Below are 60,948 nucleotides of genomic sequence, written 5' to 3'. Positions count from 1 at the left end.
TTCTTGGTTAATCTGTGGTAGATCAAAGGTGTTGAGAAATGAAATCATGGTTCCTGGATTTGGGTCCTTTTTAGATGAATGTATATTGGCATGAAAACTTATGAAGATAAGTTTTGTGTAGGAATTGAATTTTATTATTTATAATTTCATTTATTTGGAATTCATACTTCCTTAATGTGTTACCAATGTTGGGTCACTTGCATTAATAAAGTCGATTGATTTGTTTTTATGTTCATTTTTTGTAAACTTGAATGAGATGATTATTCCTCTTAAAGCTGCTTTCCTTGTTTCCTGTAGGATGGTCGGTGAAACTGGGGAAGCACGTGTTTCTAGGAAGGATGCCCACTCTTTTTTAATCACACTGTTAAAGTGAGGATCTTTGACCAGCGACGTGTTGAAGCGCCATCTAGTGACAGATTTCGGTGATAAATCGGTTCCATATAAAAGTCACCAGCATGCTCACTAATAATGAGAGGATGAGTATTCAGGTCGGAAATATTCAATATAATTGAATTGTTGCTGAGGAAGAAGTACTTTCGGATACTTAAATAATCATTTGCTGTTTGTAGCAAGACTTTACTATCTGATTGACACTCCAGAACATCTCTACGCTTTTGTTTCCATCCTTCACAATAAAAGCCCCGGATACCTTCACTGGGACACTGTTAGCTTGCTAGCAGCATCCTTCAGGTCGGGGAGCTGCAGGACAAACAAACTGAGGTCAGACCTCACAGGAAGTCGTCACACGGTGAACAGTAGTGAGATCTGATCTGAGAGCCAGCTGATCTTCATCTGCATGCTGGGAGCAACACTCCATCAAAACTCCATCGTCCAATAAGGAGCCAGAGAAAAGCCACCAGCTGATCACTGAAGTAGAACTAGATACATCCTCACTCTTTCTTACTATCTTAACATGCTTCATCTTAATGGCCGTTGCCTTAAAACTGTCAGGATGAAACAGGAAGGAAAGATGTGCTAACTTCAGAATAAAAGCCTCAGCCGTGTGCTGACTAGAAATATGATTATTATTAGTTATACAGAACAAAGTCCTTAATCTCCAATTTTAGTACCTTCGGTGTGAGTTGTTCGAACAGCGGACTTTGTCTCTCTCTGCATACTGTTGATGACTGAATCCTCCAGCAGTCAGCATGAGTCAGAGGAGGAAACAAACCTCACCTGCTGATGACGCTCCAGTAGGAGGCGGAGCTACACGGAGGGGCGGAGCTTCGACGTCACTCTCCGGAGATGAAAGTTCGTTGGTCAGAGAGGCAGACGCGCTGCAGTGAAGACAAGTCTCCGTGTTTCTCTGAGAGAAAAGTCAAAGTGACGTCATCAGGTGTTCCTCAGCAACACAGCAGAGTCTCTTCAGAACACTGGTGAGTACAGCTGGTCACATTTACACCTTCAACAAGCAGGAAGAACACACAACTTGTACTTTACTCAGGCAGGAAGTTCCTCTCTGTTCACTTCCTACTTGATAGAATGTTAACAATAAAACCACGTGTGTTTATCCACAGTCCCACGATACAGTAACTCAGACTAACAGCTTCAAACTGTCCAGGACTTCAGTCACTTGGAGCTGAATCTCTGTGCTTTAAACTTTAGTGTCTCTCTGTTTCCTGATCCCTTTCTCTGTTTCCTGATCCCTTTCTCTGTTTCCTCTTGGTGCGTCACGTTAAACGTGTTCCACAGTGAACCTGCTGGAGGCTTTTAGTGTGAGTCATCTAAATGAGACGCTACGTGTTTGTCACCAAGTAAGCAGAGCGTTGTTAGCGTGCTGCTCTTTATTCACAGCATGTGGACACATTCTGGACTGGTTTCAAAATAAAACTATTCATGAAAACTATTTTAAATAAAACGTTTTTCTTCTCTTCCACAACATGTGTAGACATGGCTTCTGCAAACTATGGTCCATCTGAAGATCAGTTCCTGTGCTCCATCTGTCTGGATGTGTTCACTGATCCAGTCTCCACACCATGTGGACACAACTTCTGCATGAACTGCATCAATGAACACTGGAACACCAGCGACCAGAACCTGTGTCCAATGTGTAAGAAGGACTTCATCACCAGACCTGATTTGAGGGTCAACACCTTCATCTCTGAGATGGTTGTTCAGTTCAGACAGTCTGCTCAGCAGAAAGCCAGCAGCAGCAGCTCAGAGCAACAAGAGTCCAAACCAGGAGAAGTTCCCTGTGACGTCTGCACTGGAACCAAAGTGAAGGCCCTCAAGTCCTGCCTGGTGTGTCTGTTCTCCTACTGTGAGACTCACCTGGAGCCTCATCTGACAGCTTTACGCCTGAAGACACATCAGCTGATGGACCCTGTGGAGAACCTGGAAGGCAGGATGTGTACGAAGCACGATAAACCTCTGGAGCTGTTCTGTAAGAGCGACCAGACGTGTGTCTGCGCGCTCTGCAGTGTTTTAGACCACAAGAACCATGATGTTGTTCCACTAGAAGAAGAATATGAAGAAAAGAAGGTCGAGCTGAAGAAGACAGAGGCTGAAATCCAGCAGATGATCCACAAGAGAAGAGTGAAGATTCAGGAGATCAAACACTCGGTCGACCTCATTGAGGAAGATGCAGGCAGAGAGAAAGCAGAAGGTGTTCAGGTCTTCACTGATCTGATGGAGTCTGTTGGAAGAGGCTTGAAGGAGCTCCTCAAAACCATAGAAGAGAAGCAGGAAGCCACAAAGAAACAGGCTGAAGCTTTCATCAGAAAGCTGGAAGAGGAAATCTCTGAGCTGATGAAGAGGAGCGCTGAGGTGGAGCAGCTCTCTCTCTCTGAAGACCACCTCCATCTTCTCCAGTCCTCAAACATCCATCAGCCACCACCCACCAAGGACTGGACAGAGGTCAGTGTTTGTCCTTCATATGAGGGGACTGTGGTGAGAGCTGTGTCTCAGCTGGAGGAGACACTCAGTAAGAAGATGAAGAAGTGGTTTGCTGAGAAGAAGACGGTCCAGATGTTTGCAGTGGATCTGACTCTTGATCCTGAAACCGCTCATCCTCGTCTCATCCTGTCTGACGATGGGAAACAAGTGAAATGTGGTGTTGTGAACAAGAATCTCCCAAACAACCCAGAGAGATTTATTAATGGTTACTGTGTTTTAACAAAGCAGAGTTTCTCTTCAGGCAGATTCTACTTTGAGGTTCAGGTTGAAGGAAAGACTCACTGGTATTTAGGAGTGATCAGAGAGTCAGTCAACAGGAAGGGAATCATCTCACTGAGTCCTCAGGATGGTTACTGGATCATATGTTTGATAAATGGAAATAAATACCTTGCTTATGATGATCCTCCAGTTGTTCTCTCTGTGACGTCTGGTCCTCAGAAGGTGGGGGTGTTTGTGGACTATGAGGAGGGTGTGGTCTCCTTTTATGACGTAGAAGCTGCAGCTCTCATCTACTCCTTCACTGGCTGCTCCTTCACTGAGAAGCTTTTCCCGTTCTTCTGTCCTGGTTTTAATGACGATGTTAGAAACTCTGCTCCTCTGATCATCTCTCCTGTCGGAGTAAATTAATCATTCTCTGATTTCATGTGATGATTTTATTCATTAAAGGGAATAAATGTACATATTTTATATAAATACTGTATGTTTTTCTCTTTATTTCTGTATCATGACGCCTTATGGAGAATATCTATTTCAACCTTTTGAATCCAGACTGTTTTATTTTCACTAAATATCCAAAGCTGAAGTTTGACTTTGAGTAAATCAGCAAAACAAATTATATCTGATGTGAAGCCTCTGAAAACATGTTGAATATTTAATATTCTCATAAACGCCTCTGACCTTTCCATCATGTTCACAGAATACACTTTGTGTTGTTGTTATTGTGCATGAAAGTGAATTAATAATATAGATGCAAATGTTCTTTTGGTGTGAAAAGTGGTTTGAATGATTTAAAGTCACTTTGGCTCATTTTGATTTGTTTTGAGAATATTTGTAATAAGACTTAAAAATAAAGATGAGTGATTGTTGAAAAAAAGGAAACATACAACAGAAAGACGACCGATGACAAAGAAAAACACACAATAAATACTTTGAAGCATCCGAGCAAAGAGAAGATTCCTGTTTGTGATCTCATGAGAAGCAGGAAGACGGTCGGTACCAACACGTCAGACGGTGTAACCCGGGTACATGAGGCTGTCAGCACGTGTGCTGCACCACCCAGAAGGAAGGAGCCCCTTCACGGTAACACGCTCCACCTGCAGAGTGCACGCCTACGTCATGACCCAGAGACTCTGAACGCCACAAAACGGGTCATTCAGGTTTTTCATCCACATGTAGTTTTTCTCGTGTTGTTTCTGTGTGGAGAACAGAAGTAAGTAAAAGGTCAAATTCATTTATAAAGTGCTTTCCACAGACCGAGATCACAAAGTGCTACAGGACAGGAATTTAACACAAAGAGGTGTAACACAATACGGCCTCAAAAGCTCGATCACCAGGGGTCTTGAGGGGCACGAGGAGGGTGGAGGACATCGCGGAGAATCTGGAGTTTCGGCTGCAAGGTGAAGCGTGAAGCTTTGGATGAGCGCTGTGACGTCCGTCACGCGGCCCAGCTGCTCATGTCTCCCCGGTGGACGACGAGCGACTTCAAGCTTACGGAGGAGCTGGCAGCAATGCGGCCAATGAAAGGAACCACGACGGGGAGGGATCTGTTCACCGAGGCAAACGCATGCAGGGACAAACCGGGACTCCGATGGGACAGACTGGCAGGGGTCACCACGGATGGATGTCTGAATCTGACTGGGAAGAATGTTGGGCTTTTGAACAGAATGCAAGATAAAGCGAGTGAACTCGCCGCAGAGCAGAAATTGGTGTTCATACATTGTGTTATTCATCAGCAAGCGTTGTGTAAGTCAGCGCTTAAACTCGGGCATGTGGTTGATGTTGTTACTACAGTTGATTTCATGGGAGCGCGAGCATTGAATCACAGGCAGTTTGTTTCACTATTGGAGGAGCAAGAGAGCGAACGTGCTGATGTCCGGTACCACACAGCTGTCACATGGCTCAGTCTGGGCAAAGTGCTGAAAAGGTTCTGAGTTCTGAAATCAGAGGTAAAAGAGTTTTGTGAGATGAAAGACAAAACCACCCCAGAGCTGTCTGATAAGGACCGGATGGCAGATTGAACGTTTGCTGTTGCTGTGACTGCAGTGATGAATGAACTGAACACACAGCTGCAGGCCGAGGGCCTCTTTGCTCATGAAATGCACATCCATGTGAAAGCCTTCGTGACAAAGTTGCAATTCATTTCAAGGCAACTGGGCAGCAACAATGTCAAACACGTGGAAACCCTGAAAGAAGTCAAACCATCATCTGATCACCGGTACTCATCCATGTTAGGAGCACCGCGTGATGAATTTAAGGCGTTTTCAAGATTTCAAAAAGGTTGAGGATGAAATGCAGCTGGTTTCCTCTCCCTTTACCTGCAGTGTTGATAGTGCACCCACTAATGTTCAGCTTGAACTCACTGACCTGCAGTCTGATTCACTACTGAAAGAGCACTTTAAGTCAGCATCACTGCCAGAGTTCTACTCTGCTCTCAAGGAGGAGAACTTTCCAAACACGAGGAGACGTGCTCAGAAGATGTTGGTTCTCTGTGGATCCACCTACATGTGTGAACAGACATTCTCAGTCATGAAGTTTACCAAATCCAGGTACAGATCCTCTCTCACTGATGAACATCTGTCAGCTGTGCTTCGCATCTCCACCTCTGACATTCAACCTGACTTTGATGGACTTGTTGCAGCTCCACAGAGACTGGATTTCTCACACTGAATGAGAAAAGAAGAACTGAAGAACACTAAAATGTGGGAAGATAACAAGTGAAATGGGACACTTGATGTGCTTCTTTTCTTTTTTTGCACAGTTCTGAAAATGTTTTAATACAGGCATGTAAAGTCAAAAAGGCTACGAAACTGGGACTGATGATGTGATGTCTTTAGAAAGCTAAGAAAATCCTTGTTTCAATAGTATATGAAACTCAAAATGCCCTTTGGTATTAATGTGGCTGAAAATGAGTCAAATGTTTCACATTTTGAAAATTATATTTGAATAAATTATACTTTTGAAAGCTAACCTCACCTTTGAATTGCCAAATAATAACATACACTTTTACCAGCGGTCAAAACAATGCCATTTACTGCTTTTAATATAGAAAAAAATGTTTATTATGCTTAATTGAGTTCGGCATTTTGCCCTGGCCCCCCAAAATATTTTCAGTTTCTCATTTGGCCCCCTGGGAAAAATAATTGCCCCCCCCCCTGCTCTACCAGGTCAAAAAAACGGCCGTGCATTTTATGCTTCATGTTTTTTTTTTATAAAACATTAATAAAGTAATTATCACTACTTTAATTCACTGACACACTCGTCTGAAGATGAATTCCCTCGTGTCTCAAACCTTGGTAACGTCCTTTCCTGCTTTATCACCTGACAGTGACGCCTGTGTGGTTTCACCTCTGTTACCTGGTGCTCGGCGCCCCTAGCGGCAACCACACCATTAAACCAGAATAACACTGGATTAAAACGAAACACACCAATGAAATGCCTTCATCGACCATCAAGAAACAACAGTGCTGCATTGCATGTGCTTGCACATGATGATTGGCATGTCCCAGAGTCAAAGTGATTATCATCAAGTTAAACTGATGTTCCAGCAGGAAGAACTGGTTTTGGTCAGACATGCAACGAATTAAATATAAACAGGCAGAGCAGGACCAGCCTGAGTACATGACCTATAATCATACACAGGACGAGTCACTTTGTACTCTCAGAGGTCCTGTTTTTACATTACAGACAGGTTAGAAGCACGTGTCAAAGGCCATCTGCTGTTGTGAAATCACCAGAAAGTACACGTATGCAAATGATTGAAATAAACCAGCTGAACACAGATAATAATACAATTATAAATAGATAATAATCATATAGATAATAATACATAAAACGGATAAAAAACAGCAGCCTGTAATATGTTTCAAGTGTTTGCATGAATGAAATACTGACGTTAAAATGAACACATGAATAATATTTGCATGTTGTTTTTTCATTATATTCTGTTGGACAGGCGGCCTAATCAAATATTGAATTTGAATTTGAACATTTTGAAGAGAACCAGTTCATCAAGGCCTCCATACACATTTGAACACATCTAATAAGTAAACCAGCCAACACATTAATTACCCTCACGGCCTTGAACACCTTTGTAGGCTTTACCTCAGCGGGGCATCACTCCCGCGGTGCACAAGTAAGAAGAAGTGCGCGCGGTCCTCCGAAAAAAACCCACAAGCCCCGCCTCCCTCACCTGTGCGCCCGAGATGCCGCATCACACCGGTCTGACCCGCGAGGACGCGCCGCGACTCTCAGGTGAGCTCCGTCCGCCTCACGCGCACCTTGCTTACTTAAATCCTCGGATTCTCGGATGGATTTCTATCTTTGATATCGACACTAATCCGCCACGCGGTGCGACTTTATGCCTTTAGACCGCTTCCTTTTGTTTTATTAACACCGTGATGACGTTTCTTCTGAAGGATTCAGAATCACGAGTAAGATCATTTTTAAAGTTCATTTACGACTACATTTGATTCATAGTGCGTACGGCTGTAAGCAGAAAGTCTCATAAGATCTGTGGTTTTCAGTGTTGACAAACAAAAATAAAACGATTGTGAAAGAAAAGAAGAGGCGGAAACATCGAGATGAGTCACAAGATGATGGCGCTGCACACTGGGTGCGGATGAAATTAAGGGGTTAGTTTTCATTACCTCACAATGTTTCAATCACCAAATGCTTTGAGACAAAGTCACTTCCTTTTTTAATCAACACCTTAATCCTTAAATATGAATGAATGTCATTTAAAGATATTAAGACGCTCATTTAGTAATGAAACGAAGACTTGAGGCCATCAAGTCCTGCTATTCAGAAAAAAACAATTTATTATCGCCCAAATAAATGTAAATCAACATGTTTTATTTGTAGGGTGCAAAACGTCAGTTTACAACATGATGCCTTTCCAGATCAAAATCGGTGCATTAACTTAAATGGAAAATTGTGCATATTGACCGTGTGGTATTGATCCAGTATTTGGACACTTGCTACATCTTTTTTTTTTTTTTTTTTCATATTTTGAGAGGCTTCACTTTTCTTTAGAAACCAGACAGAAGAATCAAAATGTCAAACGACCACCAACAGGGCGAACCTGCCCCCCGGTGAGTTTGGTACATATTGTTGATGTGGCATAAACTGCGGTGTTAATCTAAAGTTGACATGAAGGTGTCTGTGTTCTCCACAGCAGACGCTTGGTGCCCTGCATCATCATCTTTGTGCTCGGTGTGGGATCTCTGCTGCCATGGAACTTCTTCATCATCGCGTCTCAGGTTTCCCTTCTTTTTTATTTAAAATTAATATTAAGAAATGTGTAAAGCACAAACTCTTCACGTCGCTTCACTCGTAACATCGGAGCTTCTCGTGTCGCACTGCGGCTCTTCGTTGCTCTCGATGTTCCCAGATAGAACGACGGAACACACGGCCGGACATTTAGGATGTAGAAACCTACGCTCAATACCACGAACATTGGTCCCAGACATTCATTTTCTTAACAAAGATGTCGTTTGTTTCTCCATCTCTGGAAGTATTTCCAACGGCGCCTGGCAGCAGAACCAAGCACCACGTCGGGGGGCGGAGGCTACAGCTATGAGCTCTGGATGCCCCTGGCTGCCAATCTGCCCCTGGTGGTCTCCAGCCTGCTCAACTGCCTCTGCACCAGGTGAGTTCCTGACACGGCGGCGTCGGTTCTGACGCGTCCGACCGTCACGTGACGCGTTTCCTCTCCCCGACTCTGCGCAGCGGTTGTGGGCGTGGCCTTCCAGCGGCTCTGCGCAGGTGTTGTGGGCGTGGCCTTCCAGCGGCTCCGTGTGGGAGTTGTGATCTTAAACACAGCCCGCTCGTGGTCTCCACCATGGTCTTGATCATCGGGTTATTTGCTGCCACGGCCGTCCTGGTGGTTGTCAAAATGGAGCCGCGCATCTTCTTCTACGTCACCATGGCGACCATCGTGGTCATCAACAGTGGGTGCATGCACACGAGCACACACACACACACACACACACACACACACACACACACACACGGTGGTCGATATCATGGTCGTGTCAGGAATCAGGAATCAGGAAACATTTATTGCCAAAATATGTCAAACATACAAGGAATTTGTTTTGGCGGTCGGTGCGTGAGAGTAGACAGTGTGACAATAGACAACAAGACAGCAGTGCACAAGTAATAAAATAAAATGAAATGCAATGGGTTAGTGGAATACGGCTATGGGTCAGTATAAAACAAGAGAATAAAGTTAGTTAAAAATTAAAATATTAAAAAAGTAAAAAATATTACGCATAAAGTGCACTAGCGAACAAGTGACAGTGATGAGTGACGACAAAGTGAACAATGACAGTTAGAGTGACATGTGCAGTGTGAAGGGGAGTGACCGGTGTGTTATAGTCAGGCAGTGGGGGACCGGCTCTGTTGATGAGCCCGACTGCCGACGGGAAGAAACTGTTGGTGTGGCGGGAGGTCGTAGTCCTGATGGACCTCAGCCTCCTGCCAGATGGAAGGGGCACAAACAGGGTGAGAAGGGTCGGCCGCCATCCTTTTAGCTCGCTTCAGAGACCTGGAAGAGAACAAGTCCTGCAGGGACGGCAGATTGCAGCCGATCAGCCTCTCTGCAGAGCGGATGACACGCTGCAGCCTGCCCTTGTCCTTGGCTGTGGCTGCAGCGCACCAGACGGTGATGGAGGAGCAGAGGATGGACTCCATGATGGCCGTGTGTGTGTGTGTGTGTGTGTGTGTGTGCAGTGTCCAACGGCGTGCTGGTGGGGAGTCTGTTCGGTGTGGTCAGTCTGCTCTTCCAACAGCACTTGCGTTGGTTCATGATCGGTCAGGGGGCGTCCGGGCTCATCGCTGCACTCGTGATGCTCGTCTCCATCTTAAGTGAGCAAAAGGACAAATTCTTTGTTATTATTTTTGAACTGGTGTTATTTTATAATGAAATTCTTCGTGGCCTTTTTAGTTTCAGATCCCAAACTGTGACATAATTTTATTTAGTTGGTGAAGCAATAACTGCGAGAGTTATACAAAAAAGAATGAATCACATTTCCTGTATTTGGTAAAATGAAGCTCTTTTGCTGTGCAGGTGAAGTACCTGCGCAGGCGTACTTCATCATCCCGTGTGTCGTCGCCGCGGTAACCTTGGCGTGTTACCTGTGTCTGGGGATGTCACCAAGGACACACACACACGGCGACGGAGTCGACTCTCCTCAGCAGGACTCACAGGAGCCCCCCGGCAGCACAGGCAGGCTCCTCTCACCCTGCAGCCACTCCTGTTATTTAAAGTCCTTTATCGTCGCATTCCAGCTGATACGAGCTCAGGAGCGGCTCGTCATCAATCGGCGATCAGCGTCAAAAGCAACACGACCACAGCCGAGAAACGTCACGGTGGCAGTGAAAGTCCTCACACCGGCTCTCTGCACAAAAAACACCTTACGTTACTTAAATAATTCAATTATCTGCTTTTATTTTCAGAGGAAAATACTGTACTTTTCACTGCAACACACTTATTTAAATTACTCTGACTTTGCAGATTGAGAATAAAGATATGAAACAATCAACATATAAATAGAGATTTATTATATTTATTCATTACCAGCTGCGACACAAACGCATCAACAATCACATTTAAATAACAAGACGTATTACTCTTAAATGATGAGACGTCTCTGGTATTTATTTGACTGAAGCAGAATATCCGAGTCCTTCTTCCGCCGCTGGCTGCAGCTGATTGGATGATGCCGTCATTAACTTACACGCCGGTTCCTTTCTCTTTAAAGAAATGACGGCGTTGAGCAACAGCAGCGAAGCCCCCGAGGACCAGAGGAGGGACGAGAATCAGGAGCGATGCTCCGGCTGCCGTGTCTTCAAGGAGGTGAAGGATCAAACTGAGGACGCGTCACTGATGTTTGATTCACAGCAAATCACAATAAAAAAAATATCATATATGAAATATAAGTTCGCAATGATATAAAACAGAAAAAACAGCAATTTAAGAAGCTGGAATCAGGTTTGATTAAAGATTAAACAAAATAACTTCTAACTTTGAAAGCTGCACACGTCTCTCAGATTCACCATTCAACTTTAATTTGGGGTTTCTCAGTAGTTTTAATGCGTGTTTAAGCAATAATTATGAATGGAAACTGTTTTTTTAACCTTTTGGTCCCTTTCCAGGCGGTTTCTGTGGCGTTCCTGTGTTTTAGCGTCGGTTCCGGCTTCTTTTTGAATGTTAAGTCGCCGTGTGTCCCTCAGATCTGGCGGATGGCTGCGTACGTGATGGCCGTGTTCGTCGTCACCCTGTCGGTGTTTCCTGTGATCACGAGCAGAGTTCAGACCGTCTCCAAGGACAACGCCGCCTGGGGTAGGCCGCCGTAACCCTTGGTTACGGCGTTGCGGACAGCCTGCAGGGCTCTTGTTTCAGGTCTGAGCTTCATGGTCATCGGTGTGTTTTAGCCTCACGCCACCTGCTCTCCGTCCCTCGCAGACAAAGTGTTCACCTGCGTTTGCTGCCTCATCGTTTTCAACGCCATGGACCTCTTGGGCCGCATCGCCACCATTTTCGTCCAATGGGTGAGCAGCGCCGGCCACTTTCACCTTTAACCTTTTGAACGCAGCCCCTAAATGTCGGCGGTGTGCGCGCAGCCCTCGAAGGAGAGCCGTTGGCTTCCCATCGCCGTGGCGTCTCGCGGGCTCTTCGTCCCTCTGCTCATCATGTGCAACGTGCAGAACTTCAGATCTCCCGCCGTCTTCCGCTGCGACGGTTTCTTCGCCTTCATCATGGCGCTGTTCGCCGTCTCCAACGGGTACCTGGCGAGCCTCTGCGTGGCCTACGCTCCACGGTGAGTCTGCAACAGGAAGCGGTTGTACTTCACGGTGCAGCAGGACGGGGTTCTTCTGCTCAGACTCTTCGGAAGTCCAAGTTTGCTTGAAAACCAACCAACCCGACCGACGCAGCAGGAGACCCGTGGCTTTAACGTGACCATGAACCGACCCTGTTCACGCGGACGCACGTGGTGACTGCGCTTTGTGTCCGTCAGGTTGGTGCGGGGTGCAGACTGCGAGGCGGCCGGCCTGGTGATGAGCCTCTTCATGGTCCTGGGCCTGTCGCTGGGAGCGTTTCTCTCCTTCTGCTTCATGAGATTTCTCAGCTGTGATCTCAGCAGCTCCCATTGATTCCAGGTTCGCGTCCACATTGCTCCTCTCAACCTCCGCAAACGTGTAGCACGATGGCCGCACGCGTGACGAAGACGCGACGCCCTCGTTTCCAAACTGATCCGTTTCCAGAGCGCCGAAGAGGCTCGGCGTGAACGTAGCAGAACATGTGCGTTTTGAAGGGGAAACGCTGTGTGTGGATGTCGCCTCAGAATAGTGATCACTGGTGGGAACTGTTTGTAATCTACAGAATTATAAAGCTCAAGCTTCTTTTTAACTGTTTTAATAAGGGATCGTTTAATTGGACTTTTTGGTGGTTTCGCTGTGCAATGGTGTTGTCTTTTTGTGTCCTTTTTAAAAAGCAAAATAAGTTTCTCTGGCTCTCATAATAAAGTAAACAAATTGTGTATTTGTACATCGGACAACGCGGATGTGACCAAAAAAAGAGTATTTATATATATATTATAAATATATTATAAATACATATTACAAAGTGTCAGTATTTGTGTTTTTGAAAGTAAGGGACATGAAGCACTTTGTGGAGAGAAAATAAGAATAGAAAACACCAGGACACACATGGATCACTCTGTAAAGCTCGACATGTTAAGTTCACATCGCTACCCAGCTGCAATGGACACGGAGTCGCGGTGAGGACACAACCAGGACGTGGATGAAAACAGGCACATTTGATCCAAAATAATTGATTGTGTTGGTTCCCTGCTGAATCCTTAATGATTGAGATTGTTGGTGTAAGTTATTGGGTCTAATTTGATTTACTTCCTATTTACCAGATGTTCTGCTATGGTGAAAATGTTGTGGTCTGTGTCTTAGGAATTGAGTTTTATTATTCATAATTTCATTTATTTGGAATTGATACATTCTTAATTTGCTTTGGGTTTCCAATGTTGGGTCAGTTGCTTTGACGATTTCAAGTCGATTGAATCGTTGTTCAGCTTCTTCTTCAGGATTCAGGAACATTTATTGCCAAAATATGTGAGACATGAAAGGAATCTGACATGTGGGTCTGTGCATAACATCAGACAGTAAGACAACGGGACAATGGACAACAAGACAAATTACAAAGTGCAAGAAAAATGCCATGTTCAATTTACAATTTAACTCTACAGTATGAAATAAAGGGCAGGGATCTTCAACTAAAATGTCAAGAGGTCCAGATAGAGAAAGGTTCTAGAAGCAAAGGTCGGGAAGATCATAATGTGACTACTCAGTGTGATTAAATAAAGGAATAGAGTTGTGTCAACATTTGCATGTAATGAATACATGACTAACAAATGAATCATGTATGATTCTAAAACGCTTGACAATATTTATTATCACGTATTAAAGAACTGAACATATATGTGTGACTGCAAATATAAATAATGTTCTCTCAATTAACTTAATAAAAGTAGGGCTGCATTTCAAAAAATAAAATGAAATATTCTCCATGTTCAAATAAAGTGCTTCAATTCATTAAAAAATAAAATAACTGGAAGAAAAGCTTGAATTTGCTTCACATTAGGACTTGACAGTCTCAGCCAATTATAAATAATGAATCTACAAACATCTGATGACTTTTTAGCAATTGAACAGTTTAATAGAATATAGATATTCACTCTCCCACTTTTTTGGTAAGTGGGATAATTAAGATCTATTTTTTACTGCCAGGATGTTAAACCTGGTCTTAATGCATCAGGGCCGTTCTCCTCCTCACGTGGAGGAGCTCGTTGCGCCTCATGATGACGTTTCAAAGGGTTCTGAGCGTATGAGACACTGGTTTAGTGCTGCAGTGGGAAACATGAACAGAAACCAGTCCGTCCATTATGGATTAAATGCTCTACTTTTAGTGTCCATTTGTTCCTCATTTTTCTCACCCGTCCCTTTCTCTCGCTTTCTCTGTCTCACTCGTCTTTATCTAAAATTTCGCTATTTTTCTTTTCTTCCAACGGTCTTTTTTTTGTAATTTGTCGCTCCCCCTCTCGCCTGTCCGCAGCATTGAGACGTCATCGTCCGGCCTGGAATACAACGACTCGATTGGTCGAGTAGTATCACGTGGGATGGTTTAACTTGAATGCAATTGGTCTGTTCTTTAAGTCACTACCGTAAAGACGACCAAAGCAGCGCAGTCGAAAAGAGCGCCGTCACGTTTAAATCACAACCGTCTTTTTCTAGCTTTTGGTCCGGCTCCGGTTGTGACAGCTTCTGGGTCCGGATCCGGACCGCGGTCCTCTGGGTTAGGGGGAAATAGAATAGAAATAATGAATAACGATAAACAGGAAATTAAAGTTAGTTAAAAATGAAGTGCACTGCCAAGGATAACCATACACGACTGTGTTGTGAGTGACAAGTGACAAGTGCACGTGGAATGTGAAGGGAGTGACCGCAGGAAAATGTCACAGTCAGTCAGTCACTGTGTTATTCTTCCTTTAAAAGTTAAACCTTGGTGTAAGTTGTTCGAACAGCGGACTTTGTCTCTCTCTACATACTGTTGATGACTGAATCCTCCAGCAGTCAGCATGAATCAGAGGAGGAAACAAACCTCACCTGCTGACGACGCTCCAGTAGGAGGCGGAGCTACACGGAGGGGCGGAGCTTCTACGTCACTCTCCAGAGATGAAAGTTAGTTGGTCAGAGAGGCAGACGCGCTGCAGTGAAGACAAGTCTCCGTGTTTCTCTGAGAGAAAAGTCAAAGTGACGTCATCAGGTGTTCCTCAGCAACACAGCAGAGTCTCTTCAGAACACTGGTGAGTACAGCTGGTCACATTTACACCTTCAACAAGCAGGAAGAACACACAACTTCTACTTTACTCAGGCAGGAAGTTCCTCTCTGTTCACTTCCTACTTGATAGAATGTTAACAATAAAACCACGTGTGTTTATCCACAGTCCCACGATACAGTAACTCAGACTAACAGCTTCAAACTGTCCAGGACTTCAGTCACTTGGAGCTGAATCTCTGTGCTTTAAACTTTAGTGTCTCTCTGTTTCCTGATCCCTTCCTCTGTTTGCTCTTGGTGGATCAAGTTAAACGTGTTCCACAGTGAACCTGCTGGAGGCTTTTAGTGTGAGTCTTCTAAATGAGACGCTACGTGTTTGTCACCAAGTAAGCAGAGCTTTGTTAGCGTGCTGCTCTTTATTCACAGCATGTGGACACATTCTGGACTGGTTTCAAAATAAAACTATTCATAAAAACTATTTTAAATAAAACGTTGTACTTCTCTTCCACAACATGTGTAGACATGGCTTCTGCAAACTATGGTCCATCTGAAGATCAGTTCCTGTGCTCCATCTGTCTGGATATGTTCACTGATCCAGTCACCACACCATGTGGACACAACTTCTGCATAAACTGCATCAATGAACACTGGAACACCAGCGACCAGAACCTGTGTCCAATGTGTAACAAGGACTTCATCACCAGACCTGATTTGAGGGTCAACACCATGTTCTCTGAGATGGTTGTTCAGTTCAGACAGTCTGCTCAGCAGAAAGCCAGCAGCAGCAGCTCAGAGCAACAAGATTCCAAACCAGGAGAAGTTCCCTGTGACGTCTGCACTGGAACCAAAGTGAAGGCCCTCAAGTCCTGCCTGGTGTGTCTGCTCTCCTACTGTGAGACTCACCTGGAGCCTCATCTGACTATGTCAGGTCTGAAGAGACATCAGCTGATGGACCCTGTGGAGAACCTGGAAGGCAGGATGTGTACGAAGCACGATAAACCTCTGGAGCTGTTCTGTAAGAGCGACCAGACGTGTGTCTGCGCGCTCTGCACTGTTTTAGACCACAAGAACCATGAGTATGTTCCTCTGGAAGAAGAATATGAAGAAAAGAAGGTCGAGCTGAAGAAGACAGAGGCTGAAATCCAGCAGATGATCCACAAGAGAAGATTGAAGATTCAGGAGATCAAACACTCGTTCGACCTCAGTGAGGAAGATGCAGGCAGAGAGAAAGCAGAAGGTGTTCAGGTCTTCACTGATCTGATGGAGTCTGTTGAAAGAGGCTTGAAGGAGCTCCTCAAAACCATAGAAGAGAAGCAGGAAGCCACAAAGAAACAGGCTGAAGCTTTCATCAGAGAGCTGGAAGAGGAAATCTCTGAGCTGATGAAGAGGAGCGCTGAGGTGGAGCAGCTCTATCTCTCTGAAGACCACCTCCATCTTCTCCAGTCCTCAAACATCCATCAGCCACCACCCACCAAGGACTGGACAGAGGTCAGTGTTTGTCCTTCATCATATGAGGGGACTGTGGTGAGAGCTGTGTCTCAGCTGGAGGAGACACTCAGTAAGAAGATGAAGAAGTGGTGTGCGGACGCTGAGCTGAAGATGGTCCAGATGTTTGCAGTGGATCTGACTCTTGATCCTGAAACAGCTCATCCTGATCTCATCCTGTCTGACGATGGGAAACAAGTGAAACTTGGTGATGTGGAGAAGAATCTCCCAAACAACCCAGAGAGATTTTCTAGCTGGTTCTGTGTTTTAACAAAGCAGAGTTTCTCTTCAGGCAGATTCTACTTTGAGGTTCAGGTTGAAGGAAAGACTGACTGGTTTTTAGGAGTGAACAGAGAGTCAGTCGACAGGAAGAGATTCATCTCACGGAGTCCTCAGGATGGTTACTGGATCATATGTTTGATGCGTGGAAATGAATACGAAGCCTCTTATGGTCCTCCAGTTGTTCTCTCTCTGACGTCTGGTCCTCAGAAGGTGGGGGTGTTTGTGGACTATGAGGAGGGTGTGGTCTCCTTTTATGACGTAGAAGCTGCAGCTCTCATCTACTCCTTCACTGGCTGCTCCTTCACTGAGAAGCTCTTCCCGTTCTTCAGTCCTGGGTATTCTGTCTTTGGTATGAACTCTGCTCCTCTGATCATCTCTCCTGTCGGAGTAAATTAATCATTCTCTGATTTCATGTGATGATTTTATTCATTAAAGGGAATAAATGTACATATTTTATATAAATACTGTATGTTTTTCTCTTTATTTCTGTATCATGACGCCTTATGGAGAATATCTATTTCAACCTTTTGAATCCAGACTGTTTTATTTTCACTAAATATCCAAAGCTGAAGTTTGACTTTGAGTAAATCAGCAAAACAAATTATATCTGATGTGAAGACTCTGAAAACATGTTGAATATTTAATATTCTCATAAACGCCTCTGACCTTTCCATCATGTTCACAGAATACACTTTGTGTTGTTGTTATTGTGCATAAAAGTGAATTAATATAGATGCAAATGTTCTTTTTGTGTGAAAAGTGGTTTGAATTATTTAAAGTCACTTTGGCTCATTTTGATTTGTTTTGTGAATATTTGTAATAAGACTTAAAAATAAAGAGTGATTGTTGAAAAAAAGGAAACATACATCTCTTGAACAAGTTACTTTTGCCTCATAAATAACTTGAACTGAACACTGAACAGAAATGACGGTTTACACAAGTTATATTTATATTCATGTTCATTAAAAACGTCTTGTTTAATGCAGGAAACATGTCCGAGTTCTCAGTTTATTGATCACGTGACAATTCGTCAGTGTGAACGACACGAGTTCCACAGAAAGATCAATTCTAACGTGAGTTAATACACGAGGTTGATGAAACTGTTCAGTGGCTTCAGATACTGAGGAGAATCCACTCGACTGGGAACCAGCAGCAGAATAATAACCAAATACAACTAATTATTGTAATTGGAAAATGATATGTGACCCTTTTAAATGCTTCATTTGTATAACCAGTTTATTAGTTGCATGTGCTTCGATCACAAAGGCCCTGACATAAGAACTGATGTCTCCCTCTTGGATTAGATGTTTCCAGCGTCATAGCTGTAGAGATTGAACAAAGTGTTTGTTATGTCTATGACCACCTTTGTTTTAGCAAGGACACGGTCAAAGAGCTGACGTGTCTTACATGGACAAGATGTTCCCAGTACCCTGGCTGTAGAGACTCAACAAGATGGTCAAAGGTTTCTGTTGACGCCACCGATATCTAAACTGCCTCGATGTGTTAGGGGGAAAAAAGGAGGTTCTGGACAGTCTACTGACCACGTAGCTGTTGTGACCCTTTTTCCCTTAGAAGGAAATAAACTGAAAAAAGACATACTTGACTCAGAGCCTTTGTTTCTTACTTAACGATTGTCTGTGCAAAATCTTCCACCACAATTTGGTGTCAGAAGTGGGATCGTTTGAAGCTCCGTCGGGACTCAGAGGACGTCCGGGAAGGGACCCCTTCAGGATCCTCCAAACGTGATTCTGACACGGGCGTGTGGCGGAGCCAAATGCAGCACAACGGCACGGAGTGTTTGGTTAACGCTTTTATTGAACACGGCCTCACAGCAGGCGTTCGGGCACAATGAGAGGCAGAGCAGAGTGCGGTCCTCAGGATCGGGGAGGAGATGCCGGGAGACAGCTGGTGCGATCGCTGGGCCGGTCGGGGATCCGGAGCTCAGGGGCAGAAGCGCCGGGCAGTCCAAGGAGCAGGCAACAGAAACCCGAGGCGCTCAGGCAGGACTCGTGGTCGGGGACAGAAGGCTGAGGTGCTCACCGAGGCGGAGACAGACGAACGGGTCAAGAACAGGCAGGGTCGAAACCGGGAGATCAGTCCAAGGTAGAGTGCTGGAGAGACTTGCATGACGCGAAGAACAATCTGGCAATGACAGGCTGGGTGTGCAGTGCTTATGTAGCGGGGCTGATTGTGAATGCGAAGCAGGTGTGGAAGGCAGGAGAGTGACTGATTGTGGATGCGGGGCAGGTGTGGAAGATCGAGCTGGCAGGTGAGTGTGACAGATTCTGCCCTATACCTCATCACACTCAGAGAGAGGGGACCGGCGACCAAAAGAGACCTGATTGGCTTCAACACGATCCGATGAGGAAGATTTTCACACGAATCGGGTAAGAAGTTGATATTCTGATTTTCAAACGGGGTTTATCTGAATTATAACGGGTGATAACAGATTACAAAGACGGGTATTTAGTACTTTGGGATTTTTTTTAAAATTATTTTTTCTCTCTCTCTTCTTAGAAAATCCAAATTTCGGTTATTTGATTTGGCTTCTAATGATGATAACTTGTCTTTTTATCCGGTTATTTGAAAAATGTGTATAAAATTATACACAGAGTAATTATACAGTATTTCCGGTTCATCAGCATCCAACTTTTTACTGGGGAAGACAGGGAGCAATGTGCGCATTTACGATTGTGTTCAGACTAACTATCTGAAAACGCATAAATGTGACCCTTGACCAAATGGGAAGACAGGGGCAATTGACAATTGTGACCCTTGACCGATGGGGAAGATAGGAGGGATTTTGAGAGTTCACTGAAATCGCAAAATCTCAGCCCTTGACCTAACAGGAAGACAGGAACAATATCGGGGTTTTCGGACAGTAATCTGAAAACAGATATTTGCGCCCTTGACCTATATTTACTAACCAATAGTTCTGTTTGGGTTTTAACTTGTATTTTTCCTAGGTAAAAGAAAATCAAGAATTATAGTGACAACTATATTTTAAGTAATAAAAAGTATACTTCACCGCGCCTGAAAGATGGGTGGTGTACACGGTAAAAGTAAAAAGGAAATGGGTTCTCTGGAAGGACCCATTGTGGATCTGATGAGAAGGAAATATGGAGATCAATCTCTAGAGTTTTTGCCCGAGTGGTCAACAGATTTTGGGTTCCCTGCGAATGGTTCTTTCAGTAGAATAAAACTGAACATGTTACGAACAGGCTTAGAGGGAAAAGAGAAGGGTATAAAAACTCAGAGGGTGATAAAAGGCAAAGACTTGGAGGACATTGAGAAACAAAGTAAATGGTTAAAATGGTGGGAGGATGAATGTGAATGTAGAGAAAGGAAACAAATGGCTAAAGAATTGACATGCGCAAAAACCACATTGGTTGAAAAACCAGATCCAAATGTTATTGAACAAAATGGGCGATGTGCTTCTTCTCCCTTGTATCCGAGTCTCACAGGGGCTGGGGGCCCTCTCCTCAACACATGCCCACCACCGTACCCTGCTTCACCTGCAAACCAGCAACCTTCGTCTGCATGGTCACAAGCTCAAAAGTATCATCATCATCTAAATGATTAGTTCACTTTGTCCATTGCCCTTTTATGCAGTATAACTGCTTATTGTGCTGTTTCATTGTCCTGTTTTAATTGCATTAACACAGGAAACGGTGGACTCAACTGTATTTTCTCCACCAAACTGAACAGCAACTCAATATATGGGAGGAAAGTCCAAAACACATTTGCACACACTCATACGTTACCTTACGCACACACACACATTCACCTGTGTAAGCGGTTTTAAACCTCGAGTCGACATACCCAGTTGGGTGTACAATGCCTTGTACTGCTGTACTACTGACCTTTTTAACAAACAAGTATCGACTCATCATGCTTACATAGTTCACTACCTCAATAAAAGGAGGCTGCATGGGGAAGTCTAGTCGGAGTCGGCTGTGATCGAGTGAAGAGTCCAGTACTCTAAGATTCTTGACCGGGCTCCACGTGCAGCAAGTAAAACTTTTCGACAATTCGACTGAGCGTCTTTGTTTCTCGTGCTGTCAAGACAACTGGACCCGATCTCCCAGCTAAAACGATAGGACGCATAAACAGGGGCCAAACAGAGCGAGTTTTAGCCGCCACAATGTTTTCAGAGGCTGCGCATCTGATATAATTTGTTTTGCCGATTTATTCAAAGTCAAACTTCAGCTTTGGAAATTAAGTGAAAATAAAAAAGGTCTGGAATAAAAAGGTTTAAATAGATATTAATATAGATATAAGGTGTCATGATACAGAAATGAAGAGTAAAACATACTGTCGGGAACGGGGAATTGGACACAGGTGGAAACATTCAGACATTCACAGGGGATGACAGGACAAGGCAGGAAGTGAGGTTAACCCAGGGACACTAGGGGCAGGAAACTCCAAAATAAAACAGGAAACAAACCCACGCCGTGACACATACAGAATTTATATAAAATATGTACATTTATTCCCTTTAATGAATAAAATCACATGAAATCAGTGAGATAAATCCCTTCCTGTCGACTGACAGGACTGTTGTTAAAACACAGAACACATAAGAAAATCTCTCTGGGTTGTTTGGAAGCTTCTTCTTCACAACACCAAGTCTCACTTGTTTCCCATCGTCAGACAGGATGAGATGAAGATGAGCTGTTTCAGCTTCAAGAGTCACATCCACTGCAAACATCTGGACCCTCTTCAGCTCAGCAAACCACTTCTTCATCTTCTTACTGAGTGTCTCCTCCAGCTGAGACACAGCTCTCACCACAGTCCCCTGATATGAAGGACAAACACTGACCTCTGTCCAGTCCTTGGTGGGTGGTGGCTGATGGATGTTTGAGGACTATAGAAGTACGTACTGTACTTTTCTGTGTCAACAAGGCTCCAAAAGTTTGGTGCAGCCTGGTGGGCTTTGAGGTGCAGGTCATTTTGCAATGTCACAATTTCAATCTCCACCTGTGCAGCATCCAAGTTGAACGTTGCACTTAGTTGCTCAGCAATGTCAGTTATGTCCTTGTTCATGAAAGGATTGGAGATGAATGAGACACATGGCTCAAGCTGATCAAGGTCACAAAACCTATCCTCAAACTCTTGTCTAAGTCTGTTTATGACTTGACAGTACTTTTCTGCAACTTTGTCCATTGCCTCAGATGCAGAAGCATTGTCTTTTAGCACCGATCGCACAGAGGGAAAGTAACGCCTGCTGGTGAAGGATGCCGTGGTAATGCAGAAGTTTTGGGAAGTCTGGGTCACCTTTACAGTGCGCGATGAAACCTGCATGTCGGCCGAGCATAGCAGGAGCTCCAGTGGCACCTTTTTCTGTACGAAAAACTCCTTCACCGCGTTGTAAACGTCACGTGCCAGATCCCGGGCCAGCTGCTCGGCCAGGTTAGTGGACGTAGCTGACACCCGTCGAGTCATCGTCGATGCCCCCAGTTGGTCATCGGAGAGAGTGGAGATTAAATCGGTTCCATTTTTCTGGTCTTTAAGTTCGGTGTTGGCAATAATCATCATTGCTTCTTTGAAAACGTCTCCATCTGAAAAGGCCTTCTTCTTTATCAAATGAGACAAACGCAGTTTTCTGTCACACTTGTTAAAAATAATTCTTCCTCCCATTCACTGTGAAAATGATACGTTCTCTTCCTTTTTTCTGCCATGTTTTCGGGGTAAGAATGTGCGTTCAGCTCCGCATCATTGCTGTTCCCGCACTCACCTTTGAACTAGAATAGGTCAGAGTTCGACTAAATTATCCAAACTTTCATGTATTATACAAATATTTTCAATTATTTTATTTTAAATATCTTGTCATTTTCATATACATATAAATGAAAGTGTGATTAAAAAAATGATTTATTTTAAAATTAATTAAATTTTTATTAGACCGCTCACTAGTGGTGAGTTGTGCTATTTTTAGAACAGGCCTGCGGGCGCCTCATATGGTCCTTGCGGGCGACCTGGTGCCCGCGGGCACTGGGTTGGTGACACCTGCTCTACACTATCTTGTCGTAAACCTTTTGCCGTCCCCAGTATCACCATGACTCCTGTCTTTACATATCTTTGCAACCTTCTCTCTGTTGAATTGTAACTCATCTGTATATCTATGTTAATATAGATGTATCCCTACTCTCTAAAAACTGATTATAACATGAATATATGTTGGACAATGAGACACATTTTCCCTCCACAGTGATGAACGTGGCTGCAGGTGCAGTGTACAGAATCTGAACCCAGTTAATAAACGATTGTAAAATGTCGAGTTTACTTTGTCAGAGGCTTTTCCTGCGTCCAAAGAGGCTGCGATGGTTCCGCTTGTTGTAATCATGAGTCCTTTATTAAATTAAACTGTCTGCGTGTGTTGGTGGAGGAACGTCTACCTTTGATAAAGCCGGTTTGATCTGGACGAATTGTGGATGGGGTGACTTTTTCTGATCTGTGAGCTGGTGCCTAACTGATGGTTTTAATATCTACAGTGAGGAGTGAAATAGGACGTTAAGTTTGGAAGAGTTGGATCTTTGTTTGGTTTGACGAGGACTGACATACGGAAATTGCTAATTTTGTTTTTTTCTCAGTTATCATCGGTGCTTTGTTATTGGCCATAAGGTCTTTATGTGTTAAAGGTGAGTCACGTATGTTAGTTTGTTCTTGGTTAATCTGTGGTAGATCAAAGGTGTTGAGAAATGAAATCATGTCTTCTGGATTTGGGTCCTTTTTAGATGAATGTATATTGGCATGAAAACTTCTGAAGATATTATTCTGTCATCGGGTGAATTTGTGGGGTTTCCTTCTGAGTGCTTAATGATTGAGTTTTTTCTTTTTTCATTTAATTTAACTTGATTTGCCAAATATTTACCAGCTGTATTGCTATGGTGAAAATGGTCTTGTCTAAGTCTGTGTCTTAGGAATTGAATTTTATTATTTATAATTTCATTTATTTGGAATTCATAATTCCTTAATGTGTTACCAATGTTGGGTCACTTGCATTAATAAAGTCGATTGATTTGTTTTTATGTTCATTTTTTGTAAACTTGAATGAGATGATTATTCCTCGTAAAGCTGCTTTCCTTGTTTCCTGTAGGATGGTCGGTGAAACTGGGGAAGCACGTGTTTCTAGGAAGGATGCCCACTCTTTTTTAATCACACTGTTAAAGTGAGGATCTTTGACCAGCGACGTGTTGAAGCGCCATCTAGTGACAGATTTCGGTGTTAAATCGGTTCCATATAAAAGTCACCAGCATGCTCACTAATAATGAGAGGATGAGTATTCAGGTCGGAAATATTCAATTTAATTGAATTGTTGCTGAGGAAGAAGTACGTTCCGATACTTAAATAATCATTTGCTGTTTGTAGCAAGACTTTACTATCTGATTGACACTCCAGAACATCTCTACACTTTTGTTTCCATCCTTCACAATAAAAGCCCCGGATACCTTCACTGGGACACTGTTAGCTTGCTAGCAGCATCCTTCAGGTCGGGGAGCTGCAGGACAAACAAACTGAGGTCAGACCTCACAGGAAGTCGTCACACGGTGAACAGTAGTGAGATCTGATCTGAGAGCCAGCTGATCTTCATCTGCATGCTGGGAGCAACACTCCATCAAAACTCCATCGTCCAATAAGGAGCCAGAGAAAAGCCACCAGCTGATCACTGAAGTAGAACTAGATACATCCTCACTCTTTCTTACTATCTTAACGTGCTTCATCTTAATGGCCGTTGCCTTAAAACTGTCAGGATGAAACAGGAATGGAAGATGTGCTAACTTCAGAATAAAAGCCTCAACCGTGTGCTGACTAGAAATATGATTATTATTAGTTATACAGAACAAAGTCCTTAATCTCCAATTTTAGTACCTTTGGTGTTAGTTGTTCGAACAGCGGACTTTGTCTCTCTCTACATACTGTTGATGACTGAATCCTCCAGCAGTCAGCATGAATCAGAGGAGGAAACAAACCTCACCTGCTGATGACGCTCCAGTAGGAGGCGGAGCTACACGGAGGGGCGGAGCTTCGACGTCACTCTCCAGAAATGAAAGTTCGTTGGTCAGAGAGGCAGACGCGCTGCAGTGAAGACAAGTCTCCGTGTTTCTCTGAGAGAAAAGTCAAAGTGACGTCATCAGGTGTTCCTCAGCAACACAGCAGAGTCTCTTCAGAACACTGGTGAGTACAGCTGGTCACATTTACACCTTCAACAAGCAGGAAGAACACACAACTTGTACTTTACTCAGGCAGGAAGTTCCTCTCTGTTCACTTCCTACTTGATAGAATGTTAACAATAAAACCACGTGTGTTTATCCACAGTCCCACGATACAGTAACTCAGTCTAACAGCTTCAAACTGTCCAGGACTTCAGTCACTTGGAGCTGAATCTCTGTGCTTTAAACTTTAGTGTCTCTCTGTTTCCTGATCCCTTCCTCTGTTTCCTCTTGGTGGATCAAGTTAAACGTGTTCCACAGTGAACCTGCTGGAGGCTTTTAGTGTGAGTCATCTAAATGAGACGCTACGTGTTTGTCACCAAGTAAGCAGAGCGTTGTTAGCGTGCTGCTCTTTATTCACAGCATGTGGACACATTCTGGACTGGTTTCAAGATAAAACTATTCATGAAAACTATTTTAAATAAAACGTTTTTCTTCTCTTCCACAACATGTGTAGACATGGCTTCTGCAAACTATGGTCCATCTGAAGATCAGTTCCTGTGCTCCATCTGTCTGGATGTGTTCACTGATCCAGTCACCATACCATGTGGACACAACTTCTGCATAAACTGCATCAATGAACACTGGAACACCAGCGACCAGAACCTGTGTCCAATGTGTAACAAGGACTTCATCACCAGACCTGATTTGAGGGTCAACACCTTCATCTCTGAGATGGTTGTTCAGTTCAGACAGTCTGCTCAGCAGAAAGCCAGCAGCAGCAGCTCAGAGCAACAAGAGTCCAAACCAGGAGAAGTTCCCTGTGACGTCTGCACTGGAACCAAAGTGAAGGCCCTCAAGTCCTGCCTGGTGTGTCTGGCCTCCTACTGTGAGACTCACCTGGAGCCTCATCTGACAGCTTCACGGCTGAAGAGACATCAGCTGATGGACCCAGTGGAGAACCTGGAAGGCAGGATGTGTACGAAGCACGATAAACCTCTGGAGCTGTTTTGTAAGAGCGACCAGACGTGTGTCTGCATGCTCTGCACTGTTTTAGACCACAAGAACCACGATGTTGTTCCTCTGGAAGAAGAATATGAAGAAAAGAAGGTCGAGCTGAAGAAGACAGAGGCTGAAATCCAGCAGATGATCCAGAAGAGAAGAGTGAAGATTCAGGAGATCAAACACTTGGTCGACCTCAGTGAGGAAGATGCAGGCAGAGAGAAAGCAGAAGGTGTTCAGGTCTTCACTGATCTGATGGAGTCTGTTAGAAGAGGCTTGAAGGAGCTCCTCAAAACCATAGAAGAGAAGCAGGAAGCCACAAAGAAACAGGCTGAAGCTTTCATCAGAGAGCTGGAAGAGGAAATCTCTGAGCTGATGAAGAGGAGCGCTGAGGTGGAGCAGCTGTCTCTCTCTGAAGACCACCTCCATCTTCTCCAGTCCTCAAACATCCATCAGCCACCACCCACCAAGGACTGGACAGAGGTCAGTGTTTGTCCTTCATCATTTGAGGGGACTGTGGTGAGAGCTGTGTCTCAGCTGGAGGAGACACTCAGTAAGAAGATGAAGAAGTGGTTTGCTGACGCTGAGCTGAAGAGGGTCCAGATGTTTGCAGTGGATCTGACTCTTGATCCTGAAACAGCTCATCCTCGTCTCATCCTGTCTGACGATGGGAAACAAGTGAAACTTGGTTATGTGGAGAAGAATCTCCCAAACAACCCAGAGAGATTTTATTATTGGCTCTGTGTTTTAACAAAGCAGAGTTTCTCTTCAGGCAGATTCTACTTTGAGGTTCAGGTTGAAGGAAAGACTTGGTGGTATTTAGGAGTGATCAGAGAGTCAGTCGACAGGAAGAGATTCATGTCACTCTTCAGTCCACCGAGTCCTCAGGATGGTTACTGGATCATATGTTTGATAAATGGAAATGAATACAATGCCTCTGCTGATCCTCCAGTTGTTCTCTCTGTGAAGTCTGGTCCTCAGAAGGTGGGGGTGTTTGTGGACTATGAGGAGGGTGTGGTCTCCTTTTATGACGTAGAAGCTGCAGCTCTCATCTACTCCTTCACTGGCTGCTCCTTCACTGAGAAGCTCTTCCCGTTCTTCTGTCCTGGTGGTTACGATGTTATAAACTCTGCTCCTCTGATCATCTCTCCTGTCGGAGTAAATTAATCATTATCTGATTTCATGTGATGATTTTATTCATTAAAGGGAATAAATTTACATATTTTATATAAATACTGTATCTTTTTCTCTTTATTTCTGTGTCATGACGCCTTATGGAGAATATCTATTTCAACCTTTTGAATCCAGACTGTTTTATTTTCACTAAATATCCAAAGCTGAAGTTTGACTTTGAGTAAATCAGCAAAACAAATTATATCTGATGTGAAGCCTCTGAAAACATATTGTTGAATATTTAATATTCTCATAAACGCCTCTGATCTTTCCATCATGTTCACAGAATACACTTTGTGTTGTTGTTATTGTGCATAAAAGTGAATTAATATAGATGCAAATGTTCTTTTTGTGTGAAAAGTGGTTTGAATTATTTAAAGTCACTTTGGCTCATTTTGATTTGTTTTGTGAATATTTGTAATAAGACTTAAAAATAAAGATGAGTGATTGTTGAAAAAAAGGAAACATACATCTCTTGAACAAGTTACTTTTGCCTCATAAATAACTTGAACTGAACACTGAACAGAAATGACGGGTTTACACAAGTTATATTTATATTCATGTTAATTAAAAACGTCTTGTTTAATGCAGGAAACATGTCCGAGTTCTTTGTTTATTGATCACGTGACAATTCGTCAGTGTGAACGACACGAGTTCCACAGAAAGATCAATTCTAACGTGAGTTAATACACGAGGTTGATGAAACTGTTCAGTGGCTTCAGATACTGAGGAGAATCCACTCGACTGAGAACCAGCAGCAGAATAATAACCAAATACAACTGTAATTATTGTAATTGGAAAATGATATGTGACCCTTTTAAATGCTTCGTTTGTATAACCTTCGTTTGTTTATTAGTTGCATGTGCTTCGATCACAAAGGCCCTGACATAAGAACTGATGTCTCCCTCTCGGATTAGATGTTTCCAGCGTCATAGCTGTAGAGATTGAACAAAGTGTTTGTTATGTCTATGACCACCTTTGTTTTAGCAAGGACACGGTCAAAGAGCTGACGTGTCTTACATGGACAAGATGTTCCCAGTACCCTGGCTGTAGAGACTCAACAAGATGGTCAAAGGTTTCTGTTGACGCCACCGATATCTAAACTGCCTCGATGTGTTGGGGGGAAAAAAAGAGGTTCTGGACAGTCTACTGACCACGTAGCTGTTGTGACCCTTTTTCCCTTAGAAGGAAATAAACGGAGAAAAGACATACTTGACTCAGAGCCTTTGTTTCTTACTTAACGATTGTCTGTGCAAAATCTTCCACCACAATTTGGTGTCAGAAGTGGGATCGTTTGAAGCTCCGTCGGGACTCCGAGGACGTCCGGGAAGGGACCCCTTCAGGATCCTCCAAACGTGATTCTGACACGGGCGTGTGGCGGAGCCAAATGCAGCACAACGGCACGGAGTGTTTGGTTAACGCTTTTATTGAACACGGCCTCACAGCAGGCGTTCGGGCACAATGAGAGGCAGAGCAGAGTGCGGTCCTCAGGATCGGGGAGGAGATGCCGGGAGACAGCTGGTGCGATCGCTGGGCCGGTCGGGGATCCGGAGCACAGGGGCAGAAGCGCCGGGCAGTCCAAGGAGCAGGCAACAGAAACCCGAGGCGCTCAGGCAGGACTCGTGGTCGGGGACAGAAGGCTGAGGTGCTCACCGGGGCGGAGACAGACGAACGGGTCAAGAACAGGCAGGGTCGAAACCGGGAGATCAGTCCAAGGTAGAGTGCTGGAGAGACTTGCATGACGCGAAGAACAATCTGGCAATGACAGGCTGGGTGTGCAGTGCTTATGTAGCGGGGCTGATTGTGAATGCGAAGCAGGTGTGGAAGGCAGGAGAGTGACTGATTGTGGATGCGGGGCAGGTGTGGAAGATCGAGCTGGCAGGTGAGTGTGACAGATTCTGCCCTATACCTCATCACACTCAGAGAGAGGGGACCGGCGACCAAAAGAGACCTGATTGGCTTCAACACGATCCGATGAGGAAGATTTTCACACGAATCGGGTAAGAAGTTGATATTCTGATTTTTAAACGGGGTTTATCTGAATTATAACGGGTGATAACAGATTACAAAGACGGGTATTTAGTACTTTGGGATTTTTTTTTTAATTATTTTTTCTCTCTCTTCTTAGAAAATCCAAATTTCGGTTATTTGATTTGGCTTCCAATGATGATAACTTGTCTTTTTATCCGGTTATTTGAAAAATGTGTATAAAATAATACACAGAGTAATTATACAGTATTTCCGGTTCATCAGCATCCAACTTTTTACTGGGGAAGACAGGGAGCAATGTGCGCATTTACGATTGTGTTCAGACTAACTATCTGAAAACGCATAAATGTGACCCTTGACCAAATGGGAAGACAGGGGCAATTGACAATTGTGACCCTTGACCGAAGGGGAAGATAGGAGGGATTTTGAGAGTTCACTGAAATCGCAAAATCTCAGCCCTTGACCTAACAGGAAGACAGGAACAATATCGGGGTTTTCGGACAGTAATCTGAAAACAGATATTTGCGCCCTTGACCTATATTTACTAACCAATAGTTCTGGTTGGGTTTTAAGAAAATCAAGACTTATAGTGACGACTATATTTTAAGTAATAAAAAGTATACTTCACCGCGCCTGAAAGATGGGTGGTGTACAGGGTAAAAGTAAAAAGGAAATGGGTTCTCTGGAAGGACCCATTGTGGATCTGATGAGAAGGAAATATGGAGATCTCTAGAGTTTTTGCCCGAGTGGTCAACAGATTTTGGGTTCCCTGCGAATGGTTCTTTCAGTAGAATAAAACTGAACATGTTACGAACAGGCTTAGAGGGAAAAGAGAAGGGTATAAAAACTCAGAGGGTGATTAAAGGCAAAGACTTGGAGGACATTGAGAAACAAAGTAAATGGTTAAAATGGTGGGAGGATGAATGTGAATGTAGAGAAAGGAAACAAATGGCTAAAGAATTAACATGCGCAAAAACCACATTGGTTGAAAAACCAGATCCAAATGTTATTGAACAAAATGGCCGATGTGCTTCTTCTCCCTTGTATCCGAGTCTCACAGGGGCTGGGGGCCCTCTCCTCAACACATGCCCACCACCGTACCCTGCTTCACCTGCAAACCAGAAACCTTCGTCTGCATGGTCACAAGCTCAAAAGTATCATCATCATCTAAATGATTAGTTCACTTTGTCCATTGCCCTTTTATGCAGTATAACTGCTTATTGTGCTGTTTCATTGTCCTGTTTTAATTGCGTTAAAACAGGAAACGGTGGACTCAACTGTATTTTCTCCACCAAACTGAACAGCAACTCAATATATGGGAGGAAAGTCCAAAACACATTTGCACACACTCATACGTTACCTTACGCACACACACACATTCACCTGTGTAAGCGGTTTTAAACCTCGAGTCGACATACCCAGTTGGGTGTACAATGCCTTGTACTGCTGTACTACTGACCTTTTTAACAAACAAGTATCGACTCATCATGCTTACATAGTTCACTACCTCAATAAAAGGAGGCTGCATGGGGAAGTCTAGTCGGAGTCGGCTGTGATCGAGTGAAGAGTCCAGTACTCTAAGATTCTTGACCGGGCTCCACGTGCAGCAAGTAAAACTTTTCGACAATTCGACTGAGCGTCTTTGTTTCTCGTGCTGTCAAGACAACTGGACCCGATCTCCCGGCTAAAACGATAGGACGCATAAACAGGGGCCAAACAGAGCGAGTTTTAGCCGCCACAATGTTTTCAGAGGCTGCACATCTGATATAATTTGTTTTGCCGATTTATTCAAAGTCAAACTTCAGCTATGGATATTAAGTGAAAATAAAAAAGGTCTGGAATAAAAAGGTTGAAATAGATATTAATATAGATATAAGGTGTCATGATACAGAAATGAAGAGAAAAACATACTGTCAGGAACGGGGAATTGGACACAGGTGGAAACCTTCAGACATTCACAGGGGATGACAGGACAAGGCAGGAAGTGAGGTTAACCCAGGGACACTAGGGGCAGGAAACTCCAAAATAAAACAGGAAACAAACCCACGCCGTGACACATACAGAATTTATATAAAATATGTACATTTATTCCCTTTAATGAATAAAATCACATGAAATCAGTGAGATAAATCCCTTCCTGTCGACTGACAGGACTGTTGTTAAAACACAGAACACATAAGAAAATCTCTCTGGGTTGTTTGGAAGCTTCTTCTTCACATCACCAAGTCTCACTTGTTTCCCATCGTCAGACAGGATGAGATGAAGATGAGCTGTTTCAGCTTCAAGAGTCACATCCACTGCAAACATCTGGACCGTCTTCAGCTCAGCAAACCACTTCTTCATCTTCTTACTGAGTGTCTCCTCCAGCTGAGACACAGCTCTCACCACAGTCCCCTCATATGAAGGACAAACACTGACCTCTGTCCAGTCCTTGGTGGGTGGTGGCTGATGGATGTTTGAGGACTATAGAAGTACGTACTGTACTTTTCTGTGTCAACAAGGCTCCAAAAGTTTGGTGCAGCCTGGTGGGCTTTGAGGTGCAGGTCATTTTGCAATGTAACAATTTCAATCTCCACCTGTGCAGCATCCAAGTTGAACGTTGCACTTAGTTGCTCAGCAATGTCAGTTATGTCCTTGTTCATGAAAGGATTGGAGATGAATGAGACACATGGCTCAAGCTGATCAAGGTCCCAAAATCTATCGTCAAACTCTTGTCTAAGTCTGTTTATGACTTGACAGTACTTTTCTGCAACTTTGTCCATTGCCTCAGATGCAGAAGCATTGTCTTTTAGCACCGATCGCACAGAGGGAAAGTAACGCCTGCTGGTGAAGGATGCCGTGGTAATGCAGAAGTTTTGGGAAGTCTGGGTCACCTTTACAGTGCGCGATGAAACCTGCATGTCGGCCGATCATAGCAGGAGCTCCGTCTGTAGCCACCGCTACCAGCTTTTCCAGTGGCACCTTTTTCTGTACGAAAAACTCCTTCACCGCGTTGTAAACGTCACGTGCCAGATCCCGGGCCAGCTGCTCGGCCAGGTTAGTGGACGTAGCTGACACCCGTCGAGTCATCGTCGATGCCCCCAGTTTGTCATCGGTCAAGTGGAGATTAAATCGGTTCCATTCTTCTCGTCTTTAAGTTCGGTGTTGGCAATAATCATCATTGCTTCTTTGAAAACGTCTCCGTCTGAAAAGGCCTTCTTCTTCTTTATCAGGAGATGTGCAGCTCTAAACGAGGCTTCGGTTGCTTTTTGGGGAGTTCTTTGCCGGCTTCGTGAAAAAAGACTGCTGCTTTCCCAAAGCTGCCGTTAGCTCCAGCGGGGCAGTTAGCTTGGTAGCTTTTGCGTGTAGCGTCTCTCCACATTGTGACGCTTTGCCGTCGCCACAGTCGCCCCGCAAATGAGACAAACGCAGTTTTCTTTCACACTTGTTAAAAAGAATTCTTCCTCCCATTAACTGTGAAAATGATACGTTCTCTTCCTTTTTTCTGCCATGTTTTTGGGGTAAGAATGTGCGTTCAGCTCTGCATCATTGCTGTTCCCGCACTCACCTTTGAACTAGAACAGGTCAGAGTTCGACTACATTATAAAAACTTTCATGTATTATACAAATATTTTCAATTATTTTATTTTAAATATCTTGTCATTTTCATATACATATAAATGAAAGTGTGATTAAAAAAATGATTTTTTTTAAAAGTAATTATATTTTTATTAGACCGCTCACTAGTGGTGAGTTGTGCTATTTTTAGAACAGGCCTGCGGGCGCCTCATATGGTCCTTGCGGGCGACCTGGTGCCCGCGGGCACTGGGTTGGTGACACCTGCTCTACACTATCTTGTCGTAAACCTTTTGCCGTCCCCAGTATCACCATGACTCCTGTCTTTACATATCTTTGCAACCTTCTCTCTGTTGAATTGTAACTCACCTGTATATCTATGTTAATATAGATGTATCCCTACTCTCTAAAAACTGATTATAACATGAATATATGTTGGACAATGAGAAACATTTTCCCTCCACAGTGATGAACGTGGCTGTAGGTGCAGTGTACAGAATCTGAACCCAGTTAATAAACGATTCCCCAAAATGTTTGTAATGTGCTCATGAGAAATGTCGAGTTTACTTTGTCAGAGGCTTTTCCTGCGTCCAAAGAGGCTGCGATGGTTCCGCTTGTTGTAATCATGAGTCCTTTATTAAATTAAACTGTCTGCGTGTGTTGGTGGAGGAACGTCTACCTTTGATAAAGCCGGTTTGATCTGGACGAATTATGGATGGGGTGACTTTTTCTGATCTGTGAGCTGGTGCCTAACTGATGGTTTTAATATCTACAGTGAGGAGTGAAATAGGACGTTAAGTTTGGTTTGACGAGGACTGACATACAGAAATTGCTAATTTTGTTTTTTTCTCAGTTATCATCGGTGCTTTGTTATTGGCCATAAGGTCTTTATGTGTTAAAGGTGAGTCACGTATGTGAGTTTGTTCTTGGTTAATCTGTGGTAGATCAAAGGTGTTGAGAAAGGAAATCATGTCTTCTGGATTTGGGTCCTTTTTAGATGAATGTATATTGGCATGAAAACTTCTGAAGATATTATTCTGTCATCGGGTGAATTTGTGGGGTTTCCTTCTGAGTGCTTAATGATTGAGTTTTTTATTTTTTCATTTAATTTAACTAGATTTGCCAAATATTTACCAGCTGTATTGCTATGGTGAAAATGGTCTTGTCTAAGTCTGTGTCTTAGGAATTGAATTTTATTATTTATAATTTCATTTATTTGGAATTTATACTTCCTTAATGTGTTACCAATGTTGGGTCACTTGCATTAATAAAGTCGATTGATTTGTTTTTATGTTCATTTTTTGTAAACTTGAATGAGATGATTATTCCTCTTAAAGCTGCTTTCCTTGTTTCCTGTAGGATGGTCGGTGAAACTGGGGAAGCACGTGTTTCTAGGAAGGATGCCCACTCTTTTTTAATCACACTGTTAAAGTGAGGATCTTTGACCAGCGACGTGTTGAAGCGCCATCTAGTGACAGATTTCGGTGTTAAATCTGTTCCATATAAAAGTCACCAGCATGCTCACTAATAATGAGAGGATGAGTATTCAGGTCGGAAATATTCAATATAATTGAATTGTTGCTGAGGAAGAAGTACTTTCGGATACTTAAATAATCATTTGCTGTTTGTAGCAAGACTTTACTATCTGATTGACACTCCAGAACATCTCTACGCTTTTGTTTCCATCCTTCACAATAAAAGCCCCGGATACCTTCACTGGGACACTGTTAGCTTGCTAGCAGCATCCTTCAGGTCGGGGAGCTGCAGGACAAACAAACTGAGGTCAGACCTCACAGGAAGTCGTCACACGGTGAACAGTAGTGAGATCTGATCTGAGAGCCAGCTGATCTTCATCTGCATGCTGGGAGCAACACCACGTCAAAACTCCATCGTCCAATAAGGAGCCAGAGAAAAGCCACCAGCTGATCACTGAAGTAGAACTAGATACATCCTCACTCTTTCTTACTATCTTAACATGCTTCATCTTAACGCCCGTTGCCTTAAAACTGTCAGGATGAAACAGGAAGGAAAGATGTGCTAACTTCAGAATAAAAGCCTCAGCCGTGTGCTGACTAGAAATATGATTATTATTAGTTATACAGAACAAAGTCCTTAATCTCCAATTTTAGTACCTTTTGGTGTTAGTTGTTCGAACAGCGGACTTTGTCTCTCTCTGCATACTGTTGATGACTGAATCCTCCAGCAGTCAGCATGAATCAGAGGAGGAAACAAACCTCACCTGCTGATGACGCTCCAGTAGGAGGCGGAGCTACACGGAGGGGCGGAGCCTCTACATCACTCTACAGAGATGAAAGTTCGTTGGTCAGAGAGGCAGACGCGCTGCAGTGAAGACAAGTCTCCGTGTTTCTCTGAGAGAAAAGTCAAAGTGACGTCATCAGGTGTTCCTCAGCAACACAGCAGAGTCTCTTCAGAACACTGGTGAGTACAGCTGGTCACATTTACACCTTCAACAAGCAGGAAGAACACACAACTTGTACTTTACTCAGGCAGGAAGTTCCTCTCTGTTCACTTCCTACTTGATAGAATGTTAACAATAAAACCACGTGTGTTTATCCACAGTCCCACGATACAGTAACTCAGTCTAACAGCTTCAAACTGTCCAGGACTTCAGTCACTTGGAGCTGAATCTCTGTGCTTTAAACTTTAGTGTCTCTCTGTTTCCTGATCCCTTCCTCTGTTTCCTCTTGGTGGATCAAGTTAAACGTGTTCCACAGTGAACCTGCTGGAGGCTTTTAATGTGAGTCATCTAATTGAGACGCTACGTGTTTGTCACCAAGTAAGCAGAGCGTTGTTAGCGTGCTGCTCTTTATTCACAGCATGTGGACACGTTCTGGACTGGTTTCAAAATAAAACTATTCATGAAAACTATTTAAAATAAAACGTTTTCCTTCTCTTCCACAACATGTGTAGACATGGCTTCTGCAAACTATGGTCCATCTGAAGATCAGTTCCTGTGCTCCATCTGTCTGGATGTGTTCACTCATCCAGTCACCACACCATGTGGACACAACTTCTGCATAAACTGCATCAATGAACACTGGAACACCAGCGACCAGAACCTGTGTCCAATGTGTAACAAGGACTTCATCACCAGACCTGATTTGAGGGTCAACACCTTCATCTCTGAGATGGTTGTTCAGTTCAGACAGTCTGCTCAGCAGAAAGCCAGCAGCAGCAGCTCAGAGCAACAAGAGTCCAAACCAGGAGAAGTTCCCTGTGACGTCTGCACTGGAACCAAAGTGAGGGCCCTCAAGTCCTGCCTGGTGTGTCTGGTCTCCTACTGTGAGACTCACCTGGAGCCTCATCTGACAGCTTCACGCCTGAAGAGACATCAGCTGATGGACCCTGTGGAGAACCTGGAAGGCAGGATGTGTACGAAGCACGATAAACCTCTGGAGCTGTTCTGTAAGAGCGACCAGACGTGTGTCTGCATGCTCTGCACTGTTTTAGACCACAAGATGCATGATGTTGTTCCTCTGAAAGAAGAATATGAAGAAAAGAAGGTCGAGCTGAAGAAGACAGAGGCTGAAATCCAGCAGATGATCCAGAAAAGAAGACTGAAGATTCAGGAGATCAAACACTCGGTCGACCTCAGTGAGGAAGATGCAGGCAGAGAGAAAGCAGAAGGTGTTCAGGTCTTCACTGATCTGATGGAGTCTGTTGGAAGAGGCTTGAAGCAGCTCCTCAAAACAATAGAAGAGAAGCAGGAAGCCACAAAGAAACAGGCTGAAGCTTTCATCAGAGAGCTGGAAGAGGAAATCTCTGAGCTGATGAAGAGGAGCGCTGAGGTGGAGCAGCTGTCTCTCTCTGAAGACCACCTCCATCTTCTCCAGTCCTCAAACATCCATCAGCCACCACCCACCAAGGACTGGACACAGGTCAGTGTTTGTCCTTCATATGAGGGGACAGTGGTGAGAGCTGTGTCTCAGCTGGAGGAGACACTCAGTAAGAAGATGAGGAAGTGGTTTGCTGAGCTGATGAAGAAGGTCCAGATGTTTGCAGTGGATCTAAATCTTGATCCTGAAACAGCTCATCGTCAACTCATCCTGTCTGACGATGGGAAACAAGTGAAATGTGGTGATGTGGAGAAGAATCTCCCAAACAACCCAGAGAGATTTTCTTATTGGTTCTGTGTTTTAACAAAGCAGAGTTTCTCTTCAGGCAGATTCTACTTTGAGGTTCAGGTTGAAGGAAAGACTGTGTGGTTTTTAGGAGTGAACAGAGAGTCAGTCAACAGGAAGAGATTCATCTCAGGTCCTCAGAATGGTTACTGGATAATATGTATGAATGGAAATAAATACTTTGCTTATGATGATCCTGCAGTTATTCTCTCTCTGACGTCTGGTCCTCAGAAGGTGGGGGTGTTTGTGGACTATGAGGAGGGTGTGGTCTCCTTTTATCACGTAGAAGCTGCAGCTCTCATCTACTCCTTCACTGGCTGCTCCTTCACTGAGAAGCTCTTCCCGTTCTTCAGTCCTGGTTATTATTACGATGTTAGTAACTCTGCTCCTCTGATCATCTCTCCTGTCGGAGTAAATTAATCATTCTCTGATTTCATGTGATGATTTTATTCATTAAAGGGAATAAATGTACATATTTTATATAAATACTGTATGTTTTTTTCTTTATTTCTGTATCATGACGCCTTATGGAGAATATCTATTTCAACCTTTTGAATCCAGACTGTTTTATTTTCACTAAATATCCAAAGCTGAAGTTTGACTTTTAGTAAATCAGCAAATCAAATTATATCTGATGTGAAGCCTCTGAAAACATATTGTTGAATATTTAATATTCTCATAAACGCCTCTGACCTTTCCATCATGTTCACAGAATACACTTTGTGTTGTTATTGTGCATAAAAGTGAATTAATAATATAGATGCAAATGTTCTTTTGGTGTGAAAAGTGGTTTGAATTATTTAAAGTCACTTTGGCTCATTTTGATTTGTTTTGTGAATATTTGTAATAAGACTTAAAAATAAAGATGAGTGATTGTTGAAAAAAAGGAAACATACATCTCTTGAACAAGTTACTTTTGCCTCATAAATAACTTGAACTGAACACTGAACAGAAATGACGGGTTTACACAAGTTATATTTATATTCATGTTCATTAAAAACGTCTTGTTTAATGCAGGAAACATGTCCGAGTTCTTTGTTTATTAATCACGTGACAATTCGTCAGTGTGAACGACACGAGTTCCACAGAAAGATCAATTCTAACGTGAGTTAATACACGAGGTTGATGAAACTGTTCAGTGGCTTCAGATACTGAGGAGAATCCACTCGACTGAGAACCAGCAGCAGAATAATAACCAAATACAACTGTAATTATACACAAACGTTGATCCACAGTTTTCCTGCTGTAGTAACAAAGTATTTATTTGGTGCCGGAGAGCAAAACCATGAACTTAAATGATGTAACAAGAGTTTAGCAGCTGAGCTGTAGTTGTTGGAGCTGCACAGGCTGTTATTCATGAAGCAGCTTCATGAGTTTATGACGTCATACGTGTTTGTCTCCTTGATGACACGTGCACAGCGACTGGACCACGTGGAGGAGGCGTGACCTCCTTTAGATACAAAATCACCTCACAAGACAACTTCAGAGTTCCTTCACGTTTCTTTTTATTTTCCTAAAGAGGGTCGTCCTCTTTAAAATGACAAAACAAAACATTTGATCACTTTTTAAAAGTCGAGAACCAACAGAAAGACGACCGATGACAAAGAAAAACACACAATAAATACTTTGAAGCATCCGAGCAAAGAGAAGATTCCTGTTTGTGATCTCATGAGAAGCAGGAAGACGGTCGGTACCAACACGTCAGACGGTGTAACCCGGGTACATGAGGCTGTCAGCACGTGTGCTGCACCACCCAGAAGGAAGGAGCCCCTTCACGGTAACACGCTCCACCTGCAGAGTGCACGCCTACGTCATGACCCAGAGACTCTGAACGCCACAAAACGGCTCATTCAGGTTTTTCATCCACATGTAGTTTTTCTCGTGTTGTTTCTGTGTGGAGAACAGAAGTAAGTAAAAGGTCAAATTCATTTATAAAGTGCTTTCCACAGACCGAGATCACAAAGTGCTACAGGACAGGAATTTAACACAAAGAGGTGTAACACAATACGGCCTCAAAAGCTCGATCACCAGGGGTCTTGAGGGGCACGAGGAGGTTGGAGGACATCGCGGAGAACCTGGAGTTTCGGCTGCAAGGTGAAGCGTGAAGCTTTGGATGAGCGCTGTGACGTCCGTCACGCGGCCCAGCTGCTCACGTCTCCCCGGTGGACGACGAGCGACTTCAAGCTTACGGAGGAGCTGGCAGCAATGCGGCCAATGAAAGGAACCACGACGGGGAGGGATCTGTTCACCGAGGCAAACGCATGCAGGGACAAACCGGGACTCCGATGGGACAGACTGGCAGGGGTCACCACGGATGGATGTCTGAATCTGACTGGGAAGAATGTTGGGCTTTTGAACAGAATGCAAGATAAAGCGAGTGAACTCGCCGCAGAGCAGAAATTGGTGTTCATACATTGTGTTATTCATCAGCAAGCGTTGTGTAAGTCAGCGCTTAAACTCGGGCATGTGGTTGATGTTGTTACTACAGTTGATTTCATGGGAGCGCGAGCATTGAATCACAGGCAGTTTGTTTCACTATTGGAGGAGCGAGAGAGCGAACATGCTGATGTCCGGTACCACACAGCTGTCACATGGCTCAGTCCGGGCAAAGTGCTGAAAAGGTTCTGAGTTCTGAAATCAGAGGTAAAAGAGTTTTGTGAGATGAAAGACAAAACCACCCCAGAGCTGTCTGATAAGGACCGGATGGCAGATTGAACGTTTGCTGTTGCTGTGACTGCAGTGATGAATGAACTGAACACACAGCTGCAGGCCGAGGGCCTCTTTGCTCATGAAATGCACATCCATGTGAAAGCCTTCGTGACAAAGTTGCAATTCATTTCAAGGCAACTGGGCAGCAACAATGTCAAACACGTGAGAACCCTGAAAGAAGTCAAACCATCATCTGATCACCGGTACTCATCCATGTTAGGAGCACCGCGTGATGAATTTAAGGCGTTTTCAAGATTTCAAAAAGGTTGAGGATGAAATGCAGCTGGTTTCCTCTCCCTTTACCTGCAGTGTTGATAGTGCACCCACTAATGTTCAGCTTGAACTCACTGACCTGCAGTCTGATTCACTACTGAAAGAGCACTTTAAGTCAGCATCACTGCCAGAGTTCTACTCTGCTCTCAAGGAGGAGAACTTTCCAATTATGAGGAGACGTGCTCAGAAGATGTTGGTTCTCTGTGGATCCACCTACATGTGTGAACAGACATTCTCAGTCATGAAGTTTACCAAATCCAGGTACAGATCCTCTCTCACTGATGAACATCTGTCAGCTGTGCTTCGCATCTCCACCTCTGACATTCAACCTGACTTTGATGGACTTGTTGCAGCTCCACAGAGACTGGATTTCTCACACTGAATGAGAAAAGAAGAACTGAAGAACACTAAAATGTGGGAAGATAACAAGTGAAATGGGACACTTGATATGCTTCTTTTCTTTTTTTGCACAGTTCTGAAAATGTTTTAATACAGGCATGTAAAGTCAAAAAGGCTACGAAACTGGGACTGATAATGTGATGTCTTTAGAAAGCTAAGAAAATCCTTGTTTCAATAGTATATGAAACTCAAAATGCCCTTTGGTATTAATGTGGCTGAAAATGAGTCAAATGTTTCACATTTTGAAAATTATATTTGAATAAATTATACTTTTGAAAGCTAACCTCACCTTTGAATTGCCAAATAATAACATACACTCTTACCAGCGGTCAAAACATTGCCATTTACTGCTTTTAATATAGAAAAAAATGTATATTATGCATAATTGAGTTTGGCATTTTGGCCTGGCCCCCCAAAATATTTTCAGTTTCTCATTTGGCCCCCTGGGAAAAATAATTGCCCCCCCCTGCTCTACCAGGTCAAAAAACCAACCGTGCATTATATGCTTCATGTTTTTTTTTCATAAAACATTAATAAAGTAATTATCACTACTTTAATTCACTGACACATTCGTACTCGTCTGAAGATGAATTCCCTCGTGTCTCAAACCTTGGTAACGTCCTTTCCTGCTTTATCACCTGACAGTGACGCCTGTGTGGTTTCACCTCTGTTACCTGGTGCTCGGCGCCCCTAGCGGCAACCACACCATTAAACCAGAATAACACTGGATTAAAACGAAACACACCAATGAAATGCCTTCATCGACCATCAAGAAACAACAGTGCTGCATTGCATGTGCTTGCACATGATGATTGGCATGTCCCAGAGTCAAAGTGATTATCATCAAGTTAAACTGATGTTCCAGCAGGAAGAACTTACTGGTTTTGGTCAGACATGCAAGGAATTAAATATAAACAGGCAGAGCAGGACCAGCCTGAGTACATGACCTATAATCATACACACGACGAGTCACTTTGTACTCTCAGAGGTCCTGTTTTTACATTACAGACAGGTTAGAAGCACGTGTCAAAGGCCATCTGGTGTTGTGAAATCACCAGAAAGTACACGTATGCAAATGATTGAAATAAACCAGCTGAACACAGATAATAATACAATTATAAATAGATAATAATCATATAGGTAATAATAAATGAAACGGATAAAAAACAGCAGCCTGTAATATGTTTCAAGTGTTTGCATGAATGAAATAGAGACGTTAAAATGAACACGTGAATAATATTTGCATGTTTTTTTTTCATTATATTCTGTTGGACAGGCGGCCTAATCAAATATTGAATTTGAATTTGAACATTTTGAAGAGAACCAGTTCGTCAAGGCCTCCATACACATTTGAACACATCTAATAAGTAAACCAGCCAACACATTAATTACCCTCACGGCCTTGAACACCTTTGTAGGCTTTACCTCAGCGGGGCATCACTCCCGCGGTGCACAAGTAAGAAGAAGTGCGCGCGGTCCTCCGAAAAAAAACCCACAAGCCCCGCCTCCCTCACCTGTGCGCCCGAGATGCCGCATCACATCTGTCTGACCCGCGAGGACGCGCCGCGACTCTCAGGTGAGCTCCGTCCGCCTCACGCGCACCTTGCTTACTTAAATCCTCGGATTCTCGGATGGATTTCTATCTTTGATATCGACACTAATCCGCCACGCGGTGCGACTTTATGCCTTTAGACCGCTTCCTTTTGTTTTATTAACACCGTGATGACGTTTCTTCTGAAGGATTCAGAATCACGAGTAAGATCATTTTTAAAGTTCATTTACGACTACATTCGATTCATAGTGCGTACGGCTGTAAGCAGAAAGTCTCATAAGATCTGTGGTTTTCAGTGTTGACAAACAAAAATAAAACGATTGTGAAAGAAAAGAAGAGGCGGAAACATCGAGATGAGTCACAAGATGATGGCGCTGCACACTGGGTGCGGATGAAATTAAGGGGTTAGTTTTCATTACCTCACAATGTTTCAATCACCAAATGCTTTGAGACAAAGTCACTTCCTTTTTTAATCAACACCTTAATCCTTAAATATGAATGAATGTCATTTAAAGATATTAAGACGCTCATTTAGTAATGAAACGAAGACTTGAGGCCATCAAGTCCTGCTATTCAGAAAAAAACAATTTATTATCGCCCAAATAAATGTAAATCAACATGTTTTATTTGTAGGGTGCAAAACGTCAGTTTACAACATGATGCCTTTCCAGATCAAAATCGGTGCATTAACTTAAATGGAAAATTGTGCATATTGACCGTGTGGTATTGATCCAGTATTTGGACACTTGCTACATCTTTTTTTTTTTTTTTTTTCATATTTTGAGAGGCTTCACTTTTCTTTAGAAACCAGACAGAAGAATCAAAATGTCAAACGACCACCAACAGGGCGAACCTGCCCCCCGGTGAGTTTGGTACATATTGTTGATGTGGCATAAACTGCGGTGTTAATCTAAAGTTGACATGAAGGTGTCTGTGTTCTCCACAGCAGACGCTTGGTGCCCTGCATCATCATCTTTGTGCTCGGTGTGGGATCTCTGCTGCCATGGAACTTCTTCATCATCGCGTCTCAGGTTTCCCTTCTTTTTTATTTAAAATTAATATTAAGAAATGTGTAAAGCACAAACTCTTCACGTCGCTTCACTCGTAACATCGGAGCTTCTCGTGTCGCACTGCGGCTCTTCGTTGCTCTCGATGTTCCCAGATAGAACGACGGAACACACGGCCGGACATTTAGGATGTAGAAACCTACGCTCAATACCACGAACATTGGTCCCAGACATTCATTTTCTTAACAAAGATGTCGTTTGTTTCTCCATCTCTGGAAGTATTTCCAACGGCGCCTGGCAGCAGCACCAAGCACCACGTCGGGGGGCGGAGGCTACAGCTATGAGCTCTGGATGCCCCTGGCTGCCAATCTGCCCCTGGTGGTCTCCAGCCTGCTCAACTGCCTCTGCACCAGGTGAGTTCCTGACACGGCGGCGTCGGTTCTGACGCGTCCGACCGTCACGTGACGCGTTTCCTCTCCCCGACTCTGCGCAGGTGTTGTGGGCGTGGCCTTCCAGCGGCTCTGCGCAGGTGTTGTGGGCGTGGCCTTCCAGCGGCTCCGTGTGGGAGTTGTGATCTTAAACACTGCCCGCTCGTGGTCTTCACCATGGTCTTGATCATCGGGTTATTTGCTGCCACGGCCGTCCTGGTGGATGTCGACATGGAGCCGCGCATCTTCTTCTACGTCACCATGGCGACCATCGTGGTCATCAACAGTGGGTGCATGCACACGAGCACACACACACACACACACACACACACACACACGGTGGTCGATATCCCATGAAACCCCTCTGATGTTTCAAGTTCCTTGATATGTGTGTGTGTGTGTCAGGAATCAGGAATCAGGAAACATTTATTGCCAAAATATGTCAAACATACAAGGAATTTGTTTTGGCGGTCGGTGCGTGAGAGTAGACAGTGTGACAATAGACAACAAGACAGCAGTGCACAAGTAATAAAATAAAATGAAATGCAATGGGTTAGTGGAATACGGCTATGGGTCAGTATAAAACAAGAGAATAAAGTTAGTTAAAAATTAAAATATTAAAAAAGTAAAAAATATTAAGCATAAAGTGCACTAGCGAACAAGTGACAGTGATGAGTGACGACAAAGTGAACAATGACAGTTAGAGTGACATGTGCAGTGTGAAGGGGAGTGACCGGTGTGTTATAGTCAGGCAGTGGGGGACCGGCTCTGTTGATGAGCCCGACTGCCGACGGGAAGAAACTGTTGGTGTGGCGGGAGGTCTTAGTCCTGATGGACCTCAGCCTCCTGCCCGATGGAAGGGGCACAAACAGGGTGAGAAGGGTCGGCCGCCATCTTTTTAGCTCGCTTCAGAGACCTGGAAGAGAACAAGTCCTGCAGGGACGGCAGATTGCAGCCGATCAGCCTCTCTGCAGAGCGGATGACGCGCTGCAGCCTGCCCTTGTCCTTGGCTGTGGCTGCAGCGCACCAGACGGTGATGGAGGAGCAGAGGATGGACTCCATGATGGCCGTGTGTGTGTGTGTGTGTGTGTGTGTGTGTGTGTGTGTGTGTGTGCAGTGTCCAACGGCGTGCTGGTGGGGAGTCTGTTCGGTGTGGTCAGTCTGCTCTTCCAACAGCACTTGCGTTGGTTCATGATCGGTCAGGGGGCGTCCGGGCTCATCGCTGCACTCGTGATGCTCGTCTCCATCTTAAGTGAGCAAAAGAAACAAATTCTTTGTTATTATTTTTGAACTGGTATTATTTTATAATGAAATTCTTCGTGGCCTTTTTAGTTTCAGATCCCAAACTGTGACATAATTTTATTGAGTTGGTGAAGCAATAACTGCGAGAGTTATACAAAGAAGAATGAATCACATTTCCTGTATTTGGTAAAATGAAGCTCTTTTGCTGTGCAGGTAGAGTACCTGAGCAGGCGTACTTCATCATCCCGTGTGTCGTCGCCGCGGTAACCTTGGCGTGTTACCTGTGTCTGGGGATGTCACCAAGGACACACACACACGGCGACGGAGTCGACTCTCCTCAGCAGGACTCACAGGAGCCCCCCGGCAGCACAGGCAGGCTCCTCTCACCCTGCAGCCACTCCCGTTATTTTAAGTCCTTTATCGTCGCATTCCAGCTGATACGAGCTCAGGAGCGGCTCGTCATCAATCGGCGATCAGCGTCAAAAGCAACACGACCACAGCCGAGAAACGTCACGGTGGCAGTGAAAGTCCTCACACCGGCTCTCTGCACAAAAAACACCTTACGTTACTTAAATAATTCAATTATCTGCTTTTATTTTCAGAGGAAAATACTGTACTTTTCACTGCAACACACTTATTTAAATTACTCTGACTTTGCAGATTGAGAATAAAGATATGAAACAATCAACATATAAATAGAGATTTATTATATTTATTCATTACCAGCTGCGACACAAACGCATCAACAATCACATTTAAATAACAAGACGTATTACTCTTAAATGATGAGACGTCTCTGGTATTTATTTGACTGAAGCAGAATATCCGAGTCCTTCTTCCGCCGCTGGCTGCAGCTGATTGGATGATGCCGTTATTAAGTTACACGCCGGTTCCTTTCTCTTTAAAGAAATGACGGCGTTGAGCAACAGCAGCGAAGCCCCCGAGGACCAGAGGAGGGACGAGAATCAGGAGCGATGCTCCGGCTGGCGTGTCTTCAAGGAGGTGAAGGATCAAACTGAGGACGCGTCACTGATGTTTGATTCACAGCAAATCACAATAAAAAAAATATCATATATGAAATATTAAGTTCGCAATGATATAAAACAGAAAAAACAGCAATTTAAGAAGCTTGAATCAGGTTTGATTAAAGATTACACAACATAACTTCTAACTTTGAAAGCTGCACACGTCTCTCAGATTCACCATTCAACTTTAATTTGGGGTTTCTCAGTAGTTTTAATGCGTGTTTAAGCAATAATTATGAATGGAAACTGTTTTTTTTAACCTTTTGGTCCCTTTCCAGGCGGTTTCCGTGGCGTTCCTGTGTTTTAGCGTCGGTTACGGCTTCTTTTTGAATGTTAAGTCGCCGTGTGTCCCTCAGATCAGGTGGATGGCTGCGTACGTGATGGCCGTGTTCGTCGTCACCCTGTCGGTGTTTCCTGTGATCACGAGCAGAGTTCAGACCGTCTCCAAGGACAACGCCGCCTGGGGTAGGCCGCCGTAACCCTTGGTTACGGCGTTGCGGACAGCCTGCAGGGCTCTTGTTTCAGGTCTGAGCTTCATGGTCATCGGTGTGTTTTAGCCTCACGCCACCTGCTCTCCGTCCCTCGCAGACAAAGTGTTCACCTGCGTTTGCTGCCTCATCGTTTTCAACGCCATGGACCTCTTGGGCCGCATTGCCACCATTTTCGTCCAATGGGTGAGCAGCGCCGGCCACTTTCACCTTTAACCTTTTGAACGCAGCCCCTAAATGTCGGCGGTGTGCGCGCAGCCCTTGAAGGAGAGTCGTTGGCTTCCCATCGCCGTGGCGTCTCGCGGGCTCTTCGTCCCTCTGCTCATCATGTGCAACGTGCAGAACTTCAGATCTCCCGCCGTCTTCCGCAGCGACGGTTTCTTCGCCTTCATCATGGCGCTGTTCGCCGTCTCCAACGGGTACCTGGCGAGCCTCTGCGTGGCCTACGCTCCACGGTGAGTCTGCAACAGGAAGCGGTTGTACTTCACGGTGCAGCTGGACGGGGTTCTTCTGCTCAGACTCTTCGGAAGTCCAAGTTTGCTTGAAAACCAACCAAACCGACCGACGCAGCAGGAGACCCGTGGCTTTAACGTGACCATGAACCGACCCTGTTCACGCGGACGCACGTGGTGACTGCGCTTTGTGTCCGTCAGGTTGGTGCGGGGTGCAGACTGCGAGGCGGCCGGCCTGGTGATGAGCCTCTTCATGGTCCTGGGCCTGTCGCTGGGAGCGTTTCTCTCCTTCTGCTTCATGAGATTTCTCAGCTGTGATCTCAGCAGCTCCCATTGATTCCAGGTTCGCGTCCACATTGCTCCTCTCAACCTCCGCAAACGTGTAGCACGATGGCCGCGCGCGTGACGAAGACGCGACGCCCTCGTTTCCAAACTGATCCGTTTCCAGAGCGCCGAAGAGGCTCGGCGTGAACGTAGCAGAACACGTGCGTTTTGAAGGGGAAACGCTGTGTGTGGATGTCGCCTCAGAATAGTGATCACTGGTGGGAACTGTTTGTAATCTACAGAATTATAAAGCTCAAGCTTCTTTTTAACTGTTTTAATAAGGGATCGTTTAATTGGACTTTTTGGTGGTTTCGCTGTGCAATGGTGTTGTCTTTTTGTGTCCTTTTTAAAAAGCAAAATAAGTTTCTCTGGCTCTCATAATAAAGTAAACAAATTGTGTATTTGTACATCGGACGACGCGGATGTGACCAAAAAAAGAGTATATATATAAATTATAAATATATTATAAATGCATATTACAAAGTGTCAGTATTTGTGTTTTTGAAAGTAAGGGACATGAAGCACTTTGTGGAGAGAAAATAAGAATAGAAAACACCAGGACACACATGGATCACTCTGTCAAGCTCGACATGTTAAGTTCACATCGCTACCCAGCTGCGATGGACACGGAGTCGCGGTGAGGACACAACCAGGACGTGGATGAAAACAGGCACATTTGATCCAAAATAATTGATTGTGTTGGTTCCCTGCTGAAGCCTTAATGATTGAGATTGTTGGTGTAAGTTATTGGGTCTAATTTGATTTACTTCCTATTTCCCAGATGTTCTGCTATGGTGAAAATGTTGTGGTCTGTGTCTTAGGAATTGAGTTTTATTATTAATAATTTCATTTATTTGGAATTGATACATTCTTAATTTGCTTTGGGTTTCCAATGTTGGGTCAGTTGCTTTGACGATTTCAAGTCGATTGAATCGTTGTTCAGCTTCTTCTTCAGGATTCAGGAACATTTATTGCCAAAATATGTGAGACATGAAAGGAATTTGACATGTGGGTCTGTGCATAACATCAGACAGTAAGACAACGGGACAATGGACAACAAGACAAATGACAAAGTGCAAGAAAAATGCCATGTTCAATTTACAATTTAACTCTACAGTATGAAATAAAGGGCAGGGATCTTCAACTAAAATGTCAAGAGGTCCAGTTAGAGAAAGGTTCTAGAAGCAAAGGTCAGGAAGATCATAATGTGACTACTCAGTGTGATTAAATAAAGGAATAGAGTTGCATTAATATTTGCATGTAATGAATACATGACTAACAAATGAAATGAATCATGTATGATTCTAAAACGCTTGACAATATTTATTATCACGTATTAAAGAACTGAACATATAAGTGTGACTGCAAATATAAATAATGTTCTCTCAATTAACTAAATAAAAGTAGGGCCGCATTTCAAAAAATAAAATATTCTCCATGGTCAAATAAAGTGCTTCAATTAAAAAAATAAAAAATATCTGGAACTTGACAGTCTCAGCAAATAATAAATAATGAATCTACAAACATCTGAACACTTTTGAGCAATTGAACAGTTTAATAGAATATAGATATTCACTCTCCCACTTTTTTGGTAAGTGGGATAATTAAGATCTATTTTTTCCTGCCAGGATGTTAAACCTGGTCTTAATGCATCAGGGCCGTTCTCCTCCTCACGTGGAGGAGCTCGTTGCGCCTCATGATGACGTTTCAAAGGGTTCTGAGCGTATGAGACACTGGTTTAGTGCTGCAGTGGGAAACATGAACAGAAACCAGTCCGTCCATTATGGATTAAATGCTCTACTTTCAGTGTCCATTTGTTCCTCATTTTTCTCACCCGTCCCTTTCTCTCGCTTTCTCTGTCTCACTCGTCTTTATCTAAAATTTCGCTATCTTTCTTTTCTTCCAACGGTCTTTTTATTTGTCATTTGTCGCTCCCCCTCTCGCCTGTCCGCAGCATTGAGACGTCATCGTCCGGCCTGGAATACAACGACTCGATTGGTCGAGTAGTATCACGTGGGATGGTTTAACTTGAATGCAATTGGTCTGTTCTTTAAGTCACTACCGTAAAGACGACCAAAGCAGCGCAGTCGAAAAGAGCGCCGTCACGTTTAAATCACAACCGTCTTTTTCTAGCTTTTGGTCCGGCTCCGGTTGTGACAGCTTCTGGGTCCGGATCCGGACCGCGGTCCTCTGGGTTAGGGGGAAATAGAATACAAATAATGAATAACGACAAACAGGAAATTAAAGTTAGTTAAAAATGAAGTGCACTGCCAAGGATAACCATACACGACTGTGTTGTGAGTGACAAGTGACAAGTGCACGTGGAATGTGAAGGGAGTGACCGCAGGAAAATGTCACAGTCAGTCAGTCACTGTGTTATTCTTCCTTTAAAAGTTAAACCTTGGTGTAAGTTGTTCGAACAGCGGACTTTGTCTCTCTCTGCATACTGTTGATGACTGAATCCTCAAGCAGTCAGCATGAATCAGAGGAGGAAACAAACCTCACCTGCTGATGACGCTCCAGTAGGAGGCGGAGCTACACGGAGGGGCGGAGCCTCTACATCACTCTCCAGAGATGAAAGTTCGTTGGTCAGAGAGGCAGACGCGCTGCAGTGAAGACAAGTCTCCGTGTTTCTCTGAGAGAAAAGTCAAAGTGACGTCATCAGGTGTTCCTCAGCAACACAGCAGAGTCTCTTCAGAACACTGGTGAGTACAGCTGGTCACATTTACACCTTCAACAAGCAGGAAGAACACACAACTTGTACTTTACTCAGGCAGGAAGTTCCTCTCTGTTCACTTCCTACTTGATAGAATGTTAACAATAAAACCACGTGTGTTTATCCACAGTCCCACGATACAGTAACTCAGACTAACAGCTTCAAACTGTCCAGGACTTCAGTCACTTGGAGCTGAATCTCTGTGCTTTAAACTTTAGTGTCTCTCTGTTTCCTGATCCCTTCCTCTGTTTCCTCTTGGTGGATCAAGTTAAACGTGTTCCACAGTGAACCTGCTGGAGGCTTTTAGTGTGAGTCTTCTAAATGAGACGCTACGTGTTTGTCACCAAGTAAGCAGAGCGTTGTTAGCGTGCTGCTCTTTATTCACAGCATGTGGACACATTCTGGACTGGTTTCAAAATAAAACTATTCATAAAAACTATTTTAAATAAAACGTTGTACTTCTCTTCCACAACATGTGTAGACATGGCTTCTGCAAACTATGGTCCATCTGAAGATCAGTTCCTGTGCTCCATCTGTCTGGATATGTTCACTGATCCAGTCACCACACCATGTGGACACAACTTCTGCATAAACTGCATCAATGAACACTGGAACACCAGCGACCAGAACCTGTGTCCAATGTGTAACAAGGACTTCATCACCAGACCTGATTTGAGGGTCAACACCATGTTCTCTGAGATGGTTGTTCAGTTCAGACAGTCTGCTCAGCAGAAAGCCAGCAGCAGCAGCTCAGAGCAACAAGAGTCCAAACCAGGAGAAGTTCCCTGTGACGTCTGCACTGGAACCAAAGTGAAGGCCCTGAAGTCCTGCCTGGTGTGTCTGCTCTCCTACTGTGAGACTCACCTGGAGCCTCATCTGACTATGTCAGGTCTGAAGAGACATCAGCTGATGGACCCTGTGGAGAACCTGGAAGGCAGGATGTGTACGAAGCACGATAAACCTCTGGAGCTGTTCTGTAAGAGCGACCAGACGTGTGTCTGCGCGCTCTGCACTGTTTTAGACCACAAGAACCATGAGTATGTTCCTCTGGAAGAAGAATATGAAGAAAAGAAGGTCGAGCTGAAGAAGACAGAGGCTGAAATCCAGCAGATGATCCACAAGAGAAGATTGAAGATTCAGGAGATCAAACACTCGTTCGACCTCAGTGAGGAAGATGCAGGCAGAGAGAAAGCAGAAGGTGTTCAGGTCTTCACTGATCTGATGGAGTCTGTTGAAAGAGGCTTGAAGGAGCTCCTCAAAACCATAGAAGAGAAGCAGGAAGCCACAAAGAAACAGGCTGAAGCTTTCATCAGAGAGCTGGAAGAGGAAATCTCTGAGCTGATGAAGAGGAGCGCTGAGGTGGAGCAGCTCTATCTCTCTGAAGACCACCTCCATCTTCTCCAGTCCTCAAACATCCATCAGCCACCACCCACCAAGGACTGGACAGAGGTCAGTGTTTGTCCTTCATCATATGAGGGGACTGTGGTGAGAGCTGTGTCTCAGCTGGAGGAGACACTCAGTAAGAAGATGAAGAAGTGGTGTGCGGACGCTGAGCTGAAGATGGTCCAGATGTTTGCAGTGGATCTGACTCTTGATCCTGAAACAGCTCATCCTGATCTCATCCTGTCTGACGATGGGAAACAAGTGAAACTTGGTGATGTGGAGAAGAATCTCCCAAACAACCCAGAGAGATTTTCTAGCTGGTACTGTGTTTTAACAAAGCAGAGTTTCTCTTCAGGCAGATTCTACTTTGAGGTTCAGGTTGAAGGAAAGACTCAGTGGTTTTTAGGAGTGAACAGAGAGTCAGTCGACAGGAAGAGATTCATCTCACGGAGTCCTCAGGATGGTTACTGGATCATATGTTTGATGCGTGGAAATGAATACGAAGCCTCTTATGGTCCTCCAGTTGTTCTCCCTCTGAAGTCTCGTCCTCAGAAGGTGGGGGTGTTTGTGGACTATGAGGAGGGTGTGGTCTCCTTTTATGACGTAGAAGCTGCAGCTCTCATCTACTCCTTCACTGGCTGCTCCTTCACTGAGAAGCTCTTCCCGTTCTTCAATACTGGTTTTATTGACGATGGTAGAAACTCTGCTCCTCTGATCATCTCTCCTGTCGGAGTAAATTAATCATTCTCTGATTTCATGTGATGATTTTATTCATTAAAGGGAATAAATGTACATATTTTATATAAATACTGTATGTTTTTCTCTTTATTTCTGTATCATGACGCCTTATGGAGAATATCTATTTCAACCTTTTGAATCCAGACTGTTTTATTTTCACTAAATATCCAAAGCTGAAGTTTGACTTTGAGTAAATCAGCAAAACAAATTATATCTGATGTGAAGACTCTGAAAACATGTTGAATATTTAATATTCTCATAAATGCCTCTGACCTTTCCATCATGTTCACAGAATACACTTTGTGTTGTTGTTATTGTGCATAAAAGTGAATTAATATAGATGCAAATGTTCTTTTTGTGTGAAAAGTGGTTTGAATTATTTAAAGTCACTTTGGCTCATTTTGATTTGTTTTGTGAATATTTGTAATAAGACTTAATAAAGAGTGATTGTTGAAAAAAAGGAAACATACATCTCTTGAACAAGTTACTTTTGCCTCATAAATAACTTGAACTGAACACTGAACAGAAATGACGGGTTTACACAAGTTATATTTATATTCATGTTCATTAAAAACGTCTTGTTTAATGCAGGAAACATGTCCGAGTTCTCCGTTTATTGATCACGTGACAATTCGTCAGTGTGAACGACACGAGTTCCACAGAAAGATCAATTCTAACGTGAGTTAATACACGAGGTTGATGAAACTGTTCAGTGGCTTCAGATACTGAGGAGAATCCACTCGACTGGGAACCAGCAGCAGAATAATAACCAAATACAACTAATTATTGTAATTGGAAAATGATATGTGACCCTTTTAAATGCTTCGTTTGTATAACCAGTTTATTAGTTGCATGTGCTTCGATCACAAAGGCCCTGACATAAGAACTGATGTCTCCCTCTTGGATTAGATGTTTCCAGCGTCATAGCTGTAGAGATTGAACAAAGTGTTCGTTATGTCTATGACCACCTTTGTTTTAGCATGTTGGGAGAGCAAGGACACGGTCAAAGAGCTGACGTGTCTTACATGGACAAGATGTTCCCAGTACCCTGGCTGTAGAGACTCAACAAGATGGTCAAAGGTTTCTGTTGACGCCACCGATATCTAAACTGCCTCGATGTGTTGGGGGGAAAAAAAGGAGGTTCTGGACAGTCTACTGACCACGTAGCTGTTGTGACCCTTTTTCCCTTAGAAGGAAATAAACTGAAAAAAGATATACTTGACTCAGAGCCTTTGTTTCTTACTTAACGATTGTCTGTGCAAAATCTTCCACCACAATTTGGTGTCAGAAGTGGGATCGTTTGAAGCTCCGTCGGGACTCAGAGGACGTCCGGGAAGGGACCCCTTCAGGATCCTCCAAACGTGATTCTGACACGGGCGTGTGGCGGAGCCAAATGCAGCACAACGGCACGGAGTGTTTGGTTAACGCTTTTATTGAACACGGCCTCACAGCAGGCGTTCGGGCACAATGAGAGGCAGAGCAGAGTGCGGTCCTCAGGATCGGGGAGGAGATGCCGGGAGACAGCTGGTGCGATCGCTGGGCCGGTCGGGGATCCGGAGCTCAGGGGCAGAAGCGCCGGGCAGTCCAAGGAGCAGGCAACAGAAACCCGAGGCGCTCAGGCAGGACTCGTGGTCGGGGACAGAAGGCTGAGGTGCTCACCGAGGCGGAGACAGACGAACGGGTCAAGAACAGGCAGGGTCGAAACCGGGAGATCAGTCCAAGGTAGAGTGCTGGAGAGACTTGCATGACGCGAAGAACAATCTGGCAATGACAGGCTGGGTGTGCAGTGCTTATGTAGCGGGGCTGATTGTGAATGCGAAGCAGGTGTGGAAGGCAGGAGAGTGACTGATTGTGGATGCGGGGCAGGTGTGGAAGATCGAGCTGGCAGGTGAGTGTGACAGATTCTGCCCTATACCTCATCACACTCAGAGAGAGGGGACCGGCGACCAAAAGAGACCTGATTGGCTTCAACACGATCCGATGAGGAAGATTTTCACACGAATCGGGTAAGAAGTTGATATTCTGATTTTCAAACGGGGTTTATCTGAATTATAACGGGTGATAACAGATTACAAAGACGGGTATTTAGTACTTTGGGATTTTTTTTAAAATTATTTTTTCTCTCTCTCTTCTTAGAAAATCCAAATTTCGGTTATTTGATTTGGCTTCTAATGATGATAACTTGTCTTTTTATCCGGTTATTTGAAAAATGTGTATAAAATTATACACAGAGTAATTATACAGTATTTCCGGTTCATCAGCATCCAACTTTTTACTGGGGAAGACAGGGAGCAATGTGCGCATTTACGATTGTGTTCAGACTAACTATCTGAAAACGCATAAATGTGACCCTTGACCAAATGGGAAGACAGGGGCAATTGACAATTGTGACCCTTGACCGATGGGGAAGATAGGAGGGATTTTGAGAGTTCACTGAAATCGCAAAATCTCAGCCCTTGACCTAACAGGAAGACAGGAACAATATCGGGGTTTTCGGACAGTAATCTGAAAACAGATATTTGCGCCCTTGACCTATATTTACTAACCAATAGTTCTGTTTGGGTTTTAACTTGTATTTTTCCTAGGTAAAAGAAAATCAAGAATTATAGTGACAACTATATTTTAAGTAATAAAAAGTATACTTCACCGCGCCTGAAAGATGGGTGGTGTACACGGTAAAAGTAAAAAGGAAATGGGTTCTCTGGAAGGACCCATTGTGGATCTGATGAGAAGGAAATATGGAGATCAATCTCTAGAGTTTTTGCCCGAGTGGTCAACAGATTTTGGGTTCCCTGCGAATGGTTCTTTCAGTAGAATAAAACTGAACATGTTACGAACAGGCTTAGAGGGAAAAGAGAAGGGTATAAAAACTCAGAGGGTGATAAAAGGCAAAGACTTGGAGGACATTGAGAAACAAAGTAAATGGTTAAAATGGTGGGAGGATGAATGTGAATGTAGAGAAAGGAAACAAATGGCTAAAGAATTGACATGCGCAAAAAACACATTGGTTGAAAAACCAGATCCAAATGTTATTGAACAAAATGACCGATGCGCTTCTTCTCCCTTGTATCCGAGTCTCACAGGGGCTGGGGGCCCTCTCCTCAACACATGCCCACCGCCGTACCCTGCTTCACCTGCCAACCAGCAACCTCCGTCTGCATGGTCACAAGCTCAAAAGTATCATCATCATCTAAATGATTAGTTCACTTTGTCCATTGCCCTTTTATGCAGTATAACTGCTTATTGTGCTGTTTCATTGTCCTGTTTTAATTGCGTTAAAACAGGAAACGGTGGACTCAACTGTATTTTCTCCACCAAACTGAACAGCAACTCAATATATGGGAGGAAAGTCCAAAACACATTTGCACACACTCATACGTTACCTTACGCACACACACACATTCACCTGTGTAAGCGGTTTTAAACCTCGAGTCGACATACCCAGTTTGGTGTACAATGCCTTTTACTGCTGTACTACTGACCTTTTTAACAAACAAGTGTCGACTCATCATGCTTACATAGTTCACTACCTCAATAAAAGGAGGCTGCATGGGGAAGTCTAGTCGGAGTCGGCTGTGATCGAGTGAAGAGTCCAGTACTCTAAGATTCTTGACCGGGCTCCACGTGCAGCAAGTAAAACTTACAATTCGACTGAGCGTCTTTGTTTCTCGTGCTGTCAAGACAACTGGACCCGATCTCCCGGCTAAAAGGATAGGACGCATAAACAGGGGCCAAACAGAGCGAGTTTTAGCCGCCACAATTTTTTCAGAGGCTGCACATCTGATATAATTTGTTTTGCCGATTTATTCAAAGTCAAACTTTAGCTTTGTATATTAAGTGAAAATAAAAAAGGTCTGGAATAAAAAGGTTGAAATAGATATTAATATAGATATAAGGTGTCATGATACAGAAATGAAGAGAAAAACATACTGTCAGGAACGGGGAATTGGACACAGGTGGAAACCTTCAGACATTCACAGGGGATGACAGGACAAGGCAGGAAGTGAGGTTAACCCAGGGACACTAGGGGCAGGAAACTCCAAAATAAAACAGGAAACAAACCCACGCCGTGACACATACAGTATTTATATAAAATATGTACATTTATTCCCTTTAATGAATAAAATCACATGAAATCAGTGAGATAAATCCCTTCCTGTCGACTGACAGGACTGTTGTTAAAACACAGAACACATAAGAAAATCTCTCTGGGTTGTTTGGAAGCTTCTTCTTCACATCACCAAGTCTCACTTGTTTCCCATCGTCAGACAGGATGAGATGAAGATGAGCTGTTTCAGCTTCAAGAGTCACATCCACTGCAAACATCTGGACCGTCTTCAGCTCAGCAAACCACTTCTTCATCTTCTTACTGAGTGTCTCCTCCAGCTGAGACACAGCTCTCACCACAGTCCCCTCATATGAAGGACAAACACTGACCTCTGTCCAGTCCTTGGTGGGTGGTGGCTGATGGATGTTTGAGGACTATAGAAGTACGTACTGTACTTTTCTGTGTCAACAAGGCTCCAAAAGTTTGGTGCAGCCTGGTGGGCTTTGAGGTGCAGGTCATTTTGCAATGTAACAATTTCAATCTCCACCTGTGCACCATCCAAGTTGAACGTTGCACTTAGTTGCTCAGCAATGTCAGTTATGTCCTTGTTCATGAAAGGATTGGAGATGAATGAGACACATGGCTCAAGCTGATCAAGGTCACAAAACCTCGTCAAACTCTTGTCTAAGTCTGTTTAGGACTTGACAGTACTTTTCTGCAACTTTGTCCATTGCCTCAGATGCAGAAGCATTGTCTTTTAGCACCGATCGCACAGAGGGAAAGTAACGCCTGCTGGTGAAGGATGCCGTGGTAATGCAGAAGTTTTGGGAAGTCTGGGTCACCTTTACAGTGCGCGATGAAACCTGCATGTCGGCCGATCATAGCAGGAGCTCCGTCTGTAGCCACCGCTACCAGCTTTTCCAGTGGCACCTTTTTCTGTACGAAAAACTCCTTCACCGCGTTGTAAACGTCACGTGCCAGATCCCGGGCCAGCTGCTCGGCCAGGTTAGTGGACGTAGCTGACACCCGTCAGGTCATCGTCGATGCCCCCAGTTGGTCATCGGAGAGAGTGGAGATTAAATCGGTTCCATTCTTCTCGTCTTTAAGTTCGGTGTTGGCAATAATCATCATTGCTTCTTTGAAAACGTCTCCGTCTGAAAAGGCCTTCTTCTTCTTTATCAGGAGATGTGCAGCTCTAAACGAGGCTTCGGGTGCTTTTTGGGGAGTTCTTTGCCGGCTTCGTGAAAAAAGACTGCTGCTTTCCCAAAGCTGCCGTTAGCTCCAGCGGGGCAGTTAGCTTGGTAGCTTTTGCGTGTAGCGTCTCTCCACATTGTGACGCTTTGCCGTCGCCACAGTCGCCCCGCAAATGAGACAAACGCAGTTTTCTTTCACACTTGTTAAAAAGAATTCTTCCTCCCATTAACTGTGAAAATGCTACGTTCTCTTCCTTTTTTCTGCCATGTTTTTGGGGTAAGAATGTGCGTTCAGCTCTGCATCATTGCTGTTCCCGCACTCACCTTTGAACTAGAACAGGTCAGAGTTCGACTACATTATAAAAACTTTCATGTATTATACAAATATTTTCAATTATTTTATTTTAAATATCTTGTCATTTTCATATACATATAAATGAAAGTGTGATTAAAAACATGATTTATTTTAAAATTAATTAAATTTTTATTAGACCGCTCACTAGTGGTGAGTTGTGCTATTTTTAGAACAGGCCTGCGGGCGCCTCATATGGTCCTTGCGGGCGACCTGGTGCCCGCGGGCACTGGGTTGGTGACACCTGCTCTACACTATCTTGTCGTAAACCTTTTGCCGTCCCCAGTATCACCATGACTCCTGTCTTTACATATCTTTGCAACCTTCTCTCTGTTGAATTGTAACTCACCTGTATATCTATGTTAATATAGATGTATCCCTACTCTCTAAAAACTGATTATAACATGAATATATGTTGGACAATGAGAAACATTTTCCCTCCACAGTGATGAACGTGGCTGTAGGTGCAGTGTACAGAATCTGAACCCAGTTAATAAACAATTCCCCAAAATGTTTGTAATGTGCTCATGAGAAATGTCGAGTTTACTTTGTCAGAGGCTTTTCCTGCGTCCAAAGAGGCTGCGATGGTTCCGCTTGTTGTAATCATGAGTCCTTTATTAAATTAAACTGTCTGCGTGTGTTGGTGGAGGAACGTCTACCTTTGATAAAGCCGGTTTGATCTGGACGAATTGTGGATGGGGTGACTTTTTCTGATCTGTGAGCTGGTGCCTAACTGATGGTTTTAATATCTACAGTGAGGAGTGAACTAGGACGTTAAGTTTGGAAGAGTTGGATCTTTGTTTGGTTTGACGAGGACTGACATAAGGAAATTGCAAATTTTGTTTTTTTCTCAGTTATCATCGGTGCTTTGTTATTGGCCATAAGGTCTTTATGTGTTAAAGGTGAGTCACGTATGTTAGTTTGTTCTTGGTAATCTGTGGTAGATCAAAGGTGTTGAGAAAGGAAATCATGGCTTCTGGATTTGGGTCCTTTTTAGATGAATGTATATTGGCATGAAAACTTATGAAGATATTATTCTGTCATCGGGTGAATTTGTGGGGTTTCCTTCTGAGTGCTTAATGATTGAGTTTTTTATTTTTTCATTTAATTTAACTTGATTTGCCAAATATTTACCAGCTGTATTGCTATGGTGAAAATGGTCTTGTCTAAGTCTGTGTCTTAGGAATTGAATTTTATTATTTATAATTTAATTTATTTGGAATTCATACTTCCTTAATGTGTTACCAATGTTGGGTCACTTGCATTAATAAAGTCGATTGATTTGTTTTTATGTTCATTTTTTGTAAACTTGAATGAGATGATTATTCCTCTTAAAGCTGCTTTCCTTGTTTCCTGTAGGATGGTCGGTGAAACTGGGGAAGCACGTGTTTCTAGGAAGGATGCCCACTCTTTTTTAATCACACTGTTAAAGTGAGGATCTTTGACCAGCGACGTGTTGAAGCGCCATCTAGTGACAGATTTCGGTGTTAAATCTCTTCCATATAAAAGTCACCAGCATGCTCACTAATAATGAGAGGATGAGTATTCAGGTCGGAAATATTCAATATAATTGAATTGTTGCTGAGGAAGAAGTACTTTCGGATACTTAAATAATCATTTGCTGTTTGTAGCAAGACTTTACTATCTGATTGACACTCCAGAACATCTCTACACTTTTGTTTCCATTCTTCACAATAAAAGCCCCGGATACCTTCACTGGGACACTGTTAGCTTGCTAGCAGCATCCTTCAGGTCGGGGAGCTGCAGGACAAACAAACTGAGGTCAGACCTCACAGGAAGTCGTCACACGGTGAACAGTAGTGAGATCTGATCTGAGAGCCAGCTGATCTTCATCTGCATGCTGGGAGCAACACTCCGTCAAAACTCCATCGTCCAATAAGGAGCCAGAGAAAAGCCACCAGCTGATCACTGAAGTAGAACTAGATACATCCTCACTCTTTCTTACTATCTTAACATGCTTCATCTTAATGGCCGTTGCCTTAAAACTGTCAGGATGAAACAGGAATGGAAGATGTGCTAACTTCAGAATAAAAGCCTCAACCGTGTGCTGACTAGAAATATGATTATTATTAGTTATACAGAACAAAGTCCTTAATCTGCAATTTTAGTGCCTTTGGTGTAAGTTGTTCGAACAGCGGACTTTGTCTCTCTCTGCATACTGTTGATGACTGAATCCTCCAGCAGTCAGCATGAATCAGAGGAGGAAACAAACCTCACCTGCTGATGACGCTCCAGTAGGAGGCGGAGCTACACGGAGGGGCGGAGCTTCGACGTCACTCTCCAGAAATGAAAGTTCGGTGGTCAGAGAGGCAGACGCGCTGCAGTGAAGACAAGTCTCCGTGTTTCTCTGAGAGAAAAGTCAAAGTGACGTCATCAGGTGTTCCTCAGCAACACAGCAGAGTCTCTTCAGAACACTGGTGAGTACAGCTGGTCACATTTACACCTTCAACAAGCAGGAAGAACACACAACTTGTACTTTACTCAGGCAGGAAGTTCCTCTCTGTTCACTTCCTACTTGATAGAATGTTAACAATAAAACCACGTGTGTTTATCCACAGTCCCACGATACAGTAACTCAGTCTAACAGCTTCAAACTGTCCAGGACTTCAGTCACTTGGAGCTGAATCTCTGTGCTTTAAACTTTAGTGTCTCTCTGTTTCCTGATCCCTTCCTCTGTTTCCTCTTGGTGGATCAAGTTAAACGTGTTCCACAGTGAACCTGCTGGACACATTCTGGACTGGTTTCAAGATAAAACTATTCATAAAAACTATTTTAAATAAAACGTTTTTCTTCTCTTCCACAACATGTGTAGACATGGCTTCTGCAAACTATGGTCCATCTGAAGATCAGTTCCTGTGCTCCATCTGTCTGGATGTGTTCACTGATCCAGTCGCCACATCATGTGGACACAATTTCTGCATGAACTGTATCAATGAACACTGGAACACCAGCGACCAGAACCTGTGTCCAACGTGTAAGAAGGACTTCATCACCAGACCTGATTTGAGGGTCAACACCTTCATCTCTAAGATGGTTGTTCAGTTCAGACAGTCTGCTCAGCAGAAAGCCAGCAGCAGCAGCTCAGAGCAACAAGAGTCCAAACCAGGAGAAGTTCCCTGTGACGTCTGCACTGGAACCAAAGTGAAGGCCCTCAAGTCCTGCCTGGTGTGTCTGGTCTCCTACTGTGAGACTCACCTGGAGCCTCATCTGACAGTTTCACGCCTGAAGAGACATCAGCTGATGGACCCTGTGGAGAACCTGGAAGGCAGGATGTGTACGAAGCACGATAAACCTCTGGAGCTGTTCTGTAAGAGCGACCAGACGTGTGTCTGCATGCTCTGCACTGTTTTAGACCACAAGAACCATGAGTATGTTCCTCTGAAAGAAGAATATGAAGAAAAGAAGGTTGAGCTGAAGAAGACAGAGGCTGAAATTCAGCAGATGATCCAGAAGAGAAGACTGAAGATTCAGGAGATCAAACACTCGGTCGACCTCAGTGAGGAAGATGCAGGCAGAGAGAAAGCAGAAGGTGTTCAGGTCTTCACTGATCTGATGGAGTCTGTTGGAAGAGGCTTGAAGGAGCTCCTCAAAACCATAGAAGAGAAGCAGGAAACCACAAAGAAACAGGCTGAAGCTTTCATCGGAGAGCTGGAAGAGGAAATCTCTGAGCTGATGAAGAGGAGCGCTGAGGTGGAGCAGCTGTCTCTCTCTGAAGACCACCTCCATCTTCTCCAGTCCTCAAACATCCATCAGCCACCACCCACCAAGGACTGGACAGAGGTCAGTGTTTGTCCTTCATATGCGGGGACTGTGGTGAGAGCTGTGTCTCCGCTGGAGGAGACACTCAGTAAG

The 60,948-nt window shown here is 43.8% G+C and overlaps 8 protein-coding genes and 2 pseudogenes across 36 annotated transcripts in view; all 10 read left to right on the top strand.

Annotated features, from left to right (window-relative positions):
- The first annotated feature begins 301 nt into the window (after positions 1–301).
- LOC120813020 (E3 ubiquitin-protein ligase TRIM21-like) lies at positions 302–3,993 on the top strand. 2 transcript variants are annotated; one of them, XM_078079692.1, is made up of 2 exons: positions 302–1,376; positions 1,889–3,993. In XM_078079692.1, the coding sequence occupies exon 2, from the start codon at positions 1,891–1,893 to the stop codon at positions 3,520–3,522; it is 1,632 nt and encodes a 543-aa protein (XP_077935818.1). In that variant the 5' UTR covers positions 302–1,376; positions 1,889–1,890; the 3' UTR covers positions 3,523–3,993. The 2 variants fall into 2 exon arrangements, with proteins under 2 accessions (XP_077935818.1, XP_077935819.1); XM_078079693.1 differs by having other exon boundaries at positions 1,219–1,376; positions 1,922–3,993.
- Positions 3,994–4,047: 54 nt separating this feature from the next.
- On the top strand, positions 4,048–5,994 carry LOC144383073 (general transcription factor II-I repeat domain-containing protein 2-like; annotated as a pseudogene).
- Positions 5,995–7,292: 1,298 nt separating this feature from the next.
- Positions 7,293–13,512, top strand: LOC120825329 (equilibrative nucleoside transporter 2-like). 12 transcript variants are annotated; one of them, XM_078079695.1, is made up of 14 exons: positions 7,311–7,365; positions 7,482–7,544; positions 7,638–7,745; positions 8,127–8,204; positions 8,269–8,372; positions 8,628–8,761; positions 8,842–9,062; positions 9,847–9,981; positions 10,184–10,342; positions 10,878–10,972; positions 11,350–11,458; positions 11,582–11,667; positions 11,740–11,936; positions 12,135–13,512. In XM_078079695.1, coding segments are annotated over exons 2-14 (1,563 nt in total). In that variant the 5' UTR covers positions 7,311–7,365; positions 7,482–7,543; the 3' UTR covers positions 12,271–13,512. The 12 variants fall into 12 exon arrangements, with proteins under 12 accessions (XP_077935826.1, XP_077935823.1, XP_077935821.1 ...); XM_078079703.1 differs by lacking the exon at positions 7,311–7,365 and having other exon boundaries at positions 7,372–7,544; positions 8,146–8,204; positions 8,291–8,372; XM_078079701.1 differs by lacking the exon at positions 7,311–7,365 and having other exon boundaries at positions 7,372–7,544; positions 8,146–8,204; positions 8,288–8,372.
- LOC120813093 (E3 ubiquitin-protein ligase TRIM21-like) lies at positions 12,766–17,593 on the top strand. The gene is made up of 2 exons (XM_078079691.1): positions 12,766–14,993; positions 15,486–17,593. Exon 2 carries the CDS (start codon positions 15,488–15,490, stop codon positions 17,126–17,128), a length of 1,641 nt encoding a protein of 546 aa, XP_077935817.1. The 5' UTR covers positions 12,766–14,993; positions 15,486–15,487; the 3' UTR covers positions 17,129–17,593.
- A 6,243-nt stretch (positions 17,594–23,836) lies between these two features.
- On the top strand, positions 23,837–27,650 carry LOC120814484 (E3 ubiquitin-protein ligase TRIM39-like). The gene is made up of 2 exons (XM_078079690.1): positions 23,837–24,910; positions 25,403–27,650. Exon 2 carries the CDS (start codon positions 25,405–25,407, stop codon positions 27,052–27,054), a length of 1,650 nt encoding a protein of 549 aa, XP_077935816.1. The 5' UTR covers positions 23,837–24,910; positions 25,403–25,404; the 3' UTR covers positions 27,055–27,650.
- A 6,710-nt stretch (positions 27,651–34,360) lies between these two features.
- Positions 34,361–37,767, top strand: LOC120813101 (E3 ubiquitin-protein ligase TRIM39). The gene is made up of 2 exons (XM_078079672.1): positions 34,361–35,043; positions 35,536–37,767. Exon 2 carries the CDS (start codon positions 35,538–35,540, stop codon positions 37,164–37,166), a length of 1,629 nt encoding a protein of 542 aa, XP_077935798.1. The 5' UTR covers positions 34,361–35,043; positions 35,536–35,537; the 3' UTR covers positions 37,167–37,767.
- Positions 37,768–38,808: 1,041 nt separating this feature from the next.
- On the top strand, positions 38,809–40,323 carry LOC144383072 (general transcription factor II-I repeat domain-containing protein 2-like; annotated as a pseudogene).
- A 1,023-nt stretch (positions 40,324–41,346) lies between these two features.
- LOC120813099 (equilibrative nucleoside transporter 2-like) lies at positions 41,347–48,001 on the top strand. 17 transcript variants are annotated; one of them, XM_078079674.1, is made up of 14 exons: positions 41,649–41,703; positions 41,820–41,882; positions 41,976–42,083; positions 42,465–42,542; positions 42,607–42,710; positions 42,966–43,099; positions 43,180–43,400; positions 44,232–44,366; positions 44,570–44,728; positions 45,264–45,358; positions 45,738–45,846; positions 45,970–46,055; positions 46,128–46,324; positions 46,523–48,001. In XM_078079674.1, coding segments are annotated over exons 2-14 (1,563 nt in total). In that variant the 5' UTR covers positions 41,649–41,703; positions 41,820–41,881; the 3' UTR covers positions 46,659–48,001. The 17 variants fall into 17 exon arrangements, with proteins under 17 accessions (XP_077935803.1, XP_077935814.1, XP_077935813.1 ...); XM_078079683.1 differs by lacking the exon at positions 41,649–41,703 and having other exon boundaries at positions 41,710–41,882; positions 42,484–42,542; positions 42,626–42,710; XM_078079676.1 differs by lacking the exon at positions 41,649–41,703 and having other exon boundaries at positions 41,710–41,882; positions 43,216–43,400.
- Positions 48,002–49,188: 1,187 nt separating this feature from the next.
- Positions 49,189–51,551, top strand: LOC120825323 (E3 ubiquitin-protein ligase TRIM21-like). The gene is made up of 2 exons (XM_078079671.1): positions 49,189–49,350; positions 49,843–51,551. The coding sequence occupies exon 2, from the start codon at positions 49,845–49,847 to the stop codon at positions 51,483–51,485; it is 1,641 nt and encodes a 546-aa protein (XP_077935797.1). The 5' UTR covers positions 49,189–49,350; positions 49,843–49,844; the 3' UTR covers positions 51,486–51,551.
- A 6,882-nt stretch (positions 51,552–58,433) lies between these two features.
- LOC120814020 (E3 ubiquitin-protein ligase TRIM39-like) overlaps positions 58,434–60,948 on the top strand; it is a 4,020-nt gene continuing 1,505 nt past the window's right edge. Inside the window, exons 1-2 of the mRNA XM_078079670.1 lie at positions 58,434–59,513; positions 59,909–60,948. The exon at positions 59,909–60,948 is cut by the window's right edge and continues 1,505 nt beyond it. Of these exons, the coding sequence (XP_077935796.1) occupies positions 59,911–60,948 (1,038 nt within the window). The 5' untranslated portion in view covers positions 58,434–59,513; positions 59,909–59,910. The remainder of the gene's footprint in view (positions 59,514–59,908) is intronic.

The sequence above is a fragment of the Gasterosteus aculeatus genome, chromosome 9 (assembly GCF_964276395.1).
Source record: "Gasterosteus aculeatus chromosome 9, fGasAcu3.hap1.1, whole genome shotgun sequence".
Classification (NCBI taxonomy): domain Eukaryota; kingdom Metazoa; phylum Chordata; class Actinopteri; order Perciformes; family Gasterosteidae; genus Gasterosteus; species Gasterosteus aculeatus.
Note: the sequence above shows the minus strand (reverse complement) of the source record. Positions and strands in the feature narration are given on the sequence as shown.

What these genes read in the sequence shown, in the direction of transcription:
- LOC120814484 (XM_078079690.1), top strand. Translation starts at nt 25,405, where the DNA reads ATGGCTTCTGCAAACTATGGTCCATCTGAAGATCAGTTCCTGTGCTCC.
- LOC120813101 (XM_078079672.1), top strand. Translation starts at nt 35,538, where the DNA reads ATGGCTTCTGCAAACTATGGTCCATCTGAAGATCAGTTCCTGTGCTCC.
- LOC120825323 (XM_078079671.1), top strand. Translation starts at nt 49,845, where the DNA reads ATGGCTTCTGCAAACTATGGTCCATCTGAAGATCAGTTCCTGTGCTCC.
- LOC120813099 (XM_078079674.1), top strand. An exon ending in GATGCTCGTCTCCATCTTAA is followed by an intron (nt 44,367 to 44,569) that starts GTGAGCAAAAGA and finishes TTTGCTGTGCAG; the next exon opens with GTAGAGTACCTGAGCAGGCG. An exon ending in GCTGGCGTGTCTTCAAGGAG is followed by an intron (nt 45,359 to 45,737) that starts GTGAAGGATCAA and finishes TGTGTCCCTCAG; the next exon opens with ATCAGGTGGATGGCTGCGTA.
- LOC120813093 (XM_078079691.1), top strand. Translation starts at nt 15,488, where the DNA reads ATGGCTTCTGCAAACTATGGTCCATCTGAAGATCAGTTCCTGTGCTCC.
- LOC120813020 (XM_078079692.1), top strand. Translation starts at nt 1,891, where the DNA reads ATGGCTTCTGCAAACTATGGTCCATCTGAAGATCAGTTCCTGTGCTCC.
- LOC120825329 (XM_078079695.1), top strand. An exon ending in GATGCTCGTCTCCATCTTAA is followed by an intron (nt 9,982 to 10,183) that starts GTGAGCAAAAGG and finishes TTTGCTGTGCAG; the next exon opens with GTGAAGTACCTGCGCAGGCG. An exon ending in CCACCATTTTCGTCCAATGG is followed by an intron (nt 11,668 to 11,739) that starts GTGAGCAGCGCC and finishes GTGTGCGCGCAG; the next exon opens with CCCTCGAAGGAGAGCCGTTG.